A 69,952-nucleotide genomic window follows, 5' to 3' on the forward strand; every position below is an offset into this window, starting at 1 on the left:
TCTGATATAACTTTGTTAAATGTAGATAAGCATATACATGTAGGCTTACTCATATCACCAAGTATGACAAAATAAAGGATCGAGATTGTACCAGTATATAAAGAAAAAGTATATAGAAAAAAATAAAGATAATTGAACAGCAGATGAACCAAAAAGACAAACGAAATACAGAATGTCAATTCATACTATGAACCACTCACATTAATCTAGCTGTTACATATTCTAATAGATGAGTGTCTTTATTTAAATGTTCTTGTTAAGTTCAATATGTTTCTTATGTTATTTGACTATTTGAAGCCAAACATAAAACAATGAAACCTAAAAAAACCTGTAAATGATATTGTGTGTTCTGTTTAATATTAAAAGTACTTGTTCAGACATATTATTTATTGGTCAGTTGTTTAAAAAACTTTATGAATATCTATCTACGTGTTCTGAGGGTTTTTCGTAATTTTGTTCATAGTAGAACGGTGAAACAGATACGTTACTATGATTTAATATTCGTTTCCACTTAGTGGAATGAATTTATATTGTAAAGTAAGTCCGAGCTACATTGTGTCAATAGAGAAGTATGGATCATCAGTATTTTTATTGGCCTAAAATGGTTTTATAAGTACATCATGTATTTGGAATAACCATTTCTGATTAATAAGTAACATTTTCATCAGCTTCAGTTCACAAGCTATTCATAGACGTAGATTTTTTTAAAATGCATATTGATGCATAATATTTTGTAATATATACTGGTGCTATATTGTTGAAAGAATGATTATAAATTTCTAAATCGTGTATATTCATGCTAATTATTTTTATCTAGTCTCTGAAAGCAATCGGAAAAATGGTAACGTATCTGTTTTTGCACACACCTCAGTTCTTGGTAACTTAATTTCAGGAAATATTACAAGTTTTTTGATGAAGTGTTAAAAGAACCAGTATGTGTTCAATGTTATACATGAGTTAAACCAACAAAAAAAGATGTCTTGGTAACTATTCGCAAATGTCAATTATTCACTATTACTTACAGCCTAATTTGAATGTTTAGTGGAGAATCAATGATAAGTTTCCGCTCCATACCTTGTAAACAAACCAGTTTGCCATTTTTTCAAAATTTATTTGTCATGACTATCATTGAGTTTAAGACCTTTAGATACTGTTTTGTACACCAATGCTTGAAAAATGATAACCCTCATTTATTACAAAAGTCTGTTGTTGAGGGCATGGTGCAGCATAAAATAGACATGGACCTTGTTACAATGATATAGAGATCTTTTTAGAAAGAAATATGCTCTTGATCAGGAAACCGTGGTTTGACTTGACATCTGATACCAATGTCAAAATACAACAATCTAAATAGTTTGAAAGTTAAAAATGTAACTCATGCGCATTTAATCTATTTAGATGAAAATATGAAATTAAGAATAAAGTTAATATGATAAATTGTCATTAAAACTGACATTTGTCGAAAGTATTGACAGTTTTACAGTCAAAAGAAATTTTCCTTAATCATAAACGCATACAATTACATTACGTGTTTCTCTATGACTCTCATAAAGGTAATTTATATTACCATCTAATAAAGGTCTGGGGTGAAATATGTGTTATTTTGACATTTTTATGCCCCCGCCATATAATGGCAGGGGCATATAGTGTTACGCTGTTCCGTCATTCCGTCCTTCCGTCATCATCAGTTTCCGTTCATTATCTTAATAACTGTTGCACATATTGAACTCAAATTTGACATATGAATATGTCATTAGAAAATACAGGTCAAGTTCGAAATTGGTCATGGTTTGATGATTTTTGGCAGAGTTATGCCCCTTTCACTTTGGAAATAATATGAAATTTTCAGTTGTCGTTCATTATCTCCCCAATGGTACAACTCATTCAACTCAAACTTAACATATAGATATGTCATGAGAAAATACAGGTCAAGGTCGAATTTGGTCATGGTTCGATGATTTTTGGCAGAGTTATGCCCCTTTTACTTTGAAAATAATATGAAATTTTCAGTTTCCGTTTATTATCTCCCCAACACTATTACACATTCAACTCAAATTTGACAGATGGATACGTCAAAGGAATGCGCAGGTCAAGTTCAAATTTGGTCATGGTTCGATGATTTTTGGCAGAGTTATGCCCCTTTCATTTTAAAAATAATATGAAATTTTCAGTTTCCGTTTATTACCTCCCCAACAGTATTACACATTCAACTCAAATTTAACATATGGATATATTTTTGGAATGCGCAGGCCAAGTTCGAATTTGGTCATGGTTCAATGATTTTCGGCAGAGTAATGCCCCTTTCACTTTGAAAATGATATGAAATTTAAAGTTTCTGTTCATTATCAACCCAACAGTGTTACATATTCAACTCCAAAATGACATATGGATATGTCAAAGGAAGCGCAGGTCAAGTTGGAATTTGGTCATGGTTCGATGATTTTTTGGCAGAGTTATGTCCCTTTTACTTTGAAAATAATATAGATACATCTTAGGAATAAGCAGTTTAAGTTTGAATTTGGTCGTGGTTCAATGATTTTGGACAAACTTATCTTTCCTGAATGTTGGAAAAATTTTGAACTTTCAGTTTCAGCACTCATACTTTTGTGGAAATGTATATAGCCATTATTTTGGCTACAAATATGCAATATGCTATTTTCAAAAGGTTAAGACTGAATAATTTCAGTGCCTTGAACATTGTATAAAAATGGTTTGTGTTAACATTGAAAAGTTTTAAGTGCTTTGAACCTAGAATGAAAAAAATAATTTGTGCAAACAAATTTGGAACTAAATATTATAACATTTGAAATTTTGGCTGCATGCGGGGGCATCCGTGGCATGATGACACATTTCTAGTTTTGCTACAGTTTTTGTTTCTAACAAATAACATGTGTGACAAAATCACCAAGCTTTTGGTTGGCTCAACTACATAAATATCTGTACCGGTTTTTTTACATATATATTTTAGTCTTTAATTAAGTTATCATGGTGATTGTTCGTGTTTATATGAAACTGCATGACTTGTTTCTAATGCGTTTACCACGAATTCTCAAGTTTTAATAAACTTTTAATGCATGGGAGGTGAAATAATAGGTATGATTTTGTATAGGAACATACCATGTGAATGAGCATCGACAATTGTTTGCCATCATTTGTCAAAACTTTAATGTACTACAAAATTATAACTACCATTCCATAACTTGTTATTGATAGTCAGTCGGGCATACTTCCTGATCGGGAAACAAGGGGATTCCCCTTCAAGGCTTCCCGATCAGGCAACAAATGTCAAAATCCTTCCCGATCGGGAAGTTTTTTTTACCTTTTTTACGTAGTTCAAGAAAAATGGCCGGTGCATAACAGTTTTCAACCCGCTTCAATATGAATATCATACTTGAGTTCAAAAAAGATACATCTAAAATCCTACCGAGTCATTTTCTTTTAAAATGTCTATAATTAAAATAATCTGAGAGTGAACTGAAGTAAAGTTTTTAGATTTTACCAAAAACTAGCCACTTCCCGTTTTGGGAACGTTGCTTCCTGATCAGGTATCTAGCAAAATATTCATCATTAAATGTTTAAGATACACTGCTTCCCAATCTGGAAGTACCTTATATTTTTAGTAGTACCTAACCTGTTATATCTGTTATATGTTCTTGTTAGGCGTAATGATACCTATCAAAACATTAGCTATACTTGACGGACAGTACAAAAATCATCATTACAATACAAAAACTTCATACTTTTAAGATTGTATAGCACATATTGAACAACATTGCACAAAGTGTAATTTCTCAAAACATTTCCATGCAGTTCAAATAATTAAGTTAAATGTTGACTAGAGCTCACATAATGTTTTGGGGGCTATAGCTCAAGACGTGTCTGCTAACTACATATTTTTGTAGTGACTGTGTCATATTTCTGTTTTCTGAAACTTAAATTGTATAAAGCTATATATCTGATACAAAATATATTGTTTGAATTTTAAAAAAAGTATACTTCCAAATGATTATATGTAATAAATATGGTAATTTATTGCCTTAAACGCGAATGGCGCAAGCACATACTCATTGCTAAACGGATAACACCCTACTTAAAATAGCAAAACGTATTATGTTCCTGTTTACCTACAATATTCATGTGTCTTAACTAACAGAGACAAACCACAATTTAAAAAATGAATAAAATATAAGATAAAATAAATAAATAAAACAAGAAATATCACAATCACATATATCCCACCCCCTTTCTAGCTGAAATAATAAAATCTATCATAAGTAAGTTAAACAAAATGGAGAGTAGCTGGAATAAAATATATATTATCATATAAATGTAACTATGAGCATCTACTTTGAACATTCAAGGTTATTGTGACCTTGTCCTCTGACCTAGTGACCTCAAAATCAATAGGGGTCATCTACTAGTTGTGAACAATTGGACTGTGAAACACAAAAACTTGATAACGGGTAGTTTTGAAGATAATGAGTAGAAACCATTCTGACATTTAACATCCTTGTGGCCTTTGACCTAAAGACCTAAAAATCGACAGGTGTCATCTACTTATTATAAGCAATCAATAACTGAAATATAAACGATTTAGTGGCAAATAGTTTTCAATAATGAACGGAAACCATTCTGACATTTCAGGACCTTTAAACTGGTGAACCCCAACATCAATATCTACCACATATGACTAATCAACATTTGTGCGGAAACCATTTTGACGTTCAAGCCACTGTAACCTTGACCTTTGACCTAGTGACTCCAAAATAAAAAGGACCATCTTCTAGTTATGACCAATCAATATGTGAAATATGAAGACTTTCAGATAAATAGTTTTCAAGATAATGAGCGGAAACCATTCCGAAATTTAAAACACCTGTAACTTTGACCTATAGGCAAGTAACCCCAAAATAAATATAGGTCATATAATAGTTATGACCAATCAATATATGAAATATGAAGACTTTTTGATAGATATTTTTTAAGATAATTAGCAGAAACAATGTGGTCTAACGACGGATAAACAAACATACTTGAGGTCCGTGTGACCATGACCATTGACTTAAAGACCCCAAAAACGATAGGGTCGACCAATCAATATGTGAAAAATAATGACTTCATGAAAGATAGTTTTCAGGATAATGAGCTTAAACCATTCTGACATTTAAGACCCCTGTGACCTTGACCTTTGAACTATCGACAACAAATTCATAGGAGTGATCTACTACATATGACTAATTTATTTGGAAATATGAAGACTTTGTGGGAAATAGTGTTTAAGATAATGAGCGGAAATCATTCTGACATTTAGGGTCCCTGTGACCTTGACCTCTGACATTATGACCCTGAAATCAATAGGTGTCATTTATTATAGTTATGTCCAATTAGTATGTATATTATGAAGACTGTGATAAATAGTTTTTAAGATAATAACTGAGGTCTACCGCGATGGACTGACCGACCAACATTAACATACCATATATTTTATTCAACATAAAATTGTATACATACAATTTATAGTCTTACAGATATTGTGTGGACATCAGCGAATCAATATACCCGCTCTTCTTTGAAGTGGGGCATAATGAAAATACAAATGTAACTAGGGCCGGGAACAAATAAGAAAATTGATGTTCGAATATTCGTTTTTCCATATTCGAATATATTTGAATATTCGCTTTTACAAAATTTGAGAAGACACCACCTATGATGCTATCATTTGTATCTGAACTGCTAGACACACCAGACTTCAAAACATTCACTCCATGACTCACATGTTGATTTGTTGCACAAATAATTTTATATGTTGGTGTTGTCCCAAGCAATCTCAATCAACACGAAAAAATTCCAGAATAAAACGCGCTAACTTAAAGAATAAAACTTCTCAAACAGGAAACATTTAATGATGAATATTATGTTAGTTGCCAGGAAACAGTGTTTCCAAAACGGGAAGCAGCTACTTTTTAGTAAAATCGTAAAATTTCACTCAAATTCACTTTCAGATTATTTCAATTTTAGACATTTTAAAAGAAAATGACTAGGTAGGATTTTAGATGTATCTTTTCTGCACTTAAATCAGCTGTTCATATTGAAGTGGGTTGAAAACTATTATGCACCGGCCATTTTTCCTGAACTACGTAAAAAAAGGCCAAAACACTTTCCGATCGGGAAAGATTTTGACGTTTGCTGCCTGATCGGGAAGCCTTGAAGGGGAATCCCCTTGTTTCCCGATCAGGAAGTATGCCCGACTGACTATCAATAACAAGTTATGGAATGGTAGTTATAATTTTGTAGTACATTAAAGTTTTGACAAATGATGGCAAACAATTGTCGATGCTCATTCACATGGTATGTTCCTATACAAAATCATACCTATTATTTCACCTCCCATGCATTAAAAGTTTATTAAAACTTGAGAGTCATATAGTTTCAATGAATTAACATATACATAGTATTAGTGTAAATTTGATTTTTAAGCAATTTTATAATGTTCAGTAATTTATGAAACATTTTAAATATTTTTTTAAAAATATATTTGAAATATAAACCTTTGAAATATATGAAAAGCTAAAAATACGTAATAATAAGACGTCATAAGTAAAAGAAAAATCAGAAGTATTTGCATAAAAAGTGATATCAGCATTTAGAAGTGAAAGGGCGATCACAGCACCCATATTCTCCATTCAAGCCAAGTCTAACAAAGCTTGTCCGTAACGGAAGTAGGCATCTGCACTATCAAAAGTTTTAAGACATTTTATTTTGTACATAAAATATAGCATTCTTACCGTTGTTAGCAACTCTGGATCATGAACGTCATGCAAGCTAGAATCGTTTAGAATAAGAATATATACAACGAAGACTTGTTAAGATCATTTTGATGGCATGAAATTAACAATTTGCTGGACATTTGATATTGTTAAATTTCATATGAAAGAAAAAACACACACATTATATATATATAAATTATTGTTTGATTTGTTTAATTTAGTTTTCTTTGCTTTGTTTTTTTCTAAAGAATGTTATTAATAAGTATTTTTATTTTCTTTGCCTCATGTGTATGTTCATGTAGTTTTTATTTTATTTCTATGTAACGGTTTATTTTCATCTAATATGATTCTATACATGATTTGAAAAATTATTTGTTATTTTACATGATTATGCTAAATCAAATTTTCATTGCCATGGATAATTTGTGACTATAGATTGTTAGTAAAACGATAGACTATTATCTAGGATATTTTGACAATATTTATACACACATTTATATGCATATTTAAGCACGTAAAAAAGGAAAGAAACAAAAGGCAAAAAAATCACATGAAAATGTCATCAATAAAATATTGTAGAAAAATAATTATAGATATATATCATCAGTAAAATTTCATCTGTTATTTGGTATTTCGTAACCATTCTTTATGTACGTATTAAAAATTATGTATAATTGCTTGAATTTTATGTATGACTCTTTACCAGCTTTATATATTTTTTCTTTATATTTTTATTTGAGCCAGCATACCACAAAAGGCAAGTTTTAAGTGGATATATCAGCAGAATGTGGTTCGAAATTTGCGTGACTGTCTCTGAATGTATAATTTACAGATATTCTTCTATGAACCATATTAAATATTAATCTAATTCACACGAGTGCATGGAACGTAAAACTTGACAAATACGATATCAGATGTTTTCTGTATCTTGCTGCAAACATATATAAATAAGTCCTTAAATGTACCATTTTGTATGACATTGGTGCAATATATTTGTAAAACATGTAATATGAAAACGATTTTTCAATTTATATATGTCATGATAGGTAAATGATTAATTGAAAAAAGATATAGGAACCATGCTTATTTAATTGCATATTAAATAAAATATTTCAATTGTTAAAGTATCACCACAATTTTTAAAATGATTAGGTTCATAATATTAGACACGTTTGAACAAAAATATGTTATTTTGAAAGTATTACAGAAGATGTATTATGATTCAATTTTAAGCAAATGTATTTTGTAATTAATTATAACTAACATTTTCACTAACTTGTTAAGACATGATAATTTAAAGATTTTAATAATTAGATAAGAAGAAGAATTTTCTTTCAAAATCCACATGTAAACAACAACAGTCTGGTTTAGGCTAATAAGCCCTTGACACAAAATAAAACTACAACATTCTCAGTAATACAATACATTACACAATACATTACAATACAATGCCGGACATTAAATAATAAGATTACTCACTTTCAACATATTGTTACATTCATATATTATCAGAACTATATGATGTCGGTTACATTTTAATTCATATCAATTATAATTTCATACATATTTATCTTTTTGAATATTTGGTTTTTTTTCTGTATGTGTTCTTTAACTAAACATCAATGGTTATAAATGTTTACTTGATATATTATAATATGCTCATATATAAATATTTATAATGTTTGGTATTACTAACCTCCTACAAATGCATACATAAATATATATGTAACAAATTGCCTTGTATCGAAAATGAAATTACAATACCGTTATTTTTACTACTAAAACATGTTTTTATGTCAGATATGAATATGTCAGATTTAGACACACATACAAATAGGCATTTTAGTATTTCACAAATTGCCTTGTATCGAAAACGAAAGTACAAGACGAGTATGACGCATAAAAGGGAAATAACCATGTCAATTGTAATGTAAACGATAATCAAGATTTATCATGTTTATTTACCTTTTAATTAGCTTTTGCTATAATAAAATTGTAACATGGATTGATTTTTGTTTTTTTGTTTTGTTTTGGGTTTTACGTCACATCGACACAGTACAGGTCATATCGCGACGTTCCAGCTTTACTGGTGGAGGAAGACCTCAGGTGCCCTTCCGTGCATTATTTCAGGCACGAACGGGCACCTGAGTAGAACCACCGACGTTCCGGAAGCTAGCTGGATAGCAACATGGATTGATTTAACAAGAGGGTAATCAAAATACCATGAAAAGAACAAGAAAAAAAAAGAATAACGAACATGATACAACATATCGAACAATTAGATGGTTTCAAATAAAGTTTGAAAATAGGAAAATTTGTTTACATGTAAAGAGGAACATATGAAAATTCAGAAAGGAACTTTAGAATCTTACAGTATATAAATATTTATTACTCTCTAAGATTGCAATGTAGATTCTTTTCTAATCTCGAAAGATTTATAGACAAACATTGCTAAATTTCTTACAATTTGTACTGAATGAAAGTTAAACAGTTCTGCAGTTTTATATATATTTGGGTTTATTGCGTAATATTGATTGATATATCGCTTCCTAATATAATTATACAATTTACATTCATTCAAACAATAAGTGAAATTCGTCCTCTAATTTTTGACATGCGTTACATAATCTGTCGCTTAAGGAAATGTTACCCAATCTTCCAGTTTCAACACTTAAATAGTGAGCTGACAGTCTTAATCTTGTTAAAGCTGTCAAGTATTAACTTATACATACATTTTTTTAGATAAAAGCTATATTCAAATATTGCTCTTGATGATAAACGTATACGACTTGTCCATTCTTGAATTAAAACATCTGAAATTCTTTGTTTTAGCTTAGATAAAAACAATGTTTGGTTACCAATACCCTGAGCTAGCCAAACTTCGAAAAATCCGAAATTTCCTAAAACGTCTCTGACTTGAGATGCCCAGTTTATTACCCTGTTTTTTTTAAATATGTCACTTAACATTTGCAAGTAAATCAACTTGACATATTTTCGTTCGATACTACTTGTAACTTTTAACCAATATTTAATTATTCTAAAAATACGATGTGAATAAAGATCCGTTCTACCAAGTTCACCATAGATTAAATCATTCTGAATAGAGGTTTTAACATAAAGAATAAATTTACAAAATAGAGTATGAATTCTTTCTATTTGTGGAGCTTTAGTGAAACCCAATACCTCCGAACCGTAAAAAAAGAATCGGTTTAACTAATTTATCAAACAATTCTAAATTGTGTTCAATTGTAATATTAGTGTATTTGTACAGATACTTTCTTAACCTAAAAATCCTTTTCTGTGCTTGACCGGATAAAGTTTTATCAGTCTCACTAAAAGAACCACCAGTCGTAAAAACAATACCTAGATATTAAAATTTGTTAACTATTTCTAAAGATTTGTGCCATGCGGCCCCCTTTCCTGAAAACAATTACTTTTAGCCGTATTAAGATATAATTTCCATCGATTACAATACTTATGCATCAGCATACATTTACAAAAATAACTTAAAGTAACCGTGTCTATGCCTTTTGATCCTTTTAAATAAAACTCGTCTTCAAGGTCGTTTAGATACATTAAAAAGGGGGAAAGACTTTCGCCCTGTCTTACTCCTAAATAACTTTCGAATATTTCTCCTACATTATTATTTAATCTTACTCTAGATGTGACACAGCTGTAAAGACATTTAATAACATTATAATATACAATGAAATAAGAATCCCTAAAGAAGGCCCAATGCCTAAAATGTTGCAGGCTCGAATTGATTGAGCCTGTTCATGGACGGTACTGTCAGGTGCAAACTACCGTCCACGCCCCCTAGCACCGGCTCAAGCAGAATTCAACATTTAACATAAACTGGTAAAATTTAGAATTTTGAAACATCTGCAGATGTGTTCATATGGCGGTTATCATGGCACCTTCAATGTAACACGTTAGTGCCTTTCCATGAAAAGCAGCATATGGTCCCCAAGTAAACAAATGCGTGTGGCCTAAACGAGAAAACAATGGGCGGAACTAAATAAAATGGAATTTTGAAAGGGGATCTGAGGTTATGAAGCGTGCATATCACAGATTTTACGTCAAAAGACAAATTTAAAAAAGCAGGCCTCATATCCTAAGGATGATTCAACAGTATTCAAGTGAGGAATACTGGAACCACCCATCAAGAAAGATGCCAAATAGAGAGAACTAAAATACCACAAGCACAACAATAATGTCGTGCTGAACGATCTTTAAGGATCGGAAATATAACATCCCTAATTGAATGTACGGAGCGACTTTTTACAGCCTCCACACGGCACAAACAACACTGATGTGGCCATAAAAAAGAGTGAAATAATAATCCCTAAAGAAGGCCCAACGCGGCAAAATTGAAAATGTTGCAGGCTCGGTTTGATTGAGCCTGTTCATGAACGGTACTGTCAAGTGCAAACTACAGTCCACGCCCCCCTAGCACCGGCTTAAGCAGAATTCAACATTTAACATGAACTGTGAGGAATACTGGAACCACCCATCAAGAAAGATGCCAAATAGATAGAACTAAAATACCACAAGCACAACAATAATGTCGTACTGAACGATCTTTAAGGATCGGAAATATATAATATTATAAAGCCTACCACGAAGACCCAATTGATAAATTTTATACCAAATGTTTTCTCTTACTAGATAGTCAAATGTTTTTGAAAAATCTTTAAATGACCAAAACAATTGTTTATTACTCTTAATAATATGATTAATCAAACCATGTGAAACAAAAATAAGATTCTACGTAAACGTAATAATTTTCTGCCCAATTTGTAAGCCTAGTATTTATATAACGTGTGAATAATTTTCCGATAACGCTTTAAAGTGTTATACCTGTAAAATGTTCAGCTTTCCTTTTTTATGCTTCCCGAATAATTTCGGGGGAGCATAAAGTCGTCGGGTTGTCCGTCAGTCCGTCCGTACGTACGTCCCGAATTCGTGTCCGGCCCATAACTTTGTTATTTGAAGTCGGATTTTAAAACTATTTCACAGAAATGATCACCATATTGAGACGATGCGTCGCGCGCAACATTTGGGTCGCTACCTTGAAGGTCAAGGTCACAGCATGACCTTGCAGCTAAATCGTGTCCGGCCCATTACTTTGTTATTTGAAGACGGATTTTAAAACTATTTCACAGAAATGATCACCATATTGAGACGATGTGTCGTGCGCAACATTTGGGTGGCTATATTGAAGGTCAAGGTCACAGCATGACCTTGCAGCAAAATTGTGTCCGGCCCATAACTTTGTTATTTGAAGTCGGATTTTAAAACTATTTCACAGAAATGATCACCATATTGAGACGATGTGTCGCGCGCAACATTTGGGTGGCTACCTTGAAGGTTAATGTCACAGCATGACCTTGCTGCAAAATCGTGTCCGGTCCATAACTTCATTATTTGAAGTCGGATTTTAAAAATATTTCACATAAATGATCACCATATTGAGACGACATGTCGCGCGCAACATTTGGGTCGCTACCTTGAAGGTCAAGGTCACAGCATGACCTTGCAGCTAAATCGTGTCCGGCCCATTACTTTGTTTTTTGAAGTCGGATTTTAAAACTTTTTCACAGAAATGATCACCATATTGAGACGATGTGTCGCGCGCAAAATTTGGGTGGCTATATTGAAGGTCAAGGTCACAGCATGACCTTGCAGCAAAATTGTGTTCGGTCCATTACTTTGTTATTTGAAGTCGGATTTTAAAATAAAAATTCACAGAAATGATCACCATATTAAGAGTTGTTCGCGTGAGAGACCAACACAATTTTGGGGTGAAATATAGTTCAAAATATTTATAGTATGATACCACTTTTAATTTGATGTCATTAAAGTACCAGCGTTCGTAGTTACGCAATTGGCCACCGTTTCGAAAAACCATGATTTTAGATTTATCATTGTGTTAAATTGTAGTCCACTATTATTGCAAAACGTTTCTATGGTATTTATATGTCTTTGTAAGTTTATAGCTGAATCTGCAAATGTTGAAACGTCATCGGCAAAAAGTAGGGCGTACAGCTGGCCTGTATCTTCCATGTGTAGAACCAGATCTCATATATTTTAAAAGATCATTGACGAACATTGCAAATATTTTCGGAGACGTGTAGCAGCCCTGTTTGGTTCCAATGTCACAATTAAAGAAGTCAGTTAACCCGCCATTATGTTGCGAGTTACGTTCACCTGGGACAGAATTCACTTTTACACAGTATTTAAGTTTTTCGTATATGGATTGAAAGATAGTCATAAATTTACCATTAACTCCATATCTTCGTAAACAAGACAATAACAGATGTCAAAAGCTTTACGGAAATCTACGTAAAACACCTAGATTCTACCCCTTTTTACTGATAGATACTTTTGGATAATAGGTTGAAGATTAAACAAGTTGTCAATATTTGAATACCCTTTTCTAAATACTGCCTGTGATTCATCAATGACGTCATTATCGTCACACCATGTATTTAGTCTTTTTGACAAAATATTTACAAATAGCTTGCCTATGCAATTTGAGAGGGCTATAGCGAGGTAATTATTAGGGTCGTACAGTGATCCGTTTTTGTGAATTGGTGAAATTATTTTTTCGCTCCATGAATTAGGAAAATGTCAACTTTCGAAAATTTCATTAAATAAGCCAACCAAATATTCTGCCACGATATTGGCAATGCTTTTAAACATATGCCATCTACTACAGGTGCGCTTTTAGATTTCAATGAAGAAATGCTTAACATAATTTCCTCTTTTGTAATTGGAGTATTTAAATAACTCGTATCTCTCTCTTCAACAAGATAATTGATTGGTGATGAGTTTGCAGTCCTTAATATATCATCGCTTTTTTGTGTTGTGAAAAAATTGCGAAAATAAGCAAACCATTCGTCTCCGTGAATATAATTCGTAACACACTTTAATATCGGTTTGGCCCTTTTCAGTGTTTCCCAGAATTGTTTTGGATCGTTACTACTTGCAATAAGGTTTTGGTAATTGAGTACCGCTCAATTGAGTACCGCTCAAGCCGGTGCTAGGGGACGTGAGGGATGTTGCACATATGCATTATCCCTCATGTACAGACTCAATCAAACTGAGTCTGCAATTCTCTTGTAATTTTGAGGGAATTAATGCTTCCGAGGGATCACTTTGTTTCCAAAATTTCACGTCTTTCCTTTTTCGCATTGTTTTTGTTTCATTTGCAGGTATTTTTAAATTCATTTCGTTTCGCAACAGAATGTTCGAAGTTGACTGATGCGCTAGTGTACCGAAATGTTCGTAAACATTTATATTTTTCGGTTTTTAATTTCTTGCAGGTACTATCCCACCATTCAGGCTGAATATCACTATCATGCACTCACCTGCGTTTTTTATACAATACCAATAAAGTCCGATAACTTACTTAGTATGTTTTCTTCTAGTGCACGTTCCAATAAAATCTGAATATAATCTAGTAAATGTTTGTAGAAAGGCTTCTTGCAGATCATTCTTCCATTTATACTGGTAAACTGTTTTCAAGTTTATTATCACAACAGCGGCTCTTGTCAAGAGCAAAGCAATGTATAGCAAAATAGTGGGAAGTGATTTAAAAAAGTCATCTGTTCCGACGCCGAAATCCGTTACAAAATCGAATATAGCCGTTGACGCTATGAAATAAACAACCATACTTAGTCCGTTATTTGCCGTGCACGTGATTTCACCTTTAGTATCTTGAAATAATCGGCCATTTAGAATATGCATATCTAAGGTGCAACACATTTCTATTAATGACTTACCTTATTTATAGTACTGTCTTTATTGTTTTTATGTTGGTGTTTTTTGGTTTTTTTTTTAAATAAAACACAGCTTATTGTATGTTTATGACTAGTAGATATCATCACTTGCTTAAAAAATAAAAGAAAAGAAAACTTCACAAGTAGGCCTAAAGTCCACTTAAAAATTAAAAGGTAAGGACAGTTTAGTTATTGTTACTCTTTATTTATTTTTCGTTACAGTTAGATTTAGTTTACAATTTCACATCATCACAGTTTTTTTATTCGGGGTAATGAAATAAAAAAAACACATGGGTTTGTGAGTAACAGTAAAAATACCACCCCTCGGGTGACAGCATTTTTCTCGGGATGATATGTTTACTGTTACCCACAAACCCATGTATAATTTATAAAATGTTTGTACATTGTATGTCACTCTAACCGTATTTAATGTATGTTGTATATGTCATGTCGAGGAACTGTTATGTTCAAGTCATATTCTATAATCCGTTCTGTTCTGTTCTTATGTCATCTTCATTTAACTTAAGAAGAGGTCGAAATAAAATAAAAAAGGGGTACACAAAGTCTTTATAAATTGTTAAATTCCATATACCTTTAATTTTGCTTTGAAATAACTATCACAATTTGCGTCAGGATATCTCTATTTTTTAATATTTTTTTTTTAATTTTGATTTAAATAATTATGATAGGAAACAAATGACACAGAGTGTTCCGCAACTTAAATGTTTTGATGTTATATGTCAAAATAGCCCTTTTAAGTTCCGGTTTCAATTGTCCCTGATTATCTTTATTTTACAACTCGCATAGCATGCTGATACATTTTTGTACAACATTGTATTTTGAATATTTAGTGTTATCAACAATCAATTTGATTTGATATGCAACTTTGGTTCAATTATAGTCAAATAATCTATTATCATTCAACACACTGTTTTCATTCAAATTTCCCTTATACATGTATAAATCTACATTGATGTTATAGCTAAGTGCTAGTACTTGAAACATATTAAACGGCTTAAGAGAGGAAGGACCGCCAAATGTTACTACTTAAAAAAAGCTAATAAGCGTCTAACTGATTTTGTTGCTCAATTATGTGTACTTTTTAAGTGCGAAGTTTATCCAGAAACGCATATAAATGATTGCATAAACGTTGTTCTGATATAAAACATTCACATTTACTTAATTCAGTTCCTTTTATTTGTCTGTACAATTAAAATTATTTGTAAGTTTTTGTAGATTGCAATTTGTTAAATGGTATATTAAATGAAATATTTAACACTTTACTAATAAGACGAATTTTTCTTTAAAATAAACAATTCTATGGACGCGTTGCATTTAACATATGAATAACTTTAAAGCAGCATGCCTCCAGATTCATGTTAATTTTCATGAAAATTTGGGAAATGTATTTAAAAGTAAAATATTGTGAGGTGAATAAATAAAGTATTTTACATATTGCAATCGGCACTTAGAATCCAAGAAAAATACCAAAAAGTGGTCAACATATGCAAAAACGGCCCCTACTGCGTTAGTAACGCAGTAGAAATATGGTAATAAAATACTGCAAAATCAGTCTTAAACTGCACATAACATGTAAAATTTAACTTGGGTCTTGAATGTTTTTTTCCTTTCTTAAAATGTTAGTACATTTTTCGCAATATTGATTTTCTTAAGATATTTTGGCTCATCTTGAGGCTAGCAGCTTTAAAAGTTATCAAACGTTACGAAACAGTTATTAGACAAATTGGCATATTGTTTCCCCGTGGGTTCCCGTTGTGGATATCCGATTTGATAAAAAAACACCTATTATTATTTGTTTACGTAAGATTTTTTTATTTCATATTTTACCTAATTAGAAACAATGAAGTTATATAGCGTCATGAAATTAAATATATCTTTGACATTTATGAATAAGATCATTAGATAAACTAACGATTTTTGGAGTTGGGTGTATGTCGCACGAACACAGTATATTTAGGTTATTCGGCGATCTTTGAATTTAACTTGTGTATGATGAAGATATCAAGTGTCCCTCCGTGTTTTCATTTCAAGCACAAGCGGACATCTGAGAAGAACCATCCACGTTCCGAAAGCAATCATGTTAACCGATTTAAGCTGCATGTCGTCCTTATCACTAGATTATTTTTCTGATAGGATCAGTAGTACCTTTATAAAATTAACTAAGATATTAAGCTTAAATGAACAAACACTTTCATAATGTTCTCCTTTGAGTTTTCTGATGTTCTGTTTTTAATTGATTACATTAAAGTTTGCGACATATAAAACAAGGTAAATTTACACTACATAACATGCCTTTTCATGAATGGCATTTATTTTCAATTACTCATCTAGTCATGTAATAGTATGGGACGTAACCAAAACATACTTATAAGTTAACTTTTTCTGAGTTTATTGTTCCTGCCTGTAAAACTAATTATAGCCCCTTTGGTGTTATTTTAATTATTCCCTTTTTTGTTTTAGTTGCTTTTTTATCTGTTTCATGTCCAGATGTTTAGATTATAATGATTTTTTTTTCTTTCGATTAAAGTAAATAAATATGTTTTAGCATGTCTGTTAGCAATATAGGAATTCCTTTATAACAATTTGAATTATATATGATCAAATCTTTAAACATGCATTTTTAATAATCTTAATTTGGCAGCGTATAGAAATATGTATTGTTGATATGAAAAACATATTAAAATGGTTCCTGACAGATACAGTGTTTTTAACTGACACATTACAGTAAATCATAGTGTTTAAACTCTTTATAAAGTGTGACGTAAACGTGCCTTATACACTTTACTTGATTGTCTCCTCATTTTATAAGTTTGCTATTTGCATTATCAAAATTTATAGCAATCTAGTCATAAATATAAAATATTATAAAGAGAAGATAATCAAGTCATTCTACTATCAATCTGTATATTTTTAGGGTATTCTTCAATGTGATCACAAAAGTCTATTTCAATGTGATGAAGACTTCAATAAAAAGAGTGTTGAGTGTCATTTCAGAGAATGGTTGGTTTGCTTATTTATAAAAAAATGTTTTGATAATATGTGGCATTTAATTCAATCATAATACAAATATTATATCTGTTCATTCGAGTATTTTGTAATGAAGTCTGATGAGTGGTTGAAATAATAAAGGTAACTGATGTATTACACTCATTCTCACTTAAGTACGACATTTCATAAATTCTAGAACTGAAAAAATGAACTTTCTTGTTTACTAAAATTTTATTCCATTCCAAAATTATTAAGTATCTCGGCATCTTAAATATAAAATATTACCAGTACAGATGTCCTAGATTTTTCTCTATGACAGGTTTTCTAGATAGAACCAGAAAATAAATTTCGTCATTTTCGAGACACTGGTCCTTTAAATTTGTGCATATGGTATGGCGATTTTTATTTTGTCTCTTTAAATAAATTTTCTATCATCTTTTTATATGAACATCTTGAAATGAGAATCAATCATTGAACTGACAAAAAATACATCTTTTTAAAAACAACTCATGGAAATGCATTTTATATCGAATATGCTTAAATCTCATTTTCAAAATGAATAACCTTACAAAATCCACAGATCCATACAATGGGACGAGTAAGAAAATGTAAAAATTACTGACGAATTCTTGGAAGTACCTACTTATTAATTATTCAATTGTCAAATGTGAAATAATTTACGTCATCTCATATATTGACAATTTATTAAGGACTCGTAAATGATTTTTTCAATTGTCCCGTAAGTGACCCAGTCTCCAGATGCTATGGATTGACAGAAAGAAATGTAAATACTTTGAAGTATATATTTATAATGATTGAAGATTAATTTATATTTATTTATGAAATGGACCAGATATTCCTTTGGCAAGGTTGGGCTTTATTATCAATATTTAAACAGCTGAACTGAAAATAGTAAAAAAATGAGTAAAAGATCGTATAAATGGTGTTAGAAGTTCAACACAATTGCTAGATTTGCATAAAATCCAAGTAAGTGTAAACGAAAACAAGAGTACGAATCAAAACAAACATTTTTTCTCATAGAAATATCACTTTCATTGAGAAAATCACTGTTTTATAATTTTCTTTCGCTCTGGTCATTTACGGGACAAGTCAATCTTATTACTATTATCTTATAATTGAACTGCAAAACAATGTACAGTATGTTTGTTTAAACAGATATTAAGTACCTAGATAAACTAAAATATTTTATATCAAGATGCATGAAAAGTCATTGTCCATTTAAATGAAACATCTATGCAAATGTTATAAAGTTTTCAGAATGTGTTTAATTAAGGACAAATACTAGTTAGTTCTCACTATATCTGCTCCAAAGAACCTTCTTTCTTACAATTAATACAAGATACTCCAATACTATTGCGTTTTCATTGATAAGCGCGGACTCAAAATTTCCTATTACTCGAATGAATTTTCCAAAATTAATTTTACCATTTACGGGACAGTTCAGCCAGATACGGGACACGCCTGTTTTCATGTTTACTTCATTTTTGTGATTAAAGTATAAGTTTGAATGTATTCGTATATGAAAGTAAGTATCCATTGAACTCTATTATAGTCAAAACGTCTGAATACCAATTACAATATCAAAATTATGATTTTTAGAAGCTATCTGCAAGTGAAAAACACATTTCAGATGCGTATGTTTAAAAAACATGGATACTTCTTTGTTTTCGTGGAAGAATATTATTCCAACAATACCAACGTCAATTACCAAGTTGAAATAATTCAACAACTTTAGCAGAATAAATCACAAGAGAATGTAAAAGAGGGTGAGTCCCGTAAATGATAGGCTCGTAAATGTTGAAAATTTCTGTTTGACAAGGAATTTTATGAGAAATTGTGAAATGGTTTACATGAATGACAGAATATAAGCAAGAACAAATATCCGCTCTAGATATCTGAAGTATTATAACATTGAAATGATTGAAAATATATTGCAAAACGCATGGTATTGATGAGCCTCGTAAATGATTTTCTAAAAATTACGCTTGTTAAATCCAAATTAACGTGAAATCCCTAACAAAATGGTTACACAGATACTCTTAATCTTCATATTTTATGTGAACTATATTACTGTAGACTTAATATTGCTATTGAAATAACCATTTATAAGTTACCATGTATAATTAACATTGTTTTGCAATTAAGACTCGTAAATGATTTCGACTTTGAAGACAAGCAATTCAAATTTGATTTTGAGAAAATAAATTTTCGTAATATCAAAAACAGTTTTATATGTCAAAATCTGCAATAGAATAACGAAAATAAGCTGTGGTTACTGTTAACCACGACTTTTTGTACGAAGATACGTGCAATGAAACATATTGCGATTTAGTTGAAGACATGCTGTTTTCCGTACCCCTTCCTTGCAAAAGCAATTGTCACAAGCAAAATCAAACCAATAGGCTAGTAAACTTGCGCTCAAATTAAATCTTTGATGCAGTACCAATTGTTAAAACATTTTACAAGAATGTTCGGGCTTATATATCTCCACAATTTTTCATAGAACATTGAAGACATGGAATGTCGTACTTAAGTGAGAATGAGTGATTAACATCTGCCCTTTCTAAAGGTAATAAACTGATTGCGCCCGATTGACAATATAAATAAACTTTATTGTACAGACAAACAGAGGTATTTATCAGACCTGCATTACATTTGGCAACTCATTCTACAGTTGTCAAATGGTTGGAAAGGTTGTACAGGTACAATATTATATCTGTTCACTCGAGTATTTTGTAATAAAGTCTGGTGAGTGGTTGAAATAATAAAGATAACTGATATAATAACATCTGCACTTTCTAAAGGTTAATAAACTGTTCGCGTCGGATTACGATTGACAATATGAATAAATTTATTGAACAGACAAACAGAGGTATTTATCAGACCTGCATTTACATTTGGCAACTCATTCTACAGTTGTCAAATGGTTGGAAAAGTTGTACAGGTACAAACATGATATGTGTTTCATACGGAAAATGGATAGTAACTACAAAATTTATCAAATAAACATGACAAGCACGATCCTTTAAATTATGCATAGATGAACCAGAAATGACATTACAACAAACGCCTTCTGCTGTTTGATTATGATCACGCTCAATATTTCAATATTGTACAATTACTATCAACATATTTTAACAACCTAGCAAACACTTTCAGATTTAGTTGCAAAAAGTACAACTTTGTAAATGTTACAACCCAATCGTTAGTCGACCATAACTTAAGATCATCATTGAATTGCTACTTTACCTTAACATTTTCAGTTCCGTTGCAGCAGTGTCGGTGGTATGGATCATAAATGTGTACATAGACACAGAAGCGTGTTTTAACGTACAGACTCAATCAAACCGAGTCTGCATTTTGCACTTAATTTTGTTGTGAATAATGTTAGTGATGGAATCACTTTGTTTCCAGATTTTATTACTGGATTACAGTACTTCCATGAACAGGGTCAAGAAAACCAAGCCTGCGATACTTTTAATTTTGCCGCCGTTTTGGACATTGTTTAGGGAATTCATGTTTGGCCATTTTTCAAATGAGGTCATATGACATTGACACATTCCTTATTCTGTGCATATCTCATGTAATAATACACTCGACTGCCCATCCTGTTGAACGGGGGATTATTATCAAAATAAGTCTTAAACTGCACATAACATGTAAAATTTAACTTGGGTCTTGAATGTTTTTTTCCTTTCTTAAAATGTTAGTACATTTTTCGCAATATTGATTTTCTTAAGATATTTTGGCTCATCTTGAGGCTAGCAGCTTTAAAAGTTATCAAATGTAACAAAACAGTTATCAGACTGATTGGTATATTGCTTCCCCGTGGGTTCCCGTAAACGGTTGTGGATATCAGATAAACGGTTGTGGATATCAGATTTGATTAAAAAAACACCTATTTTCAATTTGTTTACGTAAGAATTTTCTATAAATATCTATTTCATACTTTACCTAATTAGAAACAATGAAGTTATATAGCGTCATGAAATTTAATATATCTTTGGAATTTATGAATAAGATCATAAGATAGACTAAACAATTTTTGGAGGGGGTGTATGTCGCACGAACACAGTATATTTTAGGTTATTCGGCGATCTTTGAATTTAACTTGTGTATGATGAAGATATCAAGTGTCCCTCCGTGTTTCATTTCAAGCACAAGCGGACATCTGAGAAGAACCATCCACGTTCCGAAAGCAATCATGTTAACCGATTTAAGCTGCATGTCGTCCTTATCACTAGATTATTTTCTGATAGGATCAGTAGTACCTTTATAAAATTAACTAAGATATTAAGCTTAAATGAACAAACACTTTCATAATGTTCTCCTTTGAGTTTTCTGATGTTCTGTTTTAATTGATTACATTAAAGTTTGCGACATATAAAACAAGGTAAATTTACACTACATAACATGCCTTTTCATGAATGGCATTTATTTTCAATTACTCATCTAGTCATGTAATAGTATGGGACGTAACCAAAACATACTTATAAGTTAACTTTTTCTGAGTTATTGTTCCTGCCTGTAAAACTAATTATAGCCCCTTTGGTGTTATTTTAATTATTCCCCTTTTTTGTTTTAGTTGCTTTTTTATCTGTTTCATGTCCAGATGTTTAGATTATAATGATTTTTTTTCTTTCGATTAAAGTAAATAAATATGTTTTAGCATGTCTGTTGGCAATATAGGAATTCCTTTATAACAATTTGAATTATATATGATCAAATCTTTAAACATGCATTTTTAATAATCTTAATTTGGCAGCGTATAGAAATATGTATTGTTGATATGAAAAACATATTAAAATGGTTCCTGACAGATACAGTGTTTTTAACTGACACATTACAGTAAATCATAGTGTTTAAACTCTTTATAAAGTGTGACGTAAACGTGCCTTATACACTTTACTTGATTGTCTCCTCATTTTATAAGTTTGCTATTTGCATTAACAAATTTATAGCAATCTAGTCATAAATATAAAATATTATAAAGAGAAGATAATCAAGTCATTCTACTATCAAATCTGTATAATTTTAGGGTATTCTTCAATGTGATCACAAAAGTCTATTTCAATGTGATGAAGACTTCAATAAAAAGAGTGTTGAGTGTCATTTCAGAGAATGGTTGGTTTGCTTATTTATAAAAATGTTTTGATAATATGTGGCATTTAATTCAATCATAATACAAATATTATATCTGTTCATTCGAGTATTTTGTAATGAAGTCTGATGAGTGGTTGAAATAATAAAGGTAACTGATGTATTACACTCATTCTCACTTAAGTACGACATTTCATAAATTCTAGAACTGAAAAATGAACTTTCTTGTTTACTAAAATTTTATTCCATTCCAAAATTATAAGTATCTCGGCATCTTAAATATAAAATATTACCAGTACAGATGTCCTAGATTTTTCTCTATGACAGGTTTTCTAGATAGAACCAGAAAATAAATTTCGTCATTTTCGAGACACTGGTCCTTAAATTTGTGCATATGGTATGGCGATTTTATTTTGTCTCTTTAAATAAATTTTCTATCATCTTTTTATATGAACATCTTGAAATGAGAATCAATCATTGAACTGACAAAAAATACATCTTTTTAAAAACAACTCATGGAAATGCATTTTATATCGAATATGCTTAAATCTCATTTTCAAAATGAATAACCTTACAAAATCCACAGATCCATACAATGGACGAGTAAGAAAATGTAAAAATTACTGACGAATTCTTGGAAGTACCTACTTATTAATTATTCAATTGTCAAATGTGAAATAATTTACGTCATCTCATATATTGACAATTTATTAAGGACTCGTAAATGATTTTTCAATTGTCCCGTAAGTGACCCAGTCTCCAGATGCTATGGATTGACAGAAAGAAATGTAAATACTTTGAAGTATATATTTATAATGATTGAAGATTAATTTATATTTATTTATGAAATGGACCAGATATTCCTTTGGCAAGGTTGGGCTTTATTATCAATATTTAAACAGCTGAACTGAAAATAGTAAAAAAATGAGTAAAAGATCGTATAAATGGTGTTAGAAGTTCAACACAATTGCTAGATTTGCATAAAATCCAAGTAAGTGTAAACGAAAACAAGAGTACGAATCAAAACAAACATTTTTTCTCATAGAAATATCACTTTCATTGAGAAAATCACTGTTTTATAATTTTCTTTCGCTCTGGTCATTTACGGGACAAGTCAATCTTATTACTATTATCTTATAATTGAACTGCAAAACAATGTACAGTATGTTTGTTTAAACAGATATTAAGTACCTAGATAAACTAAAATATTTTATATCAAGATGCATGAAAAGTCATTGTCCATTTAAATGAAACATCTATGCAAATGTTATAAAGTTTTCAGAATGTGTTTATTTAAGGACAAATACTAGGTAGTTCTCACCATATCTGCTCCATAGAACCTTCTATCTTCAAATTAATACAATATACTCCATATTATTGCATTTACACCGATAGACGCGAAATCAAAATTTCCTATTACTCGAATGAATATTCCACAATTTTACAATTTATGGGACAGTTCAGCCAGATACGGGACACGTCTGTTTTTATGTTTACTTCATTTTTGTGATTGCAATATAAGTTTAAATTTAATGTATTCGTTCGTGAAAGAAAGTATCCATCGAACTCTATTATAGTCAAAACGTCTGAATACCAATTACAATATCAAAATTATGATTTTTAGAAGCTATCTGCAAGTGAAAAACACATTTCAGATGCGTATGTTTAAAAAACATGGATACTTCTTTGTTTTCGTGGAAGAATATTATTCCAACAATACCAACGTCAATTACCAAGTTGAAATAATTCAACAACTTTAGCAGAATAAATCACAAGAGAATGTAAAAGAGGGTGAGTCCCGTAAATGATAGGCTCGTAAATGTTGAAAATTTCTGTTTGACAAGGAATTTTATGAGAAATTGTGAAATGGTTTACATGAATGACAGAATATAAGCAAGACAAATATCCGCTCTAGATATCTGAAGTATTATAACATTGAAATGATTGAAAATATATTGCAAAACGCATGGTATTGATGAGCCTCGTAAATGATTTTCTAAAAATTACGCTTGTTAAATCCAAATTAACGTGAAATCCCTAACAAAATGGTTACACAGATACTCTTAATCTTCATATTTTATGTGAACTATATTACTGTAGACTTAATATTGCTATTGAAATAACCATTTATAAGTTACCATGTATAATTAACATTGTTTTGCAATTAAGACTCGTAAATGATTTCGACTTTGAAGACAAGCAATTCAAATTTGATTTTGAGAAAATAAATTTTCGTAATATCAAAAACAGTTTTATATGTCAAAATCTGCAATAGAATAACGAAAATAAGCTGTGGTTACTGTTAACCACGACTTTTTGTACGAAGATACGTGCAATGAAACATATTGCGATTTAGTTGAAGACATGCTGTTTTCCGTACCCCTTCCTTGCAAAAGCAATTGTCACAAGCAAAATCAAACCAATAGGCTAGTAAACTTGCGCTCAAATTAAATCTTTGATGCAGTACCAATTGTTAAAACATTTTACAAGAATGTTCGGGCTTATATATCTCCACAATTTTTCATAGAACATTGAAGACATGGAATGTCGTACTTAAGTGAGAATGAGTGATTAACATCTGCCCTTTCTAAAGGTAATAAACTGATTGCGCCCGATTGACAATATAAATAAACTTTATTGTACAGACAAACAGAGGTATTTATCAGACCTGCATTTACATTTGGCAACTCATTCTACAGTTGTCAAATGGTTGGAAAGGTTGTACAGGTACAATATTATATCTGTTCACTCGAGTATTTTGTAATGAAGTCTGGTGAGTGGTTGAAATAATAAAGATAACTGATATAATAACATCTGCACTTTCTAAAGGTTATAAACTGATCGCGTCGGATTACGATTGACAATATGAATAAACTTTATTGAACAGACAAACAGAGGTATTTATCAGACCTGCATTTACATTTGGCAACTCATTCTACAGTTGTCAAATGGTTGGAAAAGTTGTACAGGTACAAACATGATATGTGTTTCATACGGAAAATGGATAGTAACTACAAAATTTATCAAATAAACATGAAAAGCACGATCCTTTTAATTATGCATAGATGAACCAGAAATGACATTACAACAAATGTCTTCTGCTGTTTGATTATGATCACGCTCAATTTTTCAATATTTTACAATTACTATCAACATATTTTTAACAACCTAGCAAACACTTTCAGATTTAGTTGCAAAAAGTACAACTTTGTAAATGTTACAACCCAATCGTCAGTCGACCATAACTTAAGATCATCATTGAATTGCTAGATTACCTTAACATTTTCAATTCCGTTGCAGCAGTGTCGGTGGTATGGATCATAATTGTGTACATAGACACAGAAGCGTGTTTTAACGTACAGACTCAATCAAACCGAGTCTGCATTTTGCACTTAATTTTGTTGTGAATAATGCTTCTGATGGAATCACTTTGTTTCCAGATTTTATTACTGGATTACAGTACTTCCATGAACAGGGTCAAGAAAACCAAGCCTGCGATACTTTTAATTTTGCCGCCGTTTTGGACATTGTTTAGGGAATTCATGTTTGGCCATTTTTCAAATGAGGTCATATGACATTGACACATTCCTTATTCTGTGCATATCTCATGTAATAATACACTCGACTGCCCATCCTGTTGAACGGGGGATTATTATCAAGCGTGTTATATTTTATGTAAAACACTCTTTTGAAACAGTTATTTTAAGAAGTTGATCATCAATCTTAGCTTTCGTGAGTGGGTTGCTTTAGACAAAATGCATGTTTTTTTTTGTTGTTGTTTTTAACTTTGTTTTGTTTTGGCTTGTCAGTTATATGTCAATATAATGATTAAATGTTATAACAAAAACAAGTACAATAAGTATACTTTACAAGTATTAAACATTCCGGGAATTGCGGAAGTCTCTTTTATTTTCCTTAAGCCTACGAGATATTAACATGGTGTTTATACAAAAAGATTGATGCTTAATTTAGAATATATGTTAACAGGACGCAAAGATCGATAAAATAAATTTATAATGACGGAAAATTGATATATGAAGAGCGTAATCGGAAAAATGTGATGCAATGTGCAACTGAGTTCATAAAAAAGATTTCAAAGGCAAGTAAAACATTTCTTACTTCTATTTCTAATTATAGTTGATTGGTTATCAAACTATGCTAAAAGTGAATTCGATCAATTAATTTTTTTTTAAAACGCTTCTTATAAAAATCATTTACATATCTCTAATACAGATGCTGTAATGATACTTTCAATATCACGATAAACAGATTCACTCAGTGATGTTATGCAAACGTATTGCGCCACATTACTCGTATTCAGTATGCATGTGTAAAATGGTGGTCTTTTCCTGCATTGATTGTTATCTCAAGGGAAGATTTCATACGAAAAAGTACTCCTTATAATATAAAAATATACAGCCACTTTTACATGGTTATTGTTTGACTAGTTTGACTAGTAGATCAAATACGCTCTTAACGTTCTTATGAACTATTAAAACAGACACATCAAACATTTTGTAAAGTCTTTCATTGTAATAACTGGTCAGTTAAGACGGTGTTTTTGTCTACTTTGAAAACAAAATACCTTTAAAAGGGATGATATATAAATAGAACGCGAATAAGTTGTGTTGTCCTGTTCCTCTGACCAAATACACGAAGTTAGATTCAGATCGATGTTTCGTAAATACCTTTTATAATACATAATCATTATGGATGTTCTCAAAAACATTTCCTACAGTGAAACACCTTCCATAGCTGTTGATTCTGTCTTTGTATGTGTGTGAGACCTCTTCGATTTCCCACCTAATTAAGTCGATGTAATGGTTGCAGCAACGTGCACGGATGAATCGAAATAATCAGTAAGAAAAAACATAATGAAAAGATAAGAAAGCGAATGCAGTCAACGAAAGTTTTTTCTATGTAAAAGTTTATTCTATGGTTACAAATAAACATATAGAGAATGAAAACTACATAATGAAGTTTATTTAAACGTTGGATAATTTTAGAATATGATCACAGAAACCGTAAAAAAACCGATAGATTTTTACTTTTTTAAACCTTTAAAATGTAACCTTCGTAAAAATGAAAAATGCATTGAATTCCCTTAAACATTTATGATCCCTTCATCCAAGTCAACATCATAGACAAAACAATTTTGTAAATAGGCCATTTATTATGAAATTGAAATTACGTTGAGTATGTAATAGAAAGAGCACCGAAACACGAGGTTATCTGATTTGTACGAGGGGGCGTAGCCCCCCGAGTATTAATCAGATTACCGAGTGTATTGGTGTTCTTTCTCTTTTGTATCATAGTCAAACATAAAAACACGTTCCCTGTTGTTACAATATGAAACCCCGGCAAAAATGAACCAATGAACGAGCATCTAAATATGACATTTCTGTCGATTTCACTTTCACTGCCGTCACAATATGTAAACCCCAGCAAAAATGAGACAATCAATAGGCATGCTCTGGAGTGCGGGTAACTAATACGCGCACTCCAGTTAACGCACTGTGCAGGTATATGTATACGATTTAACCCTGACACATTTTCAACAGAAAGGTCTCCAAACTATGATACAAATTGAAAATAGCGTTATGTCAAGTTAACCCCTCAAAATAGACATTGATTGTATCGGGCCCACCGCACTGCGTATCCACTGCCGTCTGCGTGACAGTAAAATGTAATAACTTTTGTCAATTCTTTTGTTAACAGGCAAAAACAATTTCAAAAAGTTCATAAATATGGTTGCTTTGTCTTAGTGTCATCCATACGATGTAATGCCGGTGTATTTATGAGCCGTTCCACACACATTTGTATGTGTTTTTAACCAAAATTCTGCAAAGTTGCGTCCACACGTCAAACTGTACAGAAGTGTTTGGATAAACGGCAATGAATTACATGGTGTTCGTTTAATATGTTGACTAGTACAAATGTTGGTTCCATTTTCACTAGGTGTTTCCCGTAAAACGTTAAAACATACAGCAAACGACCATTTTTTATCCGCCTATCTTGCGATGAATACCCTCCCTGCCGCCGCTTCTGCGAATGCTTTGACCAGGGTGTACCTGATAAGTTCAGATATTCTGGTGTGTTTTTCGTTTTTTTCTTGTCCATGAGAAAACTTACAGGGTCATGAATGTTTTTTTAATTTCATTATTTTGGCCAAACTCAATAAGTTATTTTGTAAAATAAACTCAGTAAGTCCTTATGTAAAATTAACTGTTCATTGGAAAGTGTTATAATTCTAACGCAGTGTAAAATGGTTTGTTGGAGGAAGTATAGTTAAAAAACGAACTTGAATATCTGAGCAATTAAACTAGAAAGGTAAAGAACTATCCAGACTGAGTATATTTGTTTAGAACTATAGTCAACATTTATTTGATAATGGTAAGAACTATCATTAAAATAATTTTAGAATTACAAGAACTATCCTAAACATTTTAAGAATGGTCAATAATTTAAGTTTGTAATGGAAGTGAAACTGATTTTAGACAGCCTTCGATCGAAACAAAAAGACATTACATAATTTCAAGCTATTTTTAGAATTCCCAGTCGTGCACGTTGTCCACAAGTCAATTTTGTTCTCCATCTTGTATATTTTGCTTTGTGTTCATTAATGAATTAATTCATCTTATGTTTCAATTTACAATCGGATGTATTTTGGTTCAATTGGTTCATTTCTTTCAGATTTTGTGCAGTCATACATGTACTTCATGCACATGTACAGTCATTTGAATTTTATTGCATTTATTAAAAAAGTGTTATAGAAATAGAAAACTAACCCGGACATGGTAATTGACACGACAACCGTGAATTATTTTGATGAACTTTACACAAGTATGGCGGAAATTAAGTAATGCTGATTCATAATGTATTTACCATATTGTTCAGGAACTTAATATTTAAATCGCACTGAACATCAACTATTTTTCCAGTTAACGATACGTGTATTGGTTAACACTTCGTTGTAAGTATGTATAAATGAAATCTTTGAAACATTTTTTGTACTTCTGTAATAATTTCCTTCCAAGAAATAGCTTGAGTATAAGGAAAAATTGTCGTAACTTCAAGACGCAATTTATGTACTACTTTTCGTATGTTTGACAAGCAAATAGTGAAACAAATTCTATTCTTTACAAAGGCATTTACAGACAAGATAGGACTTACATAAGGCAAGTCTCTACATGCAAATGTACCTGATATGGCTTATGTGGACAGGTTACTCGCTTTTGTCAAATATGTAAGTATTAGAGTGCATCATTCTTTTCTTCCGAAAATGATTTCTTTCAGAAAGGCTGTTACTATTTATATGTCAATCTTAAAAGTGTGTATCTTATATTTAACCGTTAGTTTTTATTCTTGATATTAATAAATGTAAGATGTCTATAATAGATATGTTCATATAGCTACATATAAGACACTTAAAACTTCTTGCTCCCAGATACAAATACAAACAAAATATTGGTTTTCTTGACACATTTTTACTACACATTATTAAAATGGAAAACAAAACACACAAAATGAACCAAAACACAAAACATTTTATTATTGTTCTTGAAATCAACTTATGCAGTATGGAGTTTAATGTCGTAATTAAACATTAAGACATGTCTTATATTAGATGTCGCATGCAGAAATTTAAATTTATAATACGCATATTAATTTTCAGGAAACTATAGGTCAATAAATTTTTAAAACTTACAAGCGAATAATTCTTTGAAAATGTTTAAATTTCCTTAGTATTAAAAAGAAGATAATGTACTTGAAAGTCATTTCAATCTAAATGTCTCTTGTCGTAGTTAACAATGATGAAATACTTGACCTTTTTATTGAAATCAAAGTAGAGGGATATTTAAAATCTTCCGCAGCCTTTTGTTTTATTTTATTTAAAAAAATCTTTCATTCGAGACCGTAAAGAACTTTCTTCATTACAGTTTTAAGTTAAACAATATTTTCATAGTTCATATAGTGCGAAAAGAAGGAAGAAAAAGTATACGTCTCAAATTTCGTGTGTAGAGCATTCTGCAGACATGTATCTGGACCAGCATTGATTTTCATGTTACATTTAGTGTAAAGAGAAGTAGAGTAGAAAGTTTGCCAAATCTAATATTGTTGTTTTAAGCAAGAAAGCTTTTTCTCTATATCTTAAATTGTGGGTAGTCTTTATGAGTTCATGATTGGATCAGGACAGTTACAACTTTTTAAAAATCGTTCAGTTCAAAATACTATTTAATTTAGACCTAATGTACCTTGCGTTTCAAATGAGGGTCATCAACATCTAGTGTTGCAAATGTTAGACATGTAAATGTTAGATAATTGTAACATAAAAATAATTAAGGTGGAAAATGAAATTAGCCGACGATAAAATACATGAACAATAAGGAGACCCTCGATACTGGTCGAATAAGTAGAGCGGACGTTTTATTTCCAGATCTTATTTGTTTAGAAACGAACGTAACTGATGCGTGATATATAGGTATCCGGATGCTGTTAAGAAGAATGTTTATTAACAGTGATATGATGCACTTTTTTAAGATTAACGGATTCTGCTTTTTATTTTCGATTTGAATGAGTATGTTCTTAGGTTTGCTTCTCGCTACTTGTCTCCCTTTTTACAAATGACACTCAACAAAATGTTTTGTAGAATAAGTTGTTAGTCTTTCATAATTGTTTCCTTATAACCATTATGTTCAATTAAAGACAAACAGTAAAATATTTGTGAAAACAGTTGATACCCAAGACGATGTTCTTCAAAACAAAAGACAGTTGTCAGAATGACACAAAAAAACGTCTACTAGGTAAAAGTAAACATATCATCCCTGGGAAATGTCGGAGTTTCAGAATTTTACGTTGGGGGACATCTTAACTGTTTTCTTTAAACCAATGTATTTCATCATTATTTCATTACCCCGAACAAATACTGGAATTAATTTCAACAAACTGAAACAAAACTGAACATGCGTTAAATCTAATTCTTACATTACACTGTTGAACTCGAGAAGTTACTTTTCATTTTCCTTTTTAAACATGCTTATTTCTACCAGTCATAAAATATTAATAATCAATTACATCATGAAACAATATCAAGTGACCAGTTTTGTACTATTTAAAAGAATTATTGCCTATACCACAATATAGGACTTTACTCTCGTGTTTCACTTGCATTGAAGAACAAGAACAATCACTGAATGTGATAAAGTTTACCCCCCGTATACAGAAAATCATTTATCTTAATTCAATGACAATTGCAAAAAGGGGCATAGGTCTTTTTGTATAACTATCGAAATATAAAAACGCTCATAGAGGAAGGAGGCATTTATGAATGAAGCACTGTCAAGTTCATTTCATTAATTATAACTAAATTTCGTCTTGTCCATTAAAGAACAAAGTTGTAGAAATTTTAAAGTAAAAAGATTCCATGAAGACCATTTAAGTGTAATAGCATATTCACTTTAGGTAGAATGATGATCATGTCTTACATGTTTTTAAGTTTAGTTACGTTTTACAGAATTCAAATAAAATTTCATAATTTTCCTTGAGGGTCAATGACAATTATAAGGCAAAGAAATACCTCAGTAATTTGGCAAACAATGATATGAAAATTCAATATCTTGCATTGACTTCAAATGTCAAAGGTCAATATAGGTATAGATAATTTGTAAGTCCACTTGATGATTTTATCTAAATTAGTCTAAATGGAATAAAATCAGACTATTATTAACACAATTATAGCAAATCCCGCAAAATTCAGCCAGATTCAATTATTTGACCTATACTTTTAAGGTCAATTTAACGCCAATGGAGTAACTGAATTGCTCACCATGATAAGTGTGTGTGGTTTATTTGATCAAACATCAATCAATTCCTTTCAAAAAATAAAAAGTATGGCTAATTTATGGAAAGCAAAATACATATAAGTTCAAAATCATGTAAAAGTCAATGTTAGGTTAAGTTTGTCCTACTAAAAAGCTCTCCAAAATGTAGTTTTGCGCATAAATGTATACAGAACAGCTAGATAAAACAAACTTATGGCCATCTATAAAATAAACAATAAATTGACATTACTTGTCGAGATCATGTCAAGGACACGGCCAAACTTGAGTTGCTCAACATGACATTCTTATACTAATGGTTGTTCTGTTTACGTGTCAATCAAATCCATCCATTGATTCCAAAAGTATGGCTATCTTTATAATAAAAAAATAAAGTCATACTATGCTCATCATTGAGAAAAATATATTTTAATCACAGAAATATAAAAAAATTATGACATTCGTATTGAATATGTCTAATTTAAGTAAAAGAATGAATAAAGTAAACTATGTATAGGAAGCTGCGTTCCCAATTACCCAATTACAGGTCATTTAAACTTGGTCTTTTTTTAAAAAAAACAACAAAAAAACTGACAGTTTTTTTAATGACACTATATATTCATATTGTGGCCACCGTTAATGTGTTGAAATTAAAATATATCATTTTTTTGTGTGTGAAGTCAAAACATGTTTATTTTATATTTACAAAGAGGCTGTGTAGCAATTACCAATATTTTTTAATATCAAATTTGAACATAATATATCATTAACAATTCGACCTTAAAGTTGGAGGTCATTAAAAGCTCAAAGGTTAAATTTTTGTTGCACAATATGACTATTTTATGCATAGTGTTGATTTGTTTAAGGATGAATTAAATCATTCTAAGAAGAACTAACTTATGCCAAACATTTTGGCAAAATTGTATTACTTGATATTTAAGGTTAAGGTAAAGTTCAGCTTGACCTACTAAAAGGGATTGTTGAAAGGGTTGCTGTGTCTAGAATGAATATAATATCTATATTCATAACAAGCTTAAAGCTAATCATTATAGTGTTAGTTATTAATTAAGATAATGTGTCAAGAAAGCCAGATTGTATTAATTTAAAAGATTTATCAACGCCCACTGGGTGGGCTTTATTTGAAAGATGAATTTCACATTCCTATGTTATAGTATAGTGAAGTATTTTCTTAAACGATATGAACAATAATTGTTAGCTTTTATTAAGAATTTTAAAGTAATTGAATTGTCCTTCGGCTAGTAGTTCAAACCCACCTACATTTAAGAATAGTCACTACTTTGAGCCAGAAATGTAATTTAAAAGATATTTTATCGTATTTTCCTTGTTATTTGCGGTTCAAGTTGGCATCACTGTCTTCATACAGTAAAACCATGTTCATACATCTAGCATCTTTATTATAGGATACCTTCTCTTAAACTTCCAACATTGTTTTTTAAACACGTTATATTATACTCTGTCAATCTGTTAACTCATAATTCAGATTTTGACAACACAAAAATTTTTGATGGTATTTCATGTTTTAATTTTGTCGATATGCATTTTAATGAAATTCATAAAATAATAAATATGAGTTTTATCAAGCGGCATTCAATTTTTTACATTAAATGACATGACTCAATTATCTCAAAGGACCAAAAAAATATATTTACTCTGAAGTGTCAAATAAGCCATTGTGTGGCACTTGACGCCTTCTTTGCGAAGGGTAAAAGTTGAGAGAAAGAGATCCCCCAGAAGCAAAGTAAACAACAGAATTACTTAAAAGCTGCAGACTCGGTTTCCATAAGAATACATATATTAAGATAAAGTAAATGTGTGAAATCTATCGTTTCCATAATACTTGCTTTAGAGTCTTAATTTTGTCAAACTTTGACATGTACTGAAATCACTTTCCCTTTTATAATATAAGCTTGCACAATGTTTCTACATATTCAATTATACACTACATGGTATAATGCCAATAACGTCATTTCGCAAACAAAGATCGGGTGTTATCAAGATTTGTTGGGCTGCATTGTTGCATGTGATGCATGCATTACGTGTAGACAAATATGTTAAAATGTTACTTTTGTTGTGGTTACTGTTGTCTTAAAATATTTATGATTGTTTCTTCAGGGTGTAGCTCTATATTTGACAATCACATATCATCCTGATCAGAAAAATGGAAATTAAAACAAATGAGATAAACCCATCGGTAATATTTATCAAATTCATATATCATATTTATCATATTCCTTTCTAGATTACGCATTATATATTGTTGCAAAGATAATTGTTATTACTTACGTATCTATACCTTATTGATATGCTTGTTTTGCTTATTTTTCTTGGCATTTTTAAGTCATAAAGCGGATAAAGTAGCATCAAATAGAATTTTGAAATTCATTTATAAGAAAGGAAACCTTTAACATTATTCTTATTATTGTTACAGAAGAGCTGTGATTTGACAAGAGGGCATGAACACTACCTCAGTCATATATTATTATTGGAAAAAGCTTCGCCCATCGCATTGAAGGCCATTATAAAAAGAGAAGAGAAAAAATTTGGAAAAGATATTGGGATTTTGCTAATTGAGAATAAAGATACGTTTAAAGCCCAGTACGAAATAGAGTATCTTCAATTATTTCAAAGAGAAGATGTCAATGACGACATTGATACGTGGGACACTCTTCAATTGTGTGCTGTAACATTTGCTTTGTTTAAATCTGATCTAACTGAACCAGAAGTTAAAGCCATTCAATGTATATATGATCAGAGGAAAGATATTGAACATTACGTAGAATGTGCCTCCCTAACATACAATACCTACAAGGAGAAACAATATTTATTGCACAACCAATTACTTGAGTTAATAACGCTCATAGACGACCAAGCTAATCTTGATTGTAAACGTATGGTGTTTTCATTTCAATCAAAATCAATAAAATTAAGCGAATCACAGATAGGCAAACTAACACAGACAGATGACATTAACACTCATCTTAAAATTGCAATAGAAGAAGATGTCGTAACAGAAAACGTTATCATTGGCGAAGAGAACGATCAACAGTTCCAGACAAATGGTAAGCATTTCTTTTACAGTATGAATTTAAATTTGTTCATATGGCTATCTTTTATCTAAATACATTACTTTATGCACACGTTTGTATGCAAGTTTTAAAAATAGTGTTTATCTTTGGCTATAGCGATATTATTGTTTTTATTGATATCCAGGATCGAATATCAAGTAAAGTGAGCGTTCATGTGTGTTTATTCTAAACTTGTATTCGGCATGAGTGAAACTGATACAAAACATGGTCAATCAAATGATATATAATGTACTTTATCTTTGAAGACATTTTAAACATGTATTAATTCCATGTTTACCTGACTGAACCAGAACAAGGCATGGACAAATTATTCTAGAGAATTTACTTTATGTTTACTTCTTTGTGATATTGTGTTATTATTGTTTCTGCTGTTGTCTATTTTATTTCATTGAATCATTTTGTAAGACGCTGGTCAAATTTTACAATTATATGCCTTGTGCAAAGTATTTCATAAAATATGAGATAGTATTCAATTTGATAATGACACGAACAGTATAACCTCTGAAATAACAAAGGTAGTGTTCATGCCCTCTAGTGACACGGACAGATGACATTAACACTCATCTTAAAATTTCAATAGAAGAAGCTGTCGTAACAGAAAACGTTATCATTGGCGAAGAGAACGATCAACAGCTCCAGACAAATGGTAAGTATTTGTGTTACAGACGTATGAATTTAAATTTGTTCATATGGCTATCTTTTATCTAAATACATTACTTTATGCACACGTTTGTATGCAAGTTTTAAAAATAGTGTTTATCTTTGGCTATAGCGATATAATTGTTTTATTGATATCCAGGATCGAATATCAAGTAAAGTGAGCGTTCATGTGTGTTTATTCTAAATTTGTATTCAGCATGAGTGTACAATTATGTGCTTTATGCAAAGTTTAGCATAAAATATGAGATCGTATTCAATTTGATAATGAAAGGAGCAGTATAACGCCTCGGGTAACAGAATATTTTCGAAGGATGATATTTTTACTATTCGTCACAAAGCCATGTGTTATGTATTCTATTACCACGAACGAATACTGCAATGATCTAAAAAGTTCAATTAAATCTAACTGTAACAAAAATGAACCAAGAGTAACAATTACTCAACTGTCCTTGCCTTACAAGTTGTAATTGAACTATTTTTCTTTTATTCTTTAAGAGAATGACGATATCAAACAGTCATAAACATACAATAAGCTGTCTTTCATTTGTAAACGAAAACACACACACATTTATCCGTTATGATCTATGAAAACTGATCCTATGCTAACCAGAAAATTATTCTCATGGACTTCGACAATGTGCATATACGGAATTACGATGGTATCCTACATCTTCATGTTTCACTCATTAAATTTGTTAAATAATCCTTTTTGCATGCTTTAATCGTATGTTTGTTCCATTTTGACACATATTAAATCACATGCAATAACTTCCGAAGAAAACGAATTTGTATTTCTTACTAATAAATAATTCATCCAAAAGACAATTAAGACGCGTAATACTTTCCAGATGCAAACAATTAATATTTCTGTCTTGCATTAGTCTATTTGGTAGTGGCCCTTCGTGGTGAACATCGAAAAATTAGAGATTTAACCGAGAAAACGAATGGCGGCCATTTTTGTTTTAGAAAATAAACCACGTGACCAAATTTTATACTGTTTAAAAGAACTTTTACTTATGTAACAGTACAAATTTCTTAGTGATGTGCTACACTACAATTAACACCAAGTAGCCTATGGTAAATTAACATTACCAAAAAGTGACAGGTAATAACATATAAAAACTTGATATAGCTGAATTATAATCATATAAACAAAATGCAATATACTTCAGGCCAAATGTTCACTGAAGAACTTCAGAACAAATCTGTCTACGTCAATGATTCAGCTGTTTTGACATGTAAACTGAACATTCCAACAGATGAAAATGTTGAGTGGAGGAAAGATAACAAGCCGGTTGAAACTTCAAACAATTTAATGGTCATGAGCAAGAATGGCAATCACTGGTTAGCGATTTCCCGTGCATCATTGGAAGATCTGGGTCAATATACGTGTATATTTGGCCATATTTCAACATCCGCTGATCTTACTGTTATAGGTATACTTGTATTCTTGTTGAATGCTAAGAAGCAGATAAAGAGATAGTCATACCTTACCATGGCATTTACAATTGATAACTTTTAAAGCTTTCTATCTAGTTAGTAAAACGAGTATATGAAAATTATTATTTTAGATAAGGCTTGAACTTACGTTTGATTGACAACTAACGACATTATGATAAGTCTATTCCATAACCAAATAATAATTGCTACTTTGGTTACAAGGATTAGGAAGCGTAAATATTTGTACATTCACGAAAAAGATCCTGCTAGGAAAACTTTGTTATGGCAACATTATTTTTGAGTTTCTTTTAGTACATCATTGCAAACGAAAAAACATTTGCTTCATGAATTAATCATTTTAATGTATAATTTATTTTCAAAACAAATAATGTGTGTATTTTTTTCATATATTGCAATATTAGATTTAATATCGAATGATCAAAGGAATTGCAAATTTATTATGCTTCGTTCAATTATCATGATCCCATCATATTGAAACAGATGAGGCATTACGTGTGGTCGTTGATTTGCCTGTCAAGATTGAAGTTATTGAGCATGGAAACATTGATATAGAATGTAAGGTGAACCTGCTATCGAGTAAACCTATTTGGCGACACAAAGGGGAAAGTCTACAATCATCTTGTAGAAAGGTTATACTAGCCAAGGGTAATACACATAAATTGATGATCACGAATGTAACATTACACGACGAGGGTGAATATATAGTTGACTTTGGGAATGTCTCATCTAAAACAACAGTTCAAATACAAGGTAAAATCAACACATTTGGAAGTTATTTTAGTTCGGGTAATATTGATACTATTTGTTGTTAGTTTTAATTCGACCTTTTTGTAAGTTTTTTGTCACAACATGATTGTATTCATTTGGTTTTGGTCCAGACTTTGACTTTAAATTTAAAAGCAAACAATGCCATTAATTCCATACCGAATTTGGAAGATGCCAGATCATTGGTGCAATTTTCTTCAATTTATTTTAGGGGAAACAGACCTTATCCACAGAAAACAGATAAAACACGAATTGTACAGAAATTGGATGAGAGGCGCTCTAGCGTTAAAATATTTGAAAATCGGTTTAGAGGGGTTTTCCGACAAGGTTGCTACTAAACAACATAATGATCTAATGAAAACTATTGGAAATACATGCAACACTTGTACAGAGAGAAGTCTTCTCCCACATAAACAAGATCAATGCCCACGGCAAGGAAAACATCAATGTTTATGTACTAAGAGTCAGAAAAACAAGTCAAGACAAATGTGTCCAAATGGGGGATTTTGTGGCAACGTTTATAATCGAATAGTTTGTAAACATCGCTTTCAAAATCCATCATTCACGAACACGGATGTCTTGAAATGGAGCAGCGATCCATGGAGTGTTGCTACATGCTTTATAAATACTACTGGCTACAAAGGCAAACAATCAGCTAAAGATATCGACTGCTCTGGTTTACTTAGTATGTGTATAAACACAGTTGATATAGAAAAGATGCTTGGAGAATGTATCATCGATGGGAAAATAGATGCGTTTGCACAGGTAAACATCTTCATAAGTAATCACATATCGATGTATGTATCTCAATTGAAAATTGTATATATATGATATTTAGACTTTTTTGTGCAAGTCAATAACAGCCTTTTTCCAATTGACCTTAAAGTTTATTAATTCATAAGTAAATTGTTTTTTGGCGACAAATAAGAATGAGACTTTAAAAATAAATACTGAAGTGTTACTTTTATAGGCAAGGGAGGCGCGGAATGATATTTCTTCACAGTCCAAACTATGAACTATCTGAAAATCAACTAAACAAGTTTATCAAAATGTTCAAAGAAGTACTAGAAATCAAGGACAAACAAGCAATCACCTCTGAAAGGGGATCAGGCCGTTGCCAAAGGGCCTTACATTTAACTAGATATGTAACTATCACTATAAGAGTAATTATAAAGACAAAAATTGCCGATGGATACATTTATTGGTTCTTTGAGAATAAAATCGTATGATCTTTGCTAAAATATCAATTAAGAATATTTGATCAAATTTGTCATATTTTTTTACATAATAACCTTAGCAATTTCTAACGTCTTAAGTATTGTTATTTAATTATATTATTTTCCTATAGATGTAAGGATTTGTAATAATTACGTTCAGGTTCTTGCATTATCGCAAGGTTTGAAAACACTTTATCGTCTATGATATGTAAGTGCATTATTTCCAGAATAATAGTAAGAACACGCTTGACTAAATAGTAAGTACAATAACTTATTTGTTCTAACCACGATAATGAATGATCAACTCTGTACCCTCTTGCAAACGTGAGCTCATTACTTTAAGGCTTTTCCCACATATACTCAGTCAATTATGATAGAACATGATTGCAACAATGCAGGAATGAAAAAATGATCAACAAAAAGCTTATTCACTATTAAACAATATTGCAGTTTTTGTTTGTTAAAAGATTTAACCTGGTAAATCTTAAGTTTCATTAGACCTACCCATATTTACGTCTTTGCTTTCAAAGTGAACAAAAGTCCTTCCATTCTTACAGAAAGGGACAATTATCATTCTGGCCATTTTTTGTTGTGGACATGAAAAAAAGACAATTTTTTCAAATGAGTTTACGGAACTTGAGTCCTATCATAAATTTCTTACAGGTGCAACAAAATCAGATGAATTAACCTGAGGCATAGAATGATAGAACTGAGAGAGCAGGAATGTCTAGAATTAGAACGAGAAAACCAAACAGCAAAACAACAGGCAAGTTTTTAAACGCTAATCATTTGAGTATGTTATAACATGTTTTCAAGACCGAGTCAAGGCAATGATAAAGTAAGAAATATGATTTCCAAGTCTCATAACAAAGGATAATAAGTAAGTAAGTAAGTTTAGTAAGTAGGTAGGTAGGTACGTACGTAAGAAGGTAAGTAAAGGCTTTGTTTATCGAGGCTTTACATTTGGTTTCCCATCTTCAATGCGGGCCTTTTAGTTTAAAGGTATTTGAAAGAAAATACTGCGATTCGAAAATTGCTTATCTATTTATTGTGTACGAATCATTACTAAAAAAGAGTTGTTAAAACAGATGCCCTTTTTGGCTTGCAGCATTGGAAAACTTGTTCCTGTTAGGTGGTTTCCTGCTCACATCTGTTGGTGCATGATTGAACGGGAAACCAGCTGCAATCGTGCCAATCGCAACTTTTTCGGCCTTTCCGTTACTCTTCGGATTAATGATAATAGCCGATGTAGTTCCGATTGCAACCGTGACAATTCGGGCGATTCCGTCATACTGCGGAATCAGACGAAGTAATATTACGGAAATCTAAGCTATTTTAGTTACTTCGGTAATCCCAGTTTGTTTATATAAATAGGATTTCTATTTTTACTCGATTTATCGGTTTAAACCGTAATAAATTATAAACGAAATTGTTCCGTTTCAATTGTTTTTCAAAACGCAAAAGTTAGTGTCTTTTATAATTGTTTTTTTTTTTTTTTTTGTCTATTAGTTTTTATACAATAGAGAATGGTCCGTCTTCAAAGGGTGGTCCTGCTTACCAAATCACGCATGATCGAGTTATATTTAGATCTACTGAACGCAATTCAACTTCTTGTGAGGTAATCTAAAAATAGCCAATGCATATCATTAACCTTGCCACGTGCTGACTACAGATATTTGTGATTGATACATGCTTATTAATTGGTACCACGTAAGTTATTTTAGTGCATTTACTTGTCTATAAAGCAAAGGAATTATTTCGCTGCGAAAAAGGGAAATGAAATGTGCACACTTGTTTCCCTTCAGTATCACGTTAGTATTTTTTACGATTGATCATTTTCTTTATTAGTTTTATACAATAGAGAATTAGATTTCAAATCGTTTTGATAAAATTATTCGGTTTTTCCAAAAAAAACAAAAAAAAAAAAACAACAACTAAATAAACCCTTTATGTTATACAAATACCGTAATTCAAAAAAAAATGTGATAATAAATTGAAACCAAAAAGAAACAATTTTAAAGGGTTGGGATGAAGGCACGACTGTGCAAGCCTTTCCTTTTAAAAGGAAACTTTATTTACTCTCATTGTAATTGTATCTCTGTTAGCCACCATGCACGCTTGAATATAAAGCCTCGTTTAGATTTCTTTAACATTACATTCGTAAGTAGTGAAAAAGTAGGTTATCAAATGTAGTATTAAAAACGGTGGAATCCGAACATTTCTAGTGATTCCGTTAGTGTTATATGGGTCTAAGAAAATAAGGCATTTGATTAAAATTACCAAAATAAATATAATTAAAATTAAGTTATTTCTTCGTCGTGTTTATACATACGCGCATGGTTCGAAAAAATACTTTTCATGAAATATTTTTAAACGTTTTTTTTTTCAGCATGAACTGAAACTTCAAATTATAGAGCAACAGATAAAAGGTTTGTCCTTGCATTTTAATTTGAAAAAATAAGAGCTGATCCTTATACGAAAAAAAAATTCTACTAGGTCATTCGACCATGAGTTGAAAATCAAACTAACTTATTATCGAGATACATGTAACAGTGTAGTTCACAAATCCGTATCCGTTTGAAAAGAATACATTTATTACCTTATATTGCACAAATTCATAAAATTGATTCCATTTAATGATAGAACGGTGATTGACCAAAACCGTAACATTATGCAAATTGGCATAAGGATTTAAACATATTAATACTGATTACTCGTACAAAGCTACAAAGAGAAAGAAGAAAAAAAAATGAAGCTACAAAGAGAATTTGAAATGAAAATGATATTTGAATAGACATATTCAGGAAAGAAGTGTTGAGGATTTTTGACACTATTACAAGTTATATATAGAGGTCATGCAAAAACATTTTCTTATAAAACGTTTTATTTCTATACTATAAACATCAATCAAAAGAACGTCAGATTCTAAAAATAATATTGCTGTAAAAGAATAATCAATAAATAATTATACTTAATTTCATCTACGAAAACATTCCGAGTTTTGCAGACTTTGTCTAAGTGCTTGTAACTATAAGCAGAAACAGTGTTTGTTGTTTTAAAGTTAAAACACACACGTGTTGGTCTGTCGAAATAATCTTGCAAATGTTTGGTCTAAAAGATGTATCTTCCATTCATATACATGCCGAATTAATTAAAAAATAGGATATGCATCAACTCTGTTTAGCATTATTGAATATATTTACATACATTTCCAATATTGATCGATTGTGTTTTATTTACAGATAAAGAAAATGAGCTTCGCTTATGCTAAATCTTAGATCTGCGGGAAAACAAAATAATCTTAAAGGTACTTCATGAAAAATAAAATACTTAAAACCTTTAAATGCACGGCTCTTATTTGGTAAAAGATCAAAGATTTGTTAACATTGAAAGAAGACAAACCAAAAACATATAAGAACATAATGTTATTTTATACATTCATTTGTTTTAGGACTAACACGATAATGTAACTAAAACGAGTTGAACTAGATATATTTGAAATATACAATAATTCATGCAATCAAAGAACCATTCTCTAAAATTTCCTTGTTGTTCTTGCATAAAACTGGGCACGTAGTGTATATAACGAAGACGGAAACATACTTTTACAGATATAAACGCCAAGCAAGCACTTGTTTAAAAATGCATGACTCGGGCGCCATGTATAACAATATAAACGGAGGGCATGACGAAACCTTGTTACAGTAATGGAAAGAAAAATAACGAAACGCAAATGTTACTATTTAAGAATAGCGCTAATATTACAATTTGTACCTGAATTATATCTGCATATTTAATCCACGTTAGACCGTGCATTAATTTTCTATTATTATTTTTTTTCAGAGTATTCAATAAATTGGATTTAAACGAAAAACCCCACGGTAACAAATAAGCGTTCGTATACGAATTTAAATGAAGTCTATAAATCAGCTCGTTAATGCGCTACGTCATGTTTTATAGTTGCTCATCCGGAACACGGCAAATATGATATTTCTGGCAAACAACACTTAGCCGTTTTAAGCTCACGGTGCAACTAAGCCTGGGATTCCAGCGAAAGTAACATGCCGTAAAAGATAAAGTTTTACATTATTATATCTGTACAAGCGGAAAATACGGTAATTAGACTGCTACTTATGTCATGTTTTGATATAAAGATGTCCGGAGAAAACCGAAGGCGGAAGTCTCAAGCAAACAGAAATTGTACTTCCCATTAACTAACACAAGAGTTACCCATTTGTATCTAAAAACTCATTTGCGTATCGACACAAAATAAAACCTGGAGCGATAATAAAACCCAATAAATGAAATGTCGCTATTAGTTATAAATATTAAATGTAGCTTAAGTGTCACAACAACATAACCAGAACAGCCTGTTGCCTTTTGTCGCAAACACCTAGTTAATCATCTCGATATTAGTGATTTATTTATAAATAGCTAACGGGTTCATTTTGCCAGGCCCATTTATGGCAAATTCAACCCATATTGTTTTACGCGCTTTAGAAAAATGTTAAGTATTTTAAATTCTTTATTAACGTATTGATAAAATGCATGAACATTTTGCATTTACCATTGAAAATTTTGCAATTGCCTTGCTATTTAAAGTGCTAAAAACGTTTAATTCACGAGCCATTGTTATGATTATAATTGAAAACTGAATTTTGTGACTTGCAAAGCCAAACTTATCAGTGAAATGATTTTTTTCAAAAAGCATTTTCTTTTTAAATTTTCTGAACTGAATTAATCATCACTATCGTCATCATTAACATTATACTCATCTAGGCATCATCATTGTCATCACCATCGTAGCCGGCTTAATCATTATCGTCGCCGTTCATATCTTCATCATAATCATAATAGTATTACGAGTTTAATCCTCATATTATCTTAAAGAACATTTTGCTCTTAGATGAGGCGTTCAATAACAGTCATATTTACTGACAAATTTCCTGACCAGTTGTACAATGAACAATACTGAAATTTGAAGCTTTATTTTATGTTGCATTACAGTTGATATTGCTGTTATACATATATACATAATAATTCGTGTGTCATACATGGTCATTTCAAAGCGCATGGTATTTGGATTCTTCAAAGCTTTAAAATCTATGAAATGGTATGTCAAGGATGATTTTCGTTCATGTAGGCCTTCAACATCGTTTACCATAGCAAGCACTGCTGCTGTCAAGGTTATAACAAAGCATGATTCAAGTTTGTCAGAAAGGATATATTTGTTTTACTGAAATATCAAACAAGAAGTATTCATTTTATTCTGACCGAGCGTTTAGGTCAAAGAACGTTTGCTCCAGATGAGTACCGCATTTGCTCACAAAGGAGCACCCGTCTAAAATATGCCAACGATATTCTAAATGCATACAAAAACCGCAATTTTCGCATTATGCCTTTATTGCTGATAGGTGATGAAATGTCGATAATAGTGTTTTCGAAAAGATAAAAAGGTCTTGTATTGCCAAAAGGACCATCAGAATAGAGACGAATTTCTTATATTCCAAAGGAGAATTTGTTTAATTGCCTTATTAATCTCGTCATACAGTCACATAATCCTTATGCTCCTGATGTATGTCCTTGCGACTTTTTTTCAGTTTTTCAAGACTTAAAATATGCCTTCGGGTAAAAGATATACGTCCAGAAGTTCTTTTAAAAACGCAATTTGTCAGTGTCTGCATCAATCCATAAAAGAATATTATTATTCAGCTTTTCGAAACTAGCAAGAATGTAGATTGGTAGTGGATGCAAATGTTTGAAATAGACACCATTCTCATGAAACGTTACAGTTACAAAAGTTTGACCAGTAACAGAACCTCTTAAATGACCTTCGTTATTGCATTTATTGTTTCCACCGCAGACTCAAAAAAAATGTTGGATAAGTAGTCAATCATTTGCAGAGAAAATCAGAACTTCTTATGTTCATGAAAACTAGATAGGTGGAAATAAAACCAAGATATAACAAAATAAAAGTTTTTATAGTTTCCAATGGCTAGTTAGTAAATATATGCCATGATACTTTTATTGCTCCAGCAAACATTTACGAAAGTAAAACAAACAAGAAAATGCATTGAAAACACATTCTTTTTATCACAAATATATATCAATATATAAAATATCACTCTATGTTACAAAAGATGGGATATTTACAGCAAATTCTTTATTGTTACTTAAAGTTTTAGCAATGCATATAAATGAGTAGAACGAATGACATGTGTTATGTCAATATCTTATTTCTTGTTTCACTTTTTTAAATGGTCTGATGCCTCCTCCACGAGCTATGTTGTCATTTTCAAAGCAAATATTCGGTTTTAATTTTCATACCTTTTTTAATCTGTCAAAGAAATTAATAAAACCATGTATGTTATTTTGAGAAATTTTTCAAATCACTTTGCTGTTCAAAAAGGGGGATTATGAATATTTAGAATTAAGCGTTGATCTGCTTTTGACGAAAATTAACTGTAAAATTCTCAGTACATTTTCAGATGCTCAGTACACATCACAAGATATTCAATATCTAAAATTCTATATATAACAAGTAAAACCCACTTACTTAGCTAGGTATGTAGGAGTAAAGGTCTATATAAAACAAGTTTCTGCTATTCAGTTTTAGGCCTGCTTTATGTTTCCCATAACACTTCAAAACATTGTGATTGATATAAATAGTACTACGCCTTATTTAAATGTATACAAAATAAAAATCTTTATCCTTTAATTTGAAAGGAATACTGTTTAGTTAGTGAAATTGTTTTTGAACATTTTCTATAGTTATAAACATGGTTGGGTTAAGGCCTGTGACTTATGTAATTAACACATACTCTAAAAATTAAACAAAGTTCATAACAAGAAATATTATTAGTTACAACTTCGTAGGTTCATAATCGTTTTTACTTTCATTTCATTTAAACTATATTTTTCACGGAAAGATTTCATACAAGATACATGTTTACTTTTGGTAAATTAGAATTGACATGGACTATACAGACGATGATTTAACTACTGCAGTCTTTTTGAAATGTAAAAAAACAAACAAACAAAAAATACTGCCTTGTAACGAAAATATCACGGGAAACGTTACTGTAATTGAAAATATATGTAGCGCAATATTCCGTATAACAATTATATAAATATCAAAAGTTTCAATCAAAGATACAATATTTTGTGACCTTATTTGTGGGGGCGTCCGTGGCTGAGTGGTTAAGGTCGTTGACTTCAAATCACTTGTCCCTCACCGCTGTGGGTTCGAATCCCGACAGGGACTTTGGATTTTTCATGTGAGGAAGCTATCCAGCTAGCTTACGGAACGTCGGTGGTTCTACTCAGGTGCCCGTTCGTGCCTGGAAGAATTCACGGAAGGGCACCTGAGGTCTTCCTCCACCAGTAAAAGCTGGAACGTCGCGATATGACCTATACTGTGTCGATGTGAAGTAAAACCCAAACAAACAAAACCTTATTTGAGCTGATTTAACAGTTAAGTAGTGGAGTTACATTTCACTGACTTTTATAGGTTATTTGTTTCAACTGTTTCCAACAATAGCTTCTTCAACAGGAGAATTTGACAGATTAGCATGTTCACTTTTTATTTTAAACTGTAGAATATATGTATGAACTGTTAACAGTCTTGATATCCAAGACAATGTTGTTTAAAACCAAAATCGGTTGTAAAATTGACACCAAAGTTTGTTACAATAAAACTATCATCCCGGGGAAATACTGATGGTCTCATAAATTTACGAGGATTGATATCTTAACTGTTTCTCACAAACCTACGTGTTTCATTATCATTTCATTAACCCGAGTAAATACCGAATTTTCAACTAACTGTTACGAATCCTAACATACATTAAATTAATTCTTACATTGCACTATTTTGAACTCAAGAAGTTACACGTATATTTAAATGGATACATATATTTTTTTTGTTGTTGTTATTATTATTGTTGAAATAAAATATTAATGATTGTTCTATCTTCAGAGACAATTACATATCATCCTGATCAGACAAATAGGAATTTAAACAAACGAGATGGAAACATCGGTAATATTTGTCATAATTTTTTGTATTTACATTCCTTTATAGATTACGCATAATATATGATTGCAAAATATTTGTTATTACTTATTTTTACCTTATTGATATGCTTGTTTTGCTGATTTTTGAATTATCCAAACTGAATGTCATGGTATTTTCAAGTAAAAAAGCGGAAAAGGTTGCACAAAATGAAATATCAAATCGCAATTTGAAATGCATTCATAAGAAAGCAAACATCTACAACTATTGTAATCATTGTTACAGGAGAGCTGTGATATCACTAGAGGGCATGAACACTACCTTTGTCTTATATTATTACTGGAACAAGCTTCACCCATCACATTGAAGGCCATAATTAAAAGGGAAGAGAAGAAATGTGGAAAAAGTATTGGTACTTTGCTAAATGAGAATAGAGATGCGTTTAAAACCCAGTACGAAACAGAGTTTCTTCAATTAATTCAAGAGGATGATGTCAATGACGACATTGATACGTGGGACACACTTCAATTATGTGCTGTGACATTAGGTTTGTTTAAATCTGATCTAACTGAACCAGAAGTTAAAGCCGTTCAATGTATATATGATCAGAGGAAAGATATTGAACAGTACACCGAATGTGCCTCCCTAACATTTAATACTTACAACGAGAAACAGCATTTATTGCATGATCAATTACTCGAATTGATAACGCTCAAAGACGACCAAGCCAATCTCAATTGTAAACGTATGATGTTTTCATTTTAATCAAAATCAATGAAACTAAGCGAAACACAGATAGACAAACTAACACAGACAAATGATATCAAAACTCATCTTAAAATTGCAATTGATGTAGATAGCGTAACAGAGAATGATATCATTGGCGAAGAGAACCACCAAAAGCTCCAGACCAATGGTAAGTATTTGTGTTACAGTATGAATTTAAGAGTTTCCCGTGATATTGTTATCTTGTATCCAAGTACATTACTTCATGAACATGTTTATATACAAGTTTTCAAATAGGGTTAATCTTCAGCTATAACGATATAATTGATTTAGATAGCCAGGATCGAATATAAAATTAAGTGAGCATTCATGTGTGTATTTTAAATTTGTATTCAACATGAGTCAAACTGATACAATACATGGTCAATCAAATGATATACAATACAATTATATGCTATATGCAAAATATATAATAAAATATGAGATCGTCTTCAGTTTGATAATGACACGAACAGTATAACGCCTCGGGTAACAGTATTTTAACGAGGGATTATTTTTTTACTGTTTCTCACAAAGCCATTTGTTATTTATTGTATTACCCCGAACGAATACTGCAATGATCTGAAAACTTCAACTAAATCTACCAGTAACAAAATTGAACCAAGATTAACAGTAACTCAACTGCCCTTGCCTTACAAGTTTTAAGAGGAGTTAAACCGTTATTTTTCTTTTATACTTTAAGGGAATGATGTTTGAGTATATCTACCAGTCATAGACATGCAATAAGCTGTGTTTCATTTCCATTTCGATAGTATCTTACATCTGTCTACCACAACTGTCATGTTTCCCTGATTAAATTCGTTTTTCTTGCAGCTTTGATATTCTGCTTGTTCCATTTTGACACATAGTTATTCCAATGCAATAACTTCCAAAGAAACTAAATTTTTATTTCTTACTATTCAATAATTCAACAAAAGACAAGACGCGAAAGACTTTCAAGATGCAAACAACTAAACTTATTGTCTTTCATTAGGTTATCTGGTAATGGCCCTTCGTGGTGAAAATCGAAAAATAAGAGGTTGAATAGAGAAAAAAGAATGGCTGCCATTTTTGTTTAAGATAAAAATAAACCAAGTGACCCGATTTTATACTCTTACAAAGTATTGTTAACAGTACAAATTTCTTATCTACGTAGTTCACTTGCATTGACTGTATAAATAACTCCCAGTGACTTATGGGAAATTAACATTACCAAAACGTGAGGGGTAATAATAAACAATAACTTGATATAGCTGTATTATAATCTTAATGACAAAATACAATATACTTCAGGCCAAGTGTTCACTGAAGAACTTCAGAACAAAATTGTCTACATCAATGATTCAGCTATTTTGACATGTAAACTCAACCTTCCAACAGATGAAAATGTTGAGTGGAGGAAAAATTACAAGCCGCTTGAAAATTCAAACAATTGTATGGTCATGAGCAAGAATGGCAATCATTGGTTAGCGATTTCCCGTGCATCATTGGAAGATACGGGTCAATATACGTGTATTTGTGGCCATATTTCAACTACAGCTGATCTTACTGTTATAGGTACTCTTAAATTGAATTATAACAACAATGCCTGAGTTCTGTTTCAATGCTTAGAAACAGATAAAGAAACAAGTTAAATGTTGATGCTGCACATCAAAGACGTCGCAAAATAATCCATTGGGGTTAAAACAATTACTGAAATCCAACTAGTCTACAATGTCAAGAAATACTCCCCGACTGGCCGATGCATAATTAAATATTTGTACAACAGATAAAAGATTTTCAATTTAAGCCCTTTTTATCATTTTTAAAATGCAAGTTTACACTTATCTGTCTTTGTTGTAAAACATGTTCTATATATCGTCCATACAATGACTCCTACATATAAGGAGGCATAACTCGATTGAAAGTGCATTACGGTTAATAAACTCATTACGCTGATTATACTGTAATTATCATAACGAAAGAATAGTTGTTATTTTGATTAAAAAGACTAGGAAGCGTAAATATTTGTATCTTCGTGAAAAATAACCTGCTAGGAAAACTTTGTTGTGACAACATTTGTTTTTGGTTTCTTTGAGTACATCATTGCGAACGAAAAAGGTTTGCGTCATACAAAACATCATGTCAATGTTTGATTTATTTTCAATACAAATATGTGTGTATCTTTTATAAATTGCAAAATATGATTCAATGTCGAATGATCGAAGCAATTACAAATAAAGTGTGATTCGTTTAATTATCATGATCTAATTCATTTGATAGATGAAGCATTAAGTGTGGTCGTTGATTTGCCAGCCAATATTGAGGTAACTGAGAATGGAAACATTGATATAGAGTGTAAGGTGAACCTACTTACGAGTAAACCTGTTTGGCGATACAAAGGGGAAATTCTACAATCATCTGGTAGAAAGGTTATACAAGCAAATGGTACTACCCACAAATTGATGATCATGAATGTAACACTACACGACGAGGGTGAATATACAGTTGACTTTGGGAATGTCTCATCTAAAACAACAGTTCAAATACAAGGTCAATATATATGAATGTTTTCTTCGTTTTACTTTACACTATTCATATAATTGGTTTTAAACTCTATCAGGTCCTTTACATAAAAATTTATTCAATTGGTTTGTGTCAAACCTGGTAAATCTAAAAACAAACAATGCATTTAATTTCATACCGATTTGCCAGATACCAGAAAATCATTGGTGCAATGTTTTTCAATTTATTTTAGTGGAAACAGATCTTATCCACAGAAAACAGATAACACAAGAATTGTACAGAAATTGGATTAGAGGGGCTCTAGCGTTAAAATATTTAAAAATAGGTTTAGAGGGTTTTTCCGACAAGGCTGTTCACAAACAACATAATGATCTAATGGAAAATCTTGGAAACTCCTGTAACACTTGTACAGAGGCAAGTCTTCTCCCACATAAACCAGATCAATGCCCACAACAAAGAAAACATCAATGTTTATGTACCAAAGATCAGAAACAGAAGTCAAGACGAATGTGTCCAAACGGTGGATTTTGTGGCAACGTTTATAATCAAATAGTTTATAAACATCGCTTTCAAGATCCATTATTCACAAATACAGATATCCAAAAATGGAGCAGTGATGCATGGAGTGTTGGTACATGCTTTGTTAATACTCCTGGCTACAAAGGCAAGCAATCAGCTAAAGAGCTCGACTGCTCCGGTTTACTTAGTATGTGTATAAACAACACTGATATAGAAAAAATGCTTGGAGGAGTTACCATCGATGGGACAATAGATGCGTTTGCAAAGGTACACATCTTCACCACAGTAATCACTTATTGTTGTATGTAATTTCAATTGAACATTGCAAATACATATTTATACTTCGCCTTTATTATGCAAGTATATAACAGTCTTTTCGAATTGGTTTTAAAATTGATTAATTTATAAGTGAAGTATTTTAGCAACAAATTAAAAATGAGACTTTTGATACCGAAGTGTTACTTTTCAGGCAAGGGGAGCAAGGAATGATATTCTTCACAATCCAAACTATGAACTATCTGAAAATCAACTAAACATGTTTATCAGAATGTTCAAAGAAGTACTAGAAATCAAGGACAAACATGGTAATACACCTTTGAAAGGGGAGCCAGGCGTAGAAGAAGCACTGCGTTTACTAGATATGGTAATATCGTATTTCTCTCCAAATTAAGAATATATTAATCAGATTTGTAATATTTGTTGCACATTATACTTTAGCAAATTCTTAATGTTTACTACTTGTTATTTTGTAACAGATGTACGATATGAATAAAATAGTACGTTCTGGTCCTTTTGCATATGTGTTAAAACATTTTATTGCCTATGTCTGTAAGTACATTATTGTCTAAAGTAGTAAGTACATTACTGACTATAATAGTAAGTACATTATTGACTATGATAGTAAGTACAATCTTTTTATTTGTTCTAATGAATCACTCTGAATCCTCTTACAAACGTGAGCTCGTTACTTTTTGGCTTTTCACACATATACACAGATAAGTATTTGAGTATTTAAAGATTGCAAGAATACAGGATAAAAAATGTTCAACAAAGCTTATTACATGTTAAAAATTCGGCAATGTGTTGTAAAAAGATTTAACCTGGTAAATCTAAAGTTTATTTAGACCTTCCCGTGTGTTACTTCTTTGCTTTCAAGGGCACAATATGCATTCTGTCATTTTGGTCATGACATCATTCTTCAAATGAGTTTACGGACCGGAGTCCTATCATATATTTCTTACAGGTGCAACAAAATCAGATTGAGATTAACCTTGAACATGAGATGAGAGAGCTGAGAGAGCATGGGATGTCTAGATTAGAAGAGAAATACCAAACATCAAAACAACAGGCAAATTTTATAGCTTATGCATTTGAGTATTGTTATAACATGCTTTAACGACCGATAAAGTGAGGCAACATTGATTTTCAACTCTCATAAAATGGATGATAAATTCAAAAGGTCTTTGAAAAATACTGTGATTCTAAAGCTGTTTCCCTTTATTGTATACGAATCATTACTGAGAAAAAGATGTTAACACTTGTCTTTCTGTTAGCCATCATGTACACTTGATAATATAGCCTCATTTAGATTTCTTAAACTTAAAGAATACACTGAGGCAAATATTACATTCGAGAGCAATTGTAAAGAATATAATTTTAAATGGCATGAAATTGTTATTACGTTAATATACTTCGTGGTCATCAACAGTTCTTACCTTCTGAATTCTACTTCAGGTAATCAAAGGTAATATTTGGACGGTGGTATCCAGTGTTCCGTCAATATTATAATCGGTCTAAGAGAATTAGGAATTAAATGAAAATGACCAAAATAAATATCATTAAAATGAAGTTTCTTCTTCGTCATGTTTATGTACGATAAGCGCATGATTCGAATAATATATATTATGTAACACTTTAAACTTTTCTTTCGTCAGCATGAATTGAAACTTCAACTGATAGAGCAACAGATAAAAGGTTTGTCCTTGATATTTATTTGAACAATGAAGAGTTTATCCTTATGTAACATATTCTACTAGGGCATTAGATCAAACATAATTATTATCAAGATCCGTAACAGTGTAGTTCAAAAATTCTGTATTCGTTTGAAAAGAATTACTTTTATTCCCTTATATTGCACAAATTCATAAATTGGTTCCTTTTTATGATAGAACTGTTGGATTTGACAAAACAGTAACAGTAAACATAACTGACATAAGATTTTAACTGATATACTCGTACAAAATGTTTAAATAGCTACAAAGAGAAAGCATAAATAACAAAATGAAGCTAGAAAAAGAATCAGACTTTGAAATAAAATGATGTTTGAATAGACATTTTTCATAAAGGGGTGTTTTAGGATTTGACACTATAAAAAGTTTATAGAAATGAGGTCATGCAATAAACATTTCTTAAGAAAAACGTATTTATTTCTATAAAAATAATAAAAAGAACATCAAATAAAAAACGTATTTATTGTAAAAGAATTATCAGTTAATATTTATAGTAATTTTATCTATAATAGAAAACATTCGAGGTTTGCATATATTTTCTTTTTAAGCGGGGTTGTTACTATGGACAGAAACAGTGTTGTTGTTTAAAAGTTACAAACAAGTGTTGTTCATGTAGAAAATAACTTGTAAAAAATTTGGTCTAAGATGTATTCTTCCCATCATATACATGCCGAATTACTTAAAAATAGGACACGCTTATATTCTTTTAAGCATTATTTAATATTATTTGCCTAAATTTTCGTAATTTCTCGAGTTGTGTTTTTATTTACAGATAAAGAAAATGAGCTTAAGCTTATGCTAAATCTTAGATCTGCGGGAAAACAAAAGAGTCCAAAAGGTACATGATGAAAAACTACTTAAAACCCTGTGAATCAATAAAGTTTTGTTAACATTGAAAAGCAGACAAAAGGAAAAAAAATAAGAACATTATTGTTATTTTATACATTTACTTGTTTGAGGACTTAAATAAGAATGTTACTAAAGTAAGTTGACTGTTGAACTAGCTGTTTGAAAAACATGTACTTATATATATAATTCATATTTAAAATACTAATTCTCTAACTTTCCGTGTTGTTCTTTTATAAAAACTGCGCACGTAGGTATATATAAACGTGTTTTACCAGTATGCACTTTGTTTTTAATATGCATTTCTCAGGGCGCCATGTTTAACGGATATAAAAGGGAAAGCATGGCGAAACCTGTGTTACATTTAAATGAAAAAGTAACGGAACGAAATGTAACTTATTTGAGAAAAGCGCTTATACACATGCAATTTGAGTGTGCATTAATATCTGCATATTTTGATGCACGTTAAACCGTGCATTGATTCTCTACATGTATTATGTTTTTTTGTTTGTTTTTCAGAGCAATTCTTGCTTGATCTACAGATAAATGTTATTGCTAAAAATGGTGAAAAAAGTGCTGAAGGGAATCAACGAATTTATGAAGTAATGAGAGATTATATTAAAGATAACGATGATATGACTGGTTCGTCTTTTGATGAAATATCAACTGATATCCCAGTCTATCACCTCGTAGATTTCATCAAGGCCATACAGGAATGCCGTATCGTTGATATTTTTACCACTGACCAATCGTCAACAGACATACAAATCAACTGTTCAAGTTCGAAGGCCATGGAAGATTTTCTGAAGTCTATCATCAGTAATGAATTTCAACAAGAACTGTTTGACCTTAAACGATGGCTGCAAGTGCAATATGACATTGAATCGTATGACATAATGGCTAATTGCTCATCAAATGGCATAGAGAAAGCAAAACAACGTCTGCGTGAGTTAAATATGAATAATAATGATTTATGATACCTTTTATATTTAACAGTGTTTTCTGCTCCTGTCGGTGCATTTGTTAATCAGTGCATATTAATAGAATTAATTGATTAATCAAAATTAATTAAAAATTGTAAGCTCTATATTGTTAAGATATCTAAGGATTATTGAAAAACTTAATACGTTGATATTTTTATTCTGTAATCACAAAAAAACATATACAGATATTTGAAAACGTAAATCTACTGTCTTCAGACTTTACTGACGTAACCAGATCTTTGACTTGTGCCGAGCATCAAAATACACAATGTACTCTCTATTGTCCTGACCATGACACGTTTTTATGTACAGCATGCAGGGAATCGAGACATGGGTAAGTATACATTTCTTACAATCAGTTATTTATAGTGGTTAAAATGGTACAAATTGGTACAAATTGGTACATATTGAACAAACGAATTTTAAAGCGTGCAACAATGACTATTAACTTATCTTTCAGAAACATTTAAGTTTGATTTCTCTTAAATTACTTGAACAAAAAATAGAAAAAGTAAAGTTTGACTAAAAAAAATCATTCGATACATTTTATTTGAAATATTTCCACCTGTCATATCTGTTTATCTCTGAAATAGATTTATAATTGAGATATATCTAATTATCCGATTGTTGGTAAAATATGACTAATGAACACAAAAATGTCAGCAATAGTTAAACCTCTTTCATACGTCAAAACAACTTTAATTGATCCGACATTTTGATTCCTCATTTTAGCATATTGAAATAATTTAAATTTATGTGGTTAGTACGACGAATGAAACATAATAGAGTCATCACCTTTGACAAAAATTCGAGTGTTGGCAGAAAAATAAGTCTTCTTTTTATAGCAATTGGCCAAAATCACATTTGGTCTACACTGAGATTCAGGTACAGTGTGCGACTAAATGATTTCGAATTACTGGAGTTGTTTTATTCATAAGGTGATGTGGTTTGACCTGAAAACTAGAATATCCGAGGTTAACCAAAATTATCCGTTTCTGTGTTGGAGCAATATGACCTAAACTGTGTTGACCAGTACGCCTTAAAACAAAACTAACAATACATTTTCATATCGACAATGTCCAGCATTTTATTTTGCCAATCTTTTATCTTAATTCGTATTATCAGCTATTAGATCTATTTGAATATGAGAAAAATGATAATTGTTTCAAATATATTTTTATCTTGAGAATGTACAATTTATTTCTCATAAGTAGAATATATGGGATGAGTGTTGTTTTAATATTAAACTTTTTGAAAGAGTTTAAAAAAGACAACAACATATTATGCGAGCCTCTAGCGAGCATAATATTGTTTTATTCAACGAATTTAGAAATTTAGTATTGAATCTACACGAATATGATATTATATTTGTCACATACATAAAATAAGAAAGGTAAACTGTTAAAAAGAGTCATTTTTCATTGACGCACCTATAGTGTAACGCTAACATTAGCGCCCTTTGTCGTCAACAATTTATACCTAATAAGTAACATCCAAATAATCATAAGTTTAACTTATTACTAAAGTGTAAAGACAATACAAAACTTATCAATGTTTTTATATTATGCATTTAAACCGCGTTATGAATTTATATTAATGTCTTAAATTTATGTTAGTTGCTAAATGTTATTACGCAATTACATGTTTTGTAAAAAATGGCTAAAATACTGCTATGACAATAATTATGTCTTTTTTTAAATTTTAACTATGAAATATGGTGCTATATCAGTCATATATATTTCATACTTGTTAAAAATAAATATGAAATATAAATATGAAAATGGGCGGTGTCTTTTTAAGGGAAACATTTTAAGAAAATAAATCTGAACACCGATACATTACCGCTGTGAGTTGTTTACGTGACGTCAAAATATAGCGCCAAACAGTGCGTGCAAAATCAGTCAAAACAATATATTATTGCGCTACAATTGCAGTTGCGTAGCTAGAAAGGGGTTTTATCATTTTCTCTGATAATGAATTTATATAAAAAGTTTAATTTTTCGTTAAAATGCCACATATTTTCACTCGCCGTCCTGGCTCGTGAATAAATATAAACACAATAGCATATTGTCATGGCAGCTTGTTAGAATAATAATACATCACATAATATACATGAGAGTTATACGTATAAAGTATTAAGAGGATATTTTTTCGTTTCACTGAAATATGTTATATATTTTCACAAAACATGATAAAATGACAAATATTTGAAAATAAAAGTATGTATGAGATCCACACAAGGAATCGAACCGGGACGGCGAGTGAAAATATATGGCATTTTATCATGTTGAGTTAAAATATATACAATATTTCACGAAAAACGAAAAAAATAACCTTTTTATTTAATTTCATTATCAAAGAAATATGGTAATGAACCCCATTTTTGCTACGCAACTGCAATTGTACAGCGCGCAGTAATATATTATTGTGTCTTGTTTTGCACGCGATATTTGGCGCTACATTGTGACGTCAAGTAAACAACTCTTTAAACGTCTGTACAGCGTTAATTACTGAATTAAAGATATTGGTGTTCAGATTTATTTTCTTAGTTAGACCATTTTCTATCATTCTAGATAGTTTTCAAAGCAATATTAAAAAAAAGTTGTTTTGTATTAATCAGATTTTTCAAACAAAATAGCAAAAGTAGTTCCTTAAAATAAATATGAGTTTTGACTCCGCCCACTTTCATATTTATATTTCATATTTATTTTTAAAAAATATGAAATATATTTGACTGATATAGCACCATATTTCATGGGAAAAATTAAATAAATAGAGGATATTCAAGTTTTTTCTATAAATACATTATTTATTTTCATCGAGTGGTATGAAAAAAATATTTCATGAGTGGCGGTAGCCACGAGTGAAATATAATAATTTTCATGCCACAAGATGAAAATAAATCATGTATTTATAGAAAAATTGAATTTTCTGTTTATTATATACATTTTTCTCTTTTTTTTTGCGATAAAATTCGAAAGACTTTCCATTAGATTTTGTGTACTGGCAGAATTTAAAAGAAAGTAGTCCGGCATGACACCAGTGAAAATACGGAAAATATGTTTCACTGCAGTGAAAAATAAATCTTTACAGTGAAAATACGGAAAATGAAAATATGCATTTTATTTCATCAATATTTCTCAATATTTCATTTATAAGTATATAATAAAATATATATATATATAATCACGAAACTTAAATTGTGTTCATACATTCGTTTTTAATAGCTGCCATATTTTTACACGCAAGTTTTGGGCAAATTCAACCCATATTTTTACGCGCTTTAAAAATGAGTCCATACCAGAAATAAATCGGAATTAAGGGTAGAATAAACAATTTTATATGAAAGTGTAAGAATATAAAAATGCAGGCCGTCTCTGCACATGAATATGCATATACATACTGAATGTGTATGCATGAACCCGAAAATATATCTTATGTAAATAAGGGTGCAAGCGTTTTTCGAGCTTTTTTATATATTCTTGGGACAGAATTGCAATAACCGCTTATATCTATCAAACATGACTATATGTACTGTTAATGTTTTTTTTTATTTTGGGCGCATGTATACAAATGAACCGATTAACGCCCGATCTAGCGGCGGGTTTATACTTACATAGGCACCGATGCAGCTCAAGAGGGGGAAATCATAGTATATATAATATATTATTTTATTTAATTTTACCCATGAAATATGGTGCTATATCAGTCAAATATATTTAATATTTTTTTTTAAAATAAATATGAAATATAAATATGAAAGTGGGCTAAGTCAAAACTCATATTTATTTTAAGGAACTTCTTTCGCCGTTTTGTTTGAAAAATCTGATAAATACAAAACAATTTTTTCTTGAATTTTGTTTTGAAAACTATCTAGCATGATAGAAAATGGTCTAACTAAGAAAATTAATCCGAACACCAATATCTTTAATTCAGTAAATAACGCTGTACAGACGTTTAAAGAGTTGTTTACATGACGTCACATTGTAGCACCAAACAGCGCGTGCTTACGCATAAATTACTGCGCGCTGTACAATTGCGCGCAGTTGGTAGCAAGCATTTTCTTTGATAATAAAATTAAATAAAAAGGTTACTTTTTCGTTTTACGTGAAATATGGTATATATTTTCACTCAACATGATAAAATGCCACATATTTTCACTCGCCGTACCGGCTCATGAAAATATGTGGCATATTTTATCATGTTTCGTGAAAATATATACCAGATATCACGCAAACGAAAAAATATCCTCTTAATATTATATTATTTTATTTCATATTATATTATATTTTTCTTTCTTTTTATAAAGCAAATGTCATGGAATAAAACAGGTTACATCTCAAAAGTCTTATGATGAACAGAAACGTCGTCTAGCCATCAGAAGTATAAAAGGATCTTATAACGTTAGGATAGATAATTCCTTAATTAATAGAAACAACAATGATAAAGATATGTGTTTAATCACAAGTATATGTATGCTTCCTAATAGTGAAATTCTCCTTGTTGACAAGGAGAATAAAAGACTGAAGAAATTGAACAGTTCGTACAAGGTAAGAAATCACTGTGATGTAGCTGAAGAGCCCTATTCTGTATGTTATATAGGTAACAATACAGCTGTTGCTAGTTTAGGACGATATACCATACAGTACATGAATGTGTCAGGTAATATAAAACTAAAAAAAGTGATAATGCTAAATCATACATGTTACGGTCTAGCTTGTCACGGTGACACACTCTATGTTAGAAGTGGAGACACAATTTACAAATATGACAAAGACGACTGTACACAACAACAAGTTCTCTATCATTATCAAGACAAAACCTACAGTCGCTCAATTGCTGTAAGTGACAATGGGGAACGACTCTACTTCAAGACAAAAACCGGTCTAAGTACCATAGATGCCAAGGGAAATCATATCAGTTCACACTTTGACGACGAGTATAACATACGTGATATATGTATTGCTGGTGAAGGTATTGTTCTTGTATTAGATAAAAAAAACAAACTTCATCAGCTGGGTTATAATGGAGAAAAGCTTCGGACTTTAGATATCATGCCATTAAATATTTCATCTTCGTATTTTATGTGTTTCGACAGAGAAAGATGTAGACTTATTGTTGGTGGAATTGGAAACAAGATATATGTTTACAAATGCGAGTTTTTGCCAAGTTAGTTAATAAAATTGTTTTGGTAAACCAAGAACTAAATAAAAAATGCATTGTAAACTTCTTTTGTTTATCAAAGTAATAAGTTTGTAAGTTGGCTTATTTCATTGGTTAATATAATGACGTCGCACTTATTTATCTTGAATGTATTTGTACGTACATGTATATATTACATAACTTTTTTCATAATAAAGGTTGAATAGTAACAAGTTTGAAACTTTTTAAATCCTTATCGAGATAATTAAACAAAAGTCAATCTTGTTGTAGGACTAACGAATGAATTGGTACTCAGATTGATTTATCCCGCATATTGTCATTTCAACTAAGGCCTAAAATAAAATTTAACTTGTTTCCCCTGCCTTATCTACCCAACTATTTTCCCCCATCCAAAAGGTTCTTTCAGGTTTTAAGGGGATGGAAGTATTTTTTATTTCCAGATTACAAAAGGTACAATCTAATCTGATATTTTATACAGCTAGCATAGTTAATAAAGTGTTGCATATATCAGTTGTGAATATGGTAATGCTTGAACATATACTTTTACACTAATAAATTAATTTTAGTAGTTGATTACACATATATGCAAATTTACTTTTGGCCTACCAGTCCTTCACGTTTACATTACATTATCTTACTATCTTATCAATGGGTTTAAGGAAACATATAAATAATTAGTTTTTGTTCATATGAAAAAAGTCAATCCTATTTATCAACGAAAAAAGACACAAGGCAGGCATTCATAAATAAAGCAAACTTGAAACATTTGACCTTGAAGATCAATGTCATTTATGAGAGAAGGTCAAGTTCAGTGTGGTCAACTTGACCGTCTTGTCCAAAGCACTGTTGTGTCCAAGTATGAAAGTTATCCATTTGGAAATTGCAAAAAGATATATTACCAATCTAAAAATTTTAAAAAGGCAACGGTAACAGCAATGGCAACAACAACGACAACATGGCTGAAGCAATAGCTCTTTTTTCTCTCCGAGAACGTCGAGCTAAAAATAAGAACTTTTTTTTCATTTCATTTAAAAGAAAAATATTTTATGTACGACAATGTCTTTGAAGCATGCTTAATAAAGTTTAAATAATTATATCTCAGCAACCGTAGAGACTCATCCATTTCTTTCTTCTGTGCTACTTTTGCACACTCCATTCCTGATTACTGTTTTGTGTCACCTCAGGAGGAAAATCATTTCAGGACCAAGAACACAGTTAACAAAGTTGTATAACTTGACAAACTTAAAAAAAACACGACGTTTTTTATTATAATTTAAAGTCACACCGACACTATAAAAGTCACATGGTTACTTCACAGCTTTACTGGTGGAGAAAGACCTCATGTGCCCATTCGTGTCCAAGGCACGAGTTTTGGACCTAGGAAGAAAAAAATGATCAGATTGATAAAAAATGCCTGTTTTCATCTTCAATGTTGTAAAACCCCAAAATAAAACATAATTGTGCAATATGAGCCCTTAAAAGTATAATAAATTTAAGATAATATTTTAAGGGCGCTCTTATTTCATAATTTTGTTTTGATTTTTTGATACATTAGGTGGACACATGTTTTTGTCATAAATCTGGTCATATTTTTACTTTCCATGTCCGATACTCTAGCTGTAAGTTCAAAGCCTTTATAACTATTCAGTGTTATACTTTTGCAAATTGCATATTTGTAGCCGAGAAAATGATAAAAAATTGTGAATTTTAAAATCTTTCCCAAGTTTAAGGGGTTAACTGTCAAGAAACATCTGACCATGACTTAATTAAAACTATACTTGAATTTCTTTTAGGATACCAGCACATGAAATGTCACTCTCGGGTATAAACTGCTACCAAAGTAAAAGCAGAAACTGCAAATTTCTTATTTTTCTCCAAGTTCAAGAAGGATAACTCTGTCAAAATTCATCGGACAAAAACAAATTCGAACTGGACTTTTCTGGTTAAATACCTACACATGCGATTTCAAGCTTCAACATACTTTTCTACAAAAACAAGAGTGCGGAAACTGTAAAAAAAAATCAAACTTTCAAGAGGGGTAACCAAAATCACCAAACCATGACCGAATCCGAACTTGACCTGCGTATTCCTATGACATATCCATATATTAAATTTGAGTTCAACGTGTATAACTGTTGGCGAGGTATCAGGATTTTTTTTTAAAGTTAAAGGGCCATAACTTTGCCAGAAATCATCGAACTGTGACAAACTTCGAATTTGACCTGTGTTATCCTTTGTCGTATCCATATGTCAAATTTGAGATGAATGTGCACAACAGTTGGAGAGATAATGATCGGAAACTGCCAAAGTCTCCTTTCTTCAAAAGTCAAATCGGAAAAATATGTCAAAAAATCATCAAACCATGACCAAATTCTGCCTTGACCTGCTTATTCTCATGACATCCATGTTGAAAGTGTACAACTGTATGCGAGAAAATAAACAGAAAATGAGAATTTCTCTTATTTTCTCAAAGTTAATGGGGTAAAAAAAGGGGACACAAATCATCGGCCGAGTACAAACTTGACCTGGGCATTCTTAAGACGTATCCATATGCCTTTTGAGTTAAATGTGCACAGCTATTTGGGAGATAATGAACGGAAACTACAGTATATGCCACCAGTCGTAAAAATTAAATATCCCTTTTATATCAAATACCATTGTAATGCCTTAACTAAACCTTGAATAGCATAGATTGTCTTAGATTTAAACTACGGAGGTCTTTCTATTTTATGTCGCATATTGCAGCCAAAGAGTATTGCTTATATCTCTGTGAATATTAAACTGTTCCCGTTGGTATACATGTAAATATTCAAAATTGCTGCGGTGAATTATAATTGTGCTCAGTGTTTTAAAAACAAGACGCCCGTCATAAAAGATTTTGATGAGCGTGATGGCATTATACATATGCATAGCAATAGCTCCAAGTGTGATCTTGATATTTGAACTGGATAATTTATGAAGCAATAGATTTAATGGTGGTGAACATTTCTACAAACAATCATAAACATTCTTCGATATAGCAGATATGCACTTGATCAAGTCCGGATATTTCATCATATTTAGTGACTTTAACCTTGCATACATTGACCTAAATTACACGAGTCATGGCGTTTGTCATGATAATGAACATTTTTGCCACAATCCCTATATAAAGGATGACTAAATGGTTTATATACTCATCGTCATTTTTTTATATAAACTTTTACCCTTATGTGTGGCATAGACCTTGGCTGTAGGGACCTGAATTTATGCGCCTTTCACTCTGTCTCGCGATTATGAACATTTGTACCATTGGCAAGTTAAATTAAAATCCCTTTATGCATGTAGAGATTTTGCTCCGGACAAGCCTTTTTCAATTCAATGACCTCTGTGTGACATTGACCTTGGACCTACAGACCTGATGGGTACATCAAAGCTTCTCATAGAAATGAACATTTCTATGATGTTTCATTAAAATCCCTCTAGGCGTGTAGGAGATATGCTCTGGAAAAAATCTGGATATTTCATCATCTTAAGTGACCTCGACCTTGAATATGTTTATCTGTTTTACAAGTTTCACAGATGCTGTCATGATGATGATCATGTGTTGTAATTCCTCAATAAATGATGACAAAATGGTCCCAATACACATTTTAATATTTTTATTTGAACTTTGACCTCTTTATGTGATCTTAATCTTATGCTCTGGGACCTAAATATTGCGCGCAAAAGTCCACTGTACAATGGTGAACATTTGTTCAAAGTAGTATTAAAATCCTTTTATGCAAGTAGCAGTTTTGCCCTGGACGAGCATTTTACAATGACCTCTGCATGACCTTGACTTTTGACCTAGAGACCTTGTACATGCTCACGACACAGCTTCCCAGAGTAGTGAACATTTTTATGAAGTTTCATCAAAATCCCTTCATGCATGTAGGAGATGTGCTCAGAACAAACAGAGGACACCAAACACCGCGTTCCTTTAATAACACCCATTTTATAAAACTTCAAGCCACATAAAACAAAAGTTAAGCAAAAATTATAAATATGAAATTAAAGGTCAATGTCAGTAATGAGTGATGGTCAACTCAAGTCTTGTCTAAAGGAGTGTAGTGTACAAGTAAGACAATCTATTCCGAAATTATAAAAATATAATGACCAAAGTGTTTGTACAAAAACAGTAATGGGCCACGACTTTTGCAATCCTCAAATTGTTCCATAAACAAGATGGCCCTAGATCGCCCCCTTACCCATCAAACTGATCCGAGCAATTACTTTAACAGTTATCATGACAAAGTTTGATGACAATTGAGACACAAATGTGAACTCTAGAGTGTTAACAAGATTTTCCATATTTTGCCAGAGTGACTTAATTTTTGACCCAAGGTGACCCATATTCAAACATGACCTTGCACTCATCTAAACCAACTTGCAAACCGATTTCTAGGATAGAATGTACACTATTTTGTTTTCTTTTTTAAGCTCCTGTGACCTAGTTTCTCATTAAAGATAAAAAAAATTCAAGCAAATGACCAAACAAGCATACTGGCCAAGTTTGATGACGATTGAGTAAAAAATGTGACCATTTGAGTGTTAACAAGGTTTTTCCATATTCGGGAGGTGTGACTCGGTTTTTGACCCCAGATTACCCATATTTGAGCTTAACCAATAAATTCCAAAAGCGAACTTTCAGACCAATTGCCCGGATATTTGGATAAACAAAGGTACTAGAGTAATGACAATATTTTTCTATTTTTAGCTCCGGTGACCTTGTTTTTCATCCGAGATGTTTTACGTTCGAACTCATCCAAAAATACTTAGAAAAAGATTCTTAATGAAATTAGACCTAAAAATCTTCAAAACAACCTTCTTGACAAAATTCCAGATTATCTGGATCAAAACTGCAACCATTAAAGTGTTCACAAGTATTTTATGTTTTTAACTCATGTGACCTATTTTGAAGATGATCCATATTCGATCTTGTCTTAGAAATTATCAAGTCTAATCAGGGTCAAAACTGAAAGTTTTTTCTATTTTTAGCTCCTGTGACCTAGTTTTTCGGAGGAGATTACCCATATTCAAACCTGGCATAGAAATCACCAAAGCATCCTTTCTGATAAAATTCCAAGATATTTGGATCAAAACTCCAAACACTAGAATGTTTACAATCATTTTCTCTTTTTAGCTTCTGTGACCTAGTTTATAACTGGTGATGATCCATATTCGAATTCGCGTAAAACTCACCAAAACAACCTCCCTGATCAATTTCCAGAATATTTGGATAAAAAACTTACATAAAGCATCAAAAACATGTACTATTGTCAAGATCTTCGTATTGGACTAAAGCTGTGAAACACCCCCTAGCATATTAAAATCAAAATAAAAGATCTTAAAAAGGAGAGTTATTCTACCACAAATTTTGATAGTTATTTATAAGCAAAATTAAGTAAATGGACGTTATAACCATTCAAAACGACTTTGTGTACCCCTCTTGGTGAATTATATCTGATGGTTTTTCATACTACACTTGTTCATTGGATCGGATTGGAAAAAAACATTTTTTTTTTCATTTACGTCAAACTCGAAATTGGTACATACGTTTACACAATGAACAATATGAACTGTAACACAAACTACGAAAAAGGGAAGTTTGAAACAAAATATTACATATACAATTAGCACAAATCTTGAATTATTTTCATAACGTCTTAATAGAGAAAATGGATAATACGTTACAATTGCAAATTAACCAATAGGAATTTTGGGTAACATAAAACCCTTCTATCTCGAACAGGAACAAGTCATTTACCACTTGACAAAACATAAATTTAACAAGATTCCCAGATTTTTGAACATGTTAAAATGTCTAAACAAATAAAATTCAGTGGCGACTGTGACGATAATATTGAATTATCAAATCATCAAACTGTCGCCACATGGAAACCCGTTAATTCCGGTGGATTTGCATTGAGTGAATCTGAACTACGACCTGGTGATTATATTACATTCAAAGTAGAAGGTAGCGGCCGCTGGGATGTTGGTTTGATAATGGGTAGTAAAGATCAATGTTGCTTCAGCTACTCACACGAAATACGGGTTCATCGGAAAACATGCGTTGGAAAAATTCATGTCAATGAACCTGGAAATCAGGTAATTGTTCAGCATTTATTTTAAAAGGTTAAACTGTTGTCATTTTTTTTCACCACAATGTTGTATTTTAACGTCTAATTATTTATTAGAGGTCGAATGTAAGAACATAATTAGGCTATCTAACTTATGTTTACGACGCAAATTTCACAAAAACTAGCAAGTGTTTATTATTACCAAGTATTGACTTACGATATCAAGTTATTGGAAAGGTTATAGTTAACAAAATTAAATGTCACATATCTTTTAAATAAGCTCCAATTCATAAAATATTTTCATAAATCCTTTAAAACAATTTAGGATACACATTTAGATTTAATATTTTTTGTCAGGTTAGTTTTGAATATGACCAAAGAAAGAAACAATTACCAACGGAAAAGCAGACGAAAATTTGGATTGTCGCTTGCATTCAATACGGTGACCTGTGTGTTGAACTTATGTCACAAAGTAAGTTACTCTTAAAATGTTTAAATGAACAATTAATAAAATATATTTTTAAAACGTTAAATATTTGTTTCACATATATGAATATAAGCTCGTAGGCACACTTTCGATCTTTCTTTCCTTAAAATAATAAATCTGTTTATTTTTTTAAATTTATTTTTAGATGATTCCTTATCTAAGTTCTGTTCCACAGACAAAGGGAAAAATGTCAGACTAAGTGAAGAAAAATCAAAATGTTTCTCAATAAGCAAAAATCCGGCGTCAAAGTGTTTCCTATCTGAACAGATAAGACCAGGCAGCAAAGTTTTGCTCAAATGTTCGCCGGTAACAGAAGGTAGACGAAAAAATTGTCAACGCGAATTAAAAGTCTTTGTTAGTAACAAGGATCCAGCATGTTCCCAAAAGATTCCCTTAGTTCTAATTGAAACACTGTTTAAACAAGATTGCGATGGTACGCTGATAATTTTCCTTTCAGATTGCAGAAGAATCGAGTACAAAACTCCGTCAGGGAATCGAAATGCACAAAATCTAGACTTTAAAATTACAAACGGGATTTGGATTATATTCGAGTTGTATGGCGTAGAGATTGGTGAAGTACAGGGAACAGTTGCTGAATCTATTGATGCTGTCTGCGGAAATGATCAGGTAGATAGTGTATGTAATGATCTAAGGCAGAAAGACAATGACTTACCTGAACAAACAGTAAACAAAAATAATGGAAAAAATGATGGCAACAGACGAGAACGACATCGTGGTTTCCGTTCTGAACGAAAAGAAGCAAATATAGCAAATTGTAAAAGGAATAACGGTGAAAGGTTTAACTTACAGACACACTACTTGGACCTTGCTCATGACATTGATACCATCAATTTAGCGGACACTTGTTGATGCGTAATATAATATCATTTCAGCAGATGGATAAAATCCGTAGGCTGCACTGTCTTGACATGGTCAATGCCAACATGGAACTGCTAAATATAATGCGTACAAAACAAATAAACAAATGTGACATAGAAGAGATTGTTGAAAAGATTGGTCAGCAACACCTGTTGAAATATTTCTATCCTGAATAAGAAAGAAAGAAAAAAGGAAAGATAACCATTAGTTAAATGAATAAGATACAAATAAGACTAGTAATATTCAAAAACTTTCCATCCCAAAAAATTTTTAAATTTACAAAAATTTTGTGTTTACGTATGTTTTGGTAGGAATTTAAAATTTTAAAAAAATGCGAAAAAAGCACTCTTTGGGGCATTTTTCCTTTTTTTAAATATATAAATAAAACACACGTGGGGTTTATCAAATGCGTCTAATAGAAAGGTATACAGGTGACCATAAGAATGAAATAAGATAAGCAACGTTTGTCATATCTGCACGTTTGTTCTGTTATTGTGTTTATAAGACGCTATATAATTTGATGTATTATTAAGTTTGCTGTAAATCAACAATTAAATTATGTTCTTGTTTATCTACACACTTGATGAGTATATAGTTTCTAATAATTATTCAGAAGAATAAATTTGAATGTGACGAGATGCAGAAATATTAAAAACACATGTGGTATTTATTTTAGATAATGAGTGCTTTAGTCCTATTTAAGTAATGGTTTTTGCACAATTGACACACCTTTTCCATTTGAGAATGCTTTTTAAATAAGACAACCTTGCCTTTATCCAGTTGTACCTGGATAAATGCTAGAAAATTAAAACGTGTCACCGGACTCAAAACGAAACTTAGGGGCTATATATTATGATATCACTTTAAACCGTATTGAAAACTTCATTTTAATATACAAACATACAAAATAATTTACATATATTTGATTAAATCCGTATACAACGATGTGGTGATAAGGTCGTAGTGATGTTAGTTTTTTCTAAAAGTAAGCACATGACAACACTTTTCACTTTCAATAACGCTCCTCAACACACCTACGATATTATTGTTCAAACCTATTCTTTGGGAATGAATAAAGAATCTTTTTGTATTTTATTAATCTTCAGTAAGTTCATTTAAGTCATTAAAGTGTTTGCATTTCAACTGGCCTTTCAATTTAGGGAAGAGTTCGAAATCCTTACGAATATAACGTCACTTTTCTTCAATTTCAACACTTGACGGACTCATCTGTCATCATCAAGTATTGTTTCTCATCCTTCGCTGTCCCGTGTGTACCGTTTATACACTATAGGCCGCACTAGAGTTTTATTTTTCGTTGACTTTATATTATCTTCAGTTCAAATGGCGTATGTATAAGACCTAGACAAAATTGAATAAATGCCTTTTCTTTCCATTTTTTAATATATGTTTACTGTTTTTAATCCAGAAAGAAGACACCCGAAAAACGTTAAAATAACGTTACCATCCCGCAATTCTCTGGTGCGGCATTATCCTTTTATGCATGTTACTTTTATTTGGCCTTTCGAAATTATTTGATTATTATGATTAAACATCTGATAAAGATGTAAGTTAGTTAACCACATGTATTAATTAATAAGTAAATAATAACATTCGTACTTAAACTTTTGGATAAACATTTGTATGTATATCTTTATATATATTTATATGACCATTAACACATAAACATAAAATCATATCCTTAAATCTGTTGTGTTATCTTTTATGACATCTTTATTACTCAGACAATTGACTTTTAATACGGATATATGAAACGCCAAGTATATTCTTCTCTATCTATATTGGAAAATTGTTTCAAATTGTTCAGCAATATACAATACCCTGAAATAATACCTTTGTTAATACACCAAACAAATACGCTTTGTGCTACAAGCTACAATAAAGCGGTATTTTAAAAATTAGTGCAGTTTATGTGTTGATCCTCCGCATATATACAGTTTTTTAATATGTCTTC

At 31.2% G+C, this 69,952-nt stretch overlaps 2 protein-coding genes across 3 annotated transcripts; both read left to right on the plus strand.

Moving 5' to 3' along the window:
- The first annotated feature begins 29,765 nt into the window (after window positions 1-29,765).
- LOC132713051 (uncharacterized) lies at window positions 29,766-48,488 on the plus strand. Its single transcript, XM_060695500.1, has 8 exons — window positions 29,766-29,927; window positions 34,633-34,711; window positions 34,949-35,579; window positions 36,142-36,252; window positions 37,439-37,702; window positions 38,208-38,477; window positions 38,704-39,257; window positions 48,009-48,488. Exons 2-8 carry the CDS (start codon window positions 34,679-34,681, stop codon window positions 48,486-48,488), a joined length of 2,343 nt encoding a protein of 780 aa, XP_060551483.1. The 5' UTR covers window positions 29,766-29,927; window positions 34,633-34,678.
- On the plus strand, window positions 47,688-60,725 carry LOC132713050 (uncharacterized). Of its 2 annotated transcripts, XM_060695497.1 has the most exons (8): window positions 47,688-47,750; window positions 48,009-48,639; window positions 49,782-50,045; window positions 50,751-51,020; window positions 51,226-51,779; window positions 51,982-52,155; window positions 52,756-53,486; window positions 54,294-54,877. In XM_060695497.1, the coding sequence occupies exons 2-7, from the start codon at window positions 48,498-48,500 to the stop codon at window positions 52,906-52,908; spliced, it is 1,557 nt and encodes a 518-aa protein (XP_060551480.1). In that variant the 5' UTR covers window positions 47,688-47,750; window positions 48,009-48,497; the 3' UTR covers window positions 52,909-53,486; window positions 54,294-54,877. The 2 variants fall into 2 exon arrangements, with proteins under 2 accessions (XP_060551480.1, XP_060551481.1); XM_060695498.1 differs by lacking the exons at window positions 47,688-47,750; window positions 48,009-48,639; window positions 49,782-50,045; ... (1 more) ...; window positions 51,226-51,779; window positions 51,982-52,155 and adding exons at window positions 54,887-55,312; window positions 55,567-55,684; window positions 59,660-60,725 and having other exon boundaries at window positions 52,919-53,486; window positions 54,294-54,359.
- Window positions 60,726-69,952: the final 9,227 nt, after the last annotated feature.

Source organism: Ruditapes philippinarum, unplaced genomic scaffold (genome assembly GCF_026571515.1).
Source record: "Ruditapes philippinarum isolate M1 unplaced genomic scaffold, ASM2657151v2 ctg5889_1_1_1_1, whole genome shotgun sequence".
Classification (NCBI taxonomy): domain Eukaryota; kingdom Metazoa; phylum Mollusca; class Bivalvia; order Venerida; family Veneridae; genus Ruditapes; species Ruditapes philippinarum.

What these genes read in the sequence shown, in the direction of transcription:
- LOC132713050 (XM_060695497.1), top strand. Translation starts at nt 48,498, where the DNA reads ATGAAACTAAGCGAAACACAGATAGACAAACTAACACAGACAAATGAT. An exon ending in AGCTGATCTTACTGTTATAG is followed by an intron (nt 50,046 to 50,750) that starts GTACTCTTAAAT and finishes TTCATTTGATAG; the next exon opens with ATGAAGCATTAAGTGTGGTC. An exon ending in CAATAGATGCGTTTGCAAAG is followed by an intron (nt 51,780 to 51,981) that starts GTACACATCTTC and finishes GTTACTTTTCAG; the next exon opens with GCAAGGGGAGCAAGGAATGA.
- LOC132713051 (XM_060695500.1), top strand. Translation starts at nt 34,679, where the DNA reads ATGGAAATTAAAACAAATGAGATAAACCCATCG. An exon ending in AACAACAGTTCAAATACAAG is followed by an intron (nt 38,478 to 38,703) that starts GTAAAATCAACA and finishes AATTTATTTTAG; the next exon opens with GGGAAACAGACCTTATCCAC. An exon ending in AAATAGATGCGTTTGCACAG is followed by an intron (nt 39,258 to 48,008) that starts GTAAACATCTTC and finishes TCATTGTTACAG; the next exon opens with GAGAGCTGTGATATCACTAG.